General features: G+C 39.6%; 3 protein-coding genes across 3 annotated transcripts in view; all 3 read right to left on the minus strand.

Moving 5' to 3' along the window:
- Positions 1–729, minus strand: part of IL26 (interleukin 26) — a 7,126-nt gene extending 6,397 nt beyond the window's left edge. Inside the window, exons 1-2 of the mRNA XM_062567653.1 lie at positions 559–729; positions 90–146 (exon numbers count right to left, since the gene is read on the minus strand). Of these exons, the coding sequence (XP_062423637.1) occupies positions 90–146; positions 559–729 (228 nt within the window). The remainder of the gene's footprint in view (positions 1–89; positions 147–558) is intronic.
- A 15,869-nt stretch (positions 730–16,598) lies between these two features.
- IL22 (interleukin 22) lies at positions 16,599–18,715 on the minus strand. The gene is made up of 5 exons (XM_062567665.1): positions 18,512–18,715; positions 17,678–17,743; positions 17,444–17,587; positions 17,135–17,200; positions 16,599–16,712 (listed from the first exon to the last, which is right to left on the minus strand). The coding sequence occupies exons 1-5, from the start codon at positions 18,713–18,715 to the stop codon at positions 16,599–16,601; spliced, it is 594 nt and encodes a 197-aa protein (XP_062423649.1).
- A 10,863-nt stretch (positions 18,716–29,578) lies between these two features.
- MDM1 (Mdm1 nuclear protein) lies at positions 29,579–54,364 on the minus strand. The gene is made up of 15 exons (XM_062567675.1): positions 54,282–54,364; positions 53,901–54,006; positions 51,244–51,605; positions 50,640–50,774; positions 48,269–48,421; positions 46,128–46,264; positions 44,014–44,113; positions 39,666–39,704; positions 39,128–39,303; positions 37,578–37,850; positions 35,660–35,808; positions 35,427–35,557; positions 34,239–34,497; positions 33,082–33,150; positions 29,579–30,808 (listed from the first exon to the last, which is right to left on the minus strand). The coding sequence occupies exons 1-15, from the start codon at positions 54,297–54,299 to the stop codon at positions 30,699–30,701; spliced, it is 2,217 nt and encodes a 738-aa protein (XP_062423659.1). The 5' UTR covers positions 54,300–54,364; the 3' UTR covers positions 29,579–30,698.
- Positions 54,365–71,388: the final 17,024 nt, after the last annotated feature.

Consider the following 71,388-nt stretch of genomic DNA (forward strand, 5'->3'; position numbering starts at 1 on the left):
TATGATTCCCTTTGATCACACATTCATATCTCTACAGACCAAAGGAGAAACAAAGTAAGAAAATGGAAAACTAGTTGTATAACTCTTACCATAAACAGCATTTTTGTTGTCTTTTTTAGAAGTCTTGTGTTCTTGATGAGATCCTTCTGTAAAATACAATGTACTAGTATTAATTAATCTTTGAAAAGGAAGGGATTTTAAATCTGGTTTGTACAAAACTTAGCTTTGTGCAGTAGTGATTCATAACTAGGGTCACAGGTATAATAGTAGTGACAGCAACGATAATAATAATCTTATTCAGATGTACAATGAGGACTCATCAAACCTGTGTTCCATTCCCAGCCTAGCTGCAAACTTCTTCCATGATCTCGGCAAACTCATCTCACCACTCTATACATCTTCATTTTTCCATCATTAAGACTGGAATTGCAGCACTACCCTATCTCTCAGACCTGTAGCAATCATTCAGCTGTTAAAGTTTCCAGGTACTCAATAATGAAGTTGCCAAAGAAGCATCTACAGAGAAAATTAACTTTTCAGCTGGTGGGATCAACTTACGGGAACAGATGATTTTAAACTAGTTGCCTTGATATACAGGTTCTCTGTCACTTGGAAGAGGAATCCTTTCCGGCAGGTATGCTTTCCTGTAGGTGACCTTTTCCCTTCCACAATGAAAAGACAAAGCAGAACAAAAAAATGCCCAGATCTGAAAATAGAATATACTTTCATCTTCACTCCCAGATCTTCGTGCCTCTGTTACAACAGCGTTATATGATACAGCAAGACCGGTAGGATGACAGAGGTTAACCTAATTTTGTTAACCCTCAAAGCAGCTTCTGCGCTGAGATGCTCACATAGATAACCTCTTGCTTATGTGCTGGCTGATCAGCATTGTTGCTGTGCTTTTTTATATATCTTGCTCCACTTTCAACAAATTTGACCACAGTCATCTGTGACGTTTTCTAAACGATAGCTCCATATTTACTGGCAACAGGGTCAAGGTTTCCAAGAAAGAAGAACTTCCCTCTCATGTGAGAAGCCTTCTTTCTTTTAAGTGGTGGTCAATGAAGAAAAAGTAGTTAAGCTGGTTAGTTTGGTTTTGTCATAAAATATACTAAAGACATGAAATCTTTTTTGATTTTTCCACAAAACTTTATAGCAGCACTTTTCTTAAAGGTAACGGCCCAGGGGAAAGAGAAGAAAAGAGAAGAAAAGAGAAGAAAAGAGAAGAAAAGAGAAGAAAAGAGAAGAAAAGAGAAGAGAAGGAAAGGAAAGGAAAGGAAAGGAAAGGAAAGGAAAGGAAAGGAAAGGAAAGGAAAGGAAAGGAAAGGAAAGGAAAGGAAAGGAAAGGAAAGGAAAGGAAAGGAAAGGAAAGGAAAGGAAAGGAAAGGAAAGGAAAGGAAAGGAAAGGAAAGGAAAGGAAAGGAAAGGAAAGGAAAGGAAAGGAAAAGAAAAGAAAAGAAAAGAAAAGAAAAGAAAAGAAAAGAAAAGAAGCCACTTTGCTAATTTGCCCTAAGAAGCTTTAAAAGGTCAGTTATCTATAAGGAAATTGGACTAAAACTGCAATTAAAACTTCACTGTCCAGTCTTTGAGAAGATAAGTGTTTTGTTTCAGGTGCACAGTAGTAAGTGTCAAAGGAGTTTGCTGCCTATTTTGGTCTCTTTAGAAAGTCTATTGTCAAAGCACAATTTTCCCCCTGTAGAAGCAGCAGGTTGTTGAAGCATGAAGGGGAGGACTCCAGAGAGGGCTCTGGTCAAGCACTGGGACTTGCTGGGTATCATGATGCGCCCAGAGCATCCCGAGAGCCAAGGCTCGCTGAGAGAGGACACAGAAGATCCCAGTGTGCGCCACACAGAGGTGGTAATATTAAAGCTGTGGAGTCAGAAGGTCACTTTTCTACGGGGATGCCTGGATAGGGTTAGTCAGTCTGTGTCTTTGGCCTGCTTTTGATCCGTGTAAATGCTGAGGGCTATAGAGCGGTCTGAAGTGAAATTGGAAGAACAGGATAAGCCATCTCAGGTACAACTGCATATATGCAGCAAACGCTACTCCAGGGATAGGCTTGGAAATCCTGAAGTGACACCGGTGATGTGAAATTGTTAAGCCAAGGAAGAGTATAAGTCAGCTGTCAAGACTCCCATGACTGGCTGAGTTGCATGCGAGAGCAGGCAGCAAGTAGCTTTTTGTCAGGCACAGCAATACTTCTGCCTATAGTGATACCATTTTTATTGGAAGTAAAAGTAGATTCTCTAAATATTCGTGCAGGAAAGAGTCTTTTTGTTCCTCTAGTGTATCAAGAGCAACAGAGAAGGGCTGAGGCATACCAGGAAAATGGTTTAAACTACAGCTGAGACCCTTCATGGAGATGTGGAGTTGCCACTGGCAGTGGAAGACCTGCAAGCCATTGCCCAGTTGTGCAACCACCATGGCACTGCCAGGCTGCCCCAGGAGCAGGGATCAACCAGCACCTGCCCGGGGACCCGAACCAGCTCTGGGAGGAAGAAAAGTGAGAATAATTGGGCCATAAACCCATCTCTGCCTTGATCCAGCTAACCATTCGCACAGGCAAATGTGTATGCAGCCTCCAGACCAAGTTGGACTCACATCTCAAGCGTCCCACCCATAACAGCTGTGGCAAATATATTTTATCACAGGACCATCCACACATCCCAGACGCTTCTCCAGCACTGTAGTGCTCACGGGGTCCAGGACCAAAGAGAATTGCTAAGGGCTGGGAGTAAAGATTAAGCATTTGGAAATGATGGTTTGAGGAGAATGAAGAACTGTGCATCTTAGTGCTCATTTGAACTATTGTCTGTGCCTAAATCCTCTAAATACCGTTACATTTACTAGATGTGATATACCAGAATTCATTATACAAGGTATGTGGACAGTAGATTAGCCACCTACTCCTAGTTTGCTTCTAGAAGGGGAACTCTGACAACAGCCAGAACAGAGTCATAATGCAAAACTGCCTGAGGTTCCCCAAGATGTGGTACTCCCTGATCAACAGTTTTCCACAAAAACAAATGGGCCATGTAGCCCAGATGTAATGGCCTTTCACAAGAAAATCAGTAATTTTCAACATCTTTGAAACGTCCTATGTTGCTGGAAAACCCTTTAGCCCACAAGTTTCATTTTCTCTATTCTGTGAGTTTCTATCATCATGCTTAGAGGACTATAGCAGTAATGTCGTTACACTGGGCTCTGGAGAGCTCCATGTGTGAATCAGCAAACATTCTAGCCATAATTAAAAAAAAAAAATTAAAGGGGAACTAAGGCTTTCTAAGGTTTTCCTGTCATAGAAGGATCATGGGCACCATTTAATATCAGATTTTGCAAAATCAGGTACACTTTCACCTCTGTTGAAAAGGTGACTTAATTACTACTCAGAGAATAACTACTCAGCTTTATCCTATAAGCTTCTCGATTTGTTACATGTTCAGAACAAAGACATTTTTTTCTTTGGGGTCTCATTTACTGCTTGGTACACTGGATTTGACTGCCCACTTTGGCACACAGGCATAATTATGGTGTAAATAACAAATAATATTAATATTAATAATAATATTGAATACCAAAGAGCTGGGATTACTCAGTGTTTAAAGTTATATGAAGCAGTGGAAGAAACGAATTCAAGGTCACGTGCCCATTTGGCAATGCAGACAGAAAGGAGCTGCAAAGCTTTGTGTGCACACTAGAGTTGGCATTCCCAGAGCCAGACAACAGCAAAACACACCATGAAGCCTGTTGACTTTCACTCCCAAGTGGGAACTGCAGGAGTTTAAGGAGTCTGCCCCAAAGGAACTGGCCTCTTGCAGTACGAAAAAATTTAAACACACAATACCATGAGTAACTAGGGAACCGATAACACATGGGAAGTTCATATGTTACGGTAATATAAAGTGTGTCAAATCATGATCATGAGAATGAAAGAAAAAGAAAAGAACCGTGAGAAAATTTTAAGAAGTAAATTTAGAATTTAAATTTTGCTTCAAAGACCACTAACAAAGTAGCCAACTTATTAAAGAAGAAAACCTCATCTAATGCATCTGGGCTAGGGATTAAATTTCAAAGGTTGTATGTGATCTGCAACTGAGAAGCTCCTATGAGCCCAGCACAAGAGACCACCAGCTTGGAGAATAATCTTTCCTTCATCACCTTATCATTAACATGGAGTTGCCTTGATTTATATGAGTTAAGTAGATACTACTAAATCAATCTACTAGGTCAACTATCTTGATCTATGTAAAATGAATAGATAAAACTAGTGCTATCAGAAAATTGCATTAGTCTATATAAAATGGCAAATATACCTACTGGTTGTTTTCCAACTTAGCTAGCTTTCTGATCTCTATCTGAAAAAAGTCTTAGCTCATTTCTCACTTCTGAGACTTTTCACATTTTCTGGTTGTTTTATTTCTTACTAGAATAACTAGAACTAAATTGCTCATGTGCTTCCTATAAACATTACTTGTATTTGCTTAGCTGCTGCTAATATTCTCCTGTAGTATCTCTTAAGATTATTATTTACTATATTATTGTTCCTTTTTCCTGTTTAATATAATTAAATCTTCTAAAAAACAATAGGTTTACATGAAGAGCTGCAGTCTTAGGGCTCAGAAATATGATTTGATGAGTAATGATGCAGTCCAGTGGGATTTTCCAAAAGCTGTGGGAGACAATACCCATCCTACCGCACGACACAAAAACTGAGAGGTCTAGTGACAGTGTCAGTCTGGCGCCTTTCTCATCCCTAACCACGTAATCACTGCACTTGTTCCCATGGGGCACCAGTGCTGCAAGGTGTTTGCCTGGGTGCTTCTGACCTTGCATATACCCACCACGAGCAGATTTTTTTTTACTCTGTGCCTAAGATAAACTTCACAAAAATTCTAAGGCATTAACTAGAGCAGAAATCAGACTCATACCTAGGAAAAAAAAATTACGTTTCCTCTGGGGATTTGCATCTCAGCACATTATGAGTAACATCTTATGAATAGTCCTCAAATGTGAGTTGCTGCTGTAAAACATCCTAGTAATCTCTTCTCATCTTCAGGGAATAACACAGACTCATTCAAGTGGCTGATGTCCCTATTCTACCGGTCTGGTTTTGTCTGTGTTTCAGTTTGTTAACAGATTGCCAGTAGTTGCCTGTGCGACTAGTTTTATTTCAGCCACATGACAAGAAGATCTCAGTACGCTCGGTCTTTTCAAAGACAAATTACAGAGCATTCAGAGTCCAGTTTGGAATCACCAAAGCAGCCAAGCAGCATTGAATGAACACTCAGCACTCCCTGAACATCTCAAGATGCCTTTCAAATGTCTCCAGCTGTGTAATTAAAGATCCTTAATCATTTCGTGGCTAGACAAAGATTTGAATTTGACATATAAACCTTCATACAGAGAGAAAGAGAGAGAGAGAGAGAGACTTTACTGGTCACACTCTTGTAGTCTGATGACTAGGTCTCTGTTTGAGAGAAGTGGTTATTGAATACGAAAAAGTGTTCAAGCATGTTCACATCATTTCTGTCAACCAGTTAAGTCATCACACTGAACTACAGTGATGCAGTCCTTCAGCTCTTCAGAAAATGTTACAGTCTGCAGCCACCAAGCTCACCTTAGGAAACCCCTGTACAGTGGTATCAGGGCAGCATTTACAGAGATACTCTGCAATAACAGCTAACTCAGCTTCCCCACATGCGCACACGGCTCTTCCAAACTTCTTATTTTCTCTTACGAAAGAGAGGAACGTTCAAGATGCTGTGACCTGCTTTTTCTTGTTATTTCATCACAGCTTTATAGAAAGCTACTGAAGTCATAAAAGGAAAAAAAACAAACCGCATGGAAATGCAGGCACAGTTCTGGGGAAGGAAAATGCCCACAGCTACTAGACTGGTAGAAGTGGGTCAGTTTGCATGATACCACTTTTATACCAAAAAGCTTCTCTCTCCTTCCACCTCCATGCCCCATTTTCACAGTTTTCTCTCTCCCTCAATTTTTTTTACCCTGCTCACTCTGTTTTTCACACATTTTAAATTGATTTTTTAAAGGTTTTCCCCCTTCAGTCTTTTATCTCAGTATGTCCCTGAGCAGCTTGGCAATGCCAATGAAGGATGTCCGGATGGCTCCGTGATTAATGTCAGCTGGGAGCTGGCCTGGAAGACTGTGAAGCTGCAGGAGCTGCAGCCTCCATTCTGGAGAGGTTTCTTCGTGGTGGCAAAGAACAATATTTAAGATATCAATAGAGTAGACTTTGCTCAGACACTGCTGATTGGGTTGGATTCATGGCCACTGAGTGGCCAGGAACTGAGGACTAGACCATCTTTGTACCGCATGAGCAGAAAGTAGTAACCATCAAGCTGAGTAGCTGCCACTACAAAAGGTCCTCTAGCCTTACAAACATCTCACGCTTGATCCTCCAACAGTAGTGCCAGAAAATGGAGACAGGAGAAGCAACAGCTCAATAGGCAACTGGATGTTTTTTCTAGAGCATTTTCCTGTTTTCCATTTCATTTTTCACCTCTCTCTGGTGATTTTAAACCTGTTGGTAACAGCCATGATTTCCCCAGTTGCGCTCCGCGGTGCCCTTGGAGGCAGTCCTCAGGCCCCGGAAAGTCCATGACCTTAAGTCAGAAATTACTGCTCTGCTGCCATCTTTCCAGCTCTCTTTCAAAAGCTCTTTAATGACTCCTGACTTCTCCGCTTCTCACTACATATTTGCCTTCTTTAAGTGCTGCTTTTAATGAATCTCATTAGAAGGAGCATTTCTATAGAAGGAGCATTTTTTGTGGAATATTTACTTGGTTTAATTAGCAGGTATGATCATGCCTGGCACTTTTAGATAGAAAAGATACAGAATCTGATTAATGATTTACTGATGAGAGGTCCATTTTGCAAAGCATGTAAAATTCTACCAACACAGGCCACTTAAATGAGCATCAAAGAAATATCTAGGAGTGGAGTAAAATTGGTGCTTTTTGTTGCCAATATTTCTAAAAAAGAGATCATATTGTACAGACTCCTAAAAGTTAAAGAAAAACAAAATATCACACAATATGAGTAGCACTTAGAGAGAAAGAATGCATCATAAATGTCCGTTGGCTTTTTCCAATTAGGACAACCAGGAAACTTTATGTTATCACCTAAAAGATAGCATTGCTTCTTTCAGTTACTATAATTAAGTTTAATTCAGAAGATATTAATGAAGATAGTGATTAGTCCTAGAGATCCAGGAGCTATAGTACAATGAACTTCATACCTTCTACATTCATAAGCTATTTCAGAAATGTAGGAAAAATACTGCTTTTATCCGCCTTCAGAGAGTTTTGCTCTTTAGCCTGTTCTTAGACTTTACTTTTACCTTGTAGCCTAAAATGTAAAACCATGCACAATATTTTAGATTACGGAATAGATGTTTTCCAAATACCTGTTTAAGAGTTTCTTAAATAAATCAGAAATATTCCATATGCCATCTCTTCATTTATATATTTATACATGTAGTAAAGTTATTAGGGAATCCTTATGTGTAAAATTATAGACACACGACTTTAGAAACTCTCATAAATCTGAGTAATTTTGTGCTTGCCACAAAAGTTTAAATATGCTTGTAGAAACAAACCAAACTAATTAGAAAATTTTTGTAGTTTTCCTTATGAAAATATCTTTTCATAGTTTTTCTTATGAAAATCCATTTTTTTAATTATAACTCCATAGTTTCCAATGAACAACCAATGAAAATTGAAGTGGATTATTTTTTTGGGGGGGGAGTGAACAAAATCTTTCATTTTGTAATAAAATCTTTCACTACTGGCACCCATATGGGCAGAATCTTTTATCAGATTAATTGCAAACATTTTGCAGAGACCAGACAAGTTCTTCTGGGAATGTAGAATCACTCCCCACACTTCCATGCTTAAATTAGGTTATTTGAAAGCAAATTGTTCCACAGGAGAGTTCCTTTCCTTGGGAAGGAAGATGTTGTCAATACATTTCGCTTCACCCAACTCAGCAGGTCTATAAAAAAATCACAAGATTTGCTGCTTTGATTTTCAACCAATTTATTTCAAAACTTTCAGGAGAGCTTAGAAAAGCATCACAGGTCTGAGATGTTAGCCAAGCCTCTGAACCAACTGAGGTTTATTCTTACTAATCTGTCACTTCTGGAAACAAACATTTAACATACACTAATGTAACTACCCAGTAAAGAACAGGAGATAATTTATCAATCTGCAGCCTCCCTCGTATCTCGGTTCTGCTAATGAGGTTACAGCATAAACCTAACCCTGTTGGCCAGAACTCTAAGAAATTCTCTGTTTTACTTTGCAGAAATGCAGAAAAGATGAGTTGCTCTCTTCTTCCTATTTTCAGAGAAACCTCACACATTCTTTTCACACAAAGCACACTGCTTGTTATAGGTATTCATTTCCAGTGTTGCTGGGTTACCAGTATGAGCAGTGTTAGTAGAGAAGTAGTATTAAAAGTAGCAATGGAAAACAGTAGAGAGATGAAAAACAAAATGTAAATTTACGTTCATACTACCAAAACATTTCCAAAGTAAAATAGCAGCAGGAAAAGCTTTTCATTTCTTGTTCTTTCTCGTGCCAGTAGCTTGAACCGTGAGCATCATCACTCACAGAAATCCACAGCTGAGGTTTGTCAGGCCTGGCGTCAGACAGCTGCAAGCAGGATGTCCAAGTCTGCACTCACCACCCTGGGCTCCTCCATAGGTGGTAGAGGTGAACAGGTCCCCTCGGAGGACACTTGGCCTGACCTGCCCAAGATCCTCATAGCCAGGAGGAACTGGAGATGTCTGCCTCCACCACAGGCTCTGTGGAGAGCTGGGGGGACCACCTCAGGCAGGGCTTTTTTTCCTGACACCTAAGCTGGAGAGATGACTCGTACTACAAGTTGATTATCAAAGTCAGCAAAGCTTTGGTGTTTTGCCAGTTTGAAGGATCGGGGTCTTGATCACTGATTTGGTTTGTATTCCTAGCTGTTGTCCAGAAGTCCTTGTCATAAAGCCACCGAATCACGGACAGATTCAAAATGAGATCGCAACAACACTGCTGTCAACAGCTCCCCGTTTGGAGTTCTCACCTCACATATCAAGTTAAACTAGAAGTTAAAGTTGAAAAATGAAATGTCTACAAATTCATCACATATTGTTTGCTAAATGCTAATGTCAACAAAGGCAATGTTCTCCATTTTTGAGTTAGTGTAAAAAAGATTATCAGAGTTGATAATCTTTAACTCTGGGATTATCTATCTAAAATCTCAGGTACCCATTTTTTTGTGCTAAGATAAGAACAAAGGGAAAGAACCAGAATTTTCATCTCCTATATCAGTAATGGCAAGAGCCACATATAAAGGAGAACTGCAGGAGTTGGCCAAACTAGAAATTTTAGACATATGTTCGATAAGAACTATTAACTCCAAAACAAAGCCTGGATAGTTTTAGTCAAAAATTAAAATATAAAGAAAAGTCCTTGCAATGGCAGGCAGTGTATAACCTTAATCTTGGAAGTTCTGACTCTCAAATACATGTCAGCTTGTTGGAATTACTGGATCACATCTTCGATCAGAGCACTCTGACTGTTCACTTCCACTTTAACATTTGTATTGAAATCTTTCATCTTTTCTTAGAAGCTTGATTAGCTTGATACACAAATTACGACCTTGATCTTACACACTTTGAAGTCAACAGGAGATTTCTTTCTATCTTTGTGAGAGCAGAATCAGGTATATGATGAGCTAACTCATTGGGGAGCTCTTACAAATCAAAATCTGATGCAAAAGACAAATCAGAAAGTCAGTCTTCAAGTTTGTGTAGCTGTTAGACTTTATCATAGGTATGTGATTGACCTTTCACAGGCTAACGAACATTAGGAACACGACTCCATAACTGTACCATAGGAGTTGGAAGCTCCATTCTTTTGGAAAAGTATTGGACCAAATAAACTTTAAATCAGTGGAATTCAGCAATTTTGGGAAAACACTATTGTTTTGTATTCAGTCATTTGAAAGTAGGGTTACAATTTCCATTGAAGAGCTTTACTGGTTCTTGCAGACACAACCATACCACAGTTTCAAAGACACATTTTTCATTCTGTGTCTTCAAAATTTTTCATTTCACATTGTCCTGAGTAAAACAGAAAATGTCTTTAGTTTGAAAGATTTGACACTCCTCCTTATTCAATCTTAAAGAAGAAAAACAGTCTGATCTGATAAACATTTAATGCTGTGCCTTAATCCTTAATAATCAAAAAAGTGTTTATATTTAGGTCTCATGAGTTAATTTGCTGAAGACAAGTGGACAGCTCTTCTCAAGAGAACTTTTCCATCTTCTTAGAAGAGGAAAGGGGTAAAAATACCATTCTTTCTAAATCATTCGTCAGTGTATTCCAGATGAAATGACAGCAATCAATATCTGTAAATTTGGCCGGGGATTTGGAATTCAAAGGCTAAGCTGAGAGAGACTAGACTTCAGAAGAACTCTTCTCACTTACATAATAGTTTAACACTTTTACTAGTGGTGAAATTGGTGCTGCTCATCTGATAAGGTCTGAAGTTGCATGTTAACCCAGAAAAAAGGTGTTACAAATGGGTATGCATGAGTTGAGAACTCTGTGTGGCCTCAGAAATGCCGTTAGCCTCTCCATAGTTTGCATTTGATCATTTACTTCTCACTCAAATAAGGCTTCTTAAACAACATGCAATCCTAGTCTGGACCTTCCTAGAGGTTACATTATTTTCCATCTGAAAATGCTGGTTTCTCTAGCATGCCATTGAATAGCTGCCTGTGAAGAACACCTGGGGTCCCACCAGGCTGTTCCGTAGGTTTTCCTCTTTCCTTGGTCATAATCTCCAACCTGACAGCATCATTCACAAACCTGGGACTGACTTTAACATCTCTGCTAATCCTGCTTCACATTAGCAGCCTAATTCTACTCCCTATTACACCAGTTTTACATACATCCGTTGGCTACTCACCACGGCAGGAACTGAAAGGGTTTTTAGGCACATATAGTAGTTTGCTGCAGTTCACACCATCTTCAAAGCACGATTTAGCTAACTGTTGGTGCTTTAAAGCATAGGCTGACATAATCACACGCTGATGGTTGACCACCATGATACTTTCAGCTCTTTACATTGTCCAGAAAATATTTCCAACAGCAAATTAGAAATATCAGAACATCCTATCATTCTAGGTCACTTGAAAATATATATTCAGCTACTGAATATGTAAATCTCATAACTGAGGAACATTCTTCATTATGTATTTAAGAGACGTTTCTTAAGCTGTCACCAATACTTACTCAGCAGGATGTGGAAACTTCTCTTCATGCTTTGGATTCCCCTGTCTTCACAATATGAAGTTTCAGAGTTAGTTCAAATGTTTTAGAATTTTCTATGTAGAAAAGAATGTCTGTTCTAGTCACCTGATGTGAGTGAAGAAGAAGGAAAGCCAACACAAAGCAAACTAAGAAATAGGCAGTTCTGGCAATTTCTGCTCCGGGAGAGGTCTCCCTACCTCTAGGATGGAGGTGCCCTTGATAAAAGATGTGGAGTAGGTGCCACTCCCGGCTAGGTCGAGGACCCCTGGGAATTACAACTATTACTCCATGGCTTGGGGGGAGCAGGGGCAAGGGAAGAAAAATAGGGCAACGGAAATTAGAATTGTGTGAATAACGCAGTTTCAGTTTGGTGACCCAACTGAAAAATTAAACCAAAAAGATTCATTTGGGGTCAGCCAAAAGTACTTGTCCAACTCAAAATGAAACAGCCCATTTTGCTTTCAAACCTTTTTTCGTGCTTTGAAAGAAAATGTAGGTAAAATTCTAAACCATAAAACTATTTTGAAGCGTCAAGCTGAAATATTTTATTTAGAAAATGTCAAAATGAAACATTTCAACATGGTTTCCTTTTTTTGAGCAGTAACTATTCACTGAATTGAAATTGAGCTTGCCTGATTGAAAGTACATCTTTATTTTCTTTTGGTTAGTAACTGTTTGTCCCAGAAATTTCCCTTGGTTGCAAGTGAAATCTCCAATTTCTATTTCCTTTGTCTGTTCTGAACCAGCCACCACCCACAGCCCTTCACAAACCACAAGTTCCCTGTGAGAAAATCTGTGAAGTAAATTCTGCAAAATTTGTTGTGTGGCATTTCCAGGGGTCCAGCTCATGCGGTTTCCGTGTCAATGTCTTCCACCTGGTTGTTCTCAAGTTTGGACAAGTTAATAAACAGGTGTTTCTAACCCTTTGGTGGACAAAAGGGCTTTCACTGATGTTTAGCCCCAGCACGGAAAGCTTGAGGGATTGATTGCACAGTTCTGTGTAGCACAGCTCTGAAAGGACAATGCGGAAGGGTCCTAAAAGTAGCAGAAGAAGGAAATACATTATTACCAGTTTGTGAAGAGGTGGTATCAACGAGGAACAGCAGGTGCAATCCTTTCACAGACTGATCTCCGTTTACAACCGAGGAGGAAAATAGGTACTTTTAGGGCACAGTGATCCCATTCTGTCCAAAGACACAGTCTTTATAAACTTCTAACATAGGTCAGATGAATCACACCTGGGTAATTCCTATTGCCCTCCATTGACTATAAAGGGAGCCCAGAGTGATTAGCTCTGGGACAGGTATTTACCCTGTGGTTGTCAAAGGTCAAATGAGATGAATTTCCCAGGAACCTTCCTTCCTTTGCTGTCAGCTGTTGGAAGATTAAGTGATGAGATATAGGATGTCAGTCAACTGTTCTGACAATATCATCGCTTATTCCACAAGAAATAAATTAAATATCCTGTATGATACAGTAAAAATGTTAAAGCCCTAACACTGTAATGCGTTGTCGAAGCTTGACTAGCTGTCACTGTCGGGCCACTTCTGCCTCAGCTGCTAACTGGTGCATAATTCATATGTTGTGAGATAAAAAAAGAAAGAGTGTGGAGCAAAGTAAGCCATGCTGCTTGTATCTAGTTATAAGAGACATTTGTCACACAGATGGATCGTATCTCACTTTAGCCTGTGAGTTCACACAAGAAAGTGTTACAGTCTCAGTCCACCATAGACTTTGTTCCAGCTGGATACAGGTGGATGCTGTATCTCGAAATCACTCTGGTCCAAGACCAACATGGGCATGGGGCAGTTTAATCCTGTTTCTCTGCCACCTCACTTCAACAGCTGATGTGAGACATGGTGACACTAACTGGTTTGGGGCTGTCTTTCACTTCTGTTTGAAAGAAAATGGTGAATCTACCAGGACAGTAATGATTTCCCACCACTATTTCTCCCAGATATCTCTTGGCTCAATTCATTAGCTTATTGAGAGCTTATTGCTCTCAAGCATATGGAAGCTCTTTTTTTTTTCTACCAGAGGTGAAGGATTCAGTTTTATAATTTACCTTAGAGGATCAATAGTACTAGAATTTCCTGAAATAGCTTTGAAAGTCTCTTGTTCTGCCCATCTCTCTATCATATCTCTACTGAAGCAGTAGGAAGTTGCAGTATCTAATCATCAGTCTTCTAGATACCCTTCTAGCAAACATTTTTCACATAGATCATCCTGGTTTATGGATGATCTGTAACAAAAGAAGCAAGTGGTAAGATAAGTAGAGATAGAAATTTCATGTCAAATCTAATTTTTGAAATTCTTAGCTGTGGACTTGTAAGAATATAAACAAAGTCCTTTTTTCCACCATCATAGTCTTTTCAGGTTCTCAGTACATTTTCTGAGTTGTCAGATATGCCCAAGCTATTTCAATTAGCAGCTATTTGCCAATCAAGACAATAGGACTAAAAACTTGCTCTGCCAAGGTGGTGGCAGAACGCCATTTTGAGGAAGAAAGTGTCTCATCCTCTGATGGGTTTCTTTCAGTCAAAGTTTCCCTGAGGTGCTGTATTTTCAGAACTTCACACACATCCCCTTCACCTGCACTGTTGCCTCAGTAACCTCCTTTATTTGAGGAGACTCACAGGGTTTTTTTATTATTATTTTAGGAAAGGGCAGGCTACCTGTTGCCCTGAAGGAGGAAATGGTAAGGCTTTACTCAAGAAAACACCTCTTGCTGACAACCCACTATTACATCTTTTCTCTGACTTTTTCATTATTTGGATGTCTTTAACCTCTTTAACCTTGATCCAGCACTTACGGAGCTGGCTGTACCACAGCAGCTCCTCTGTCAGTGCTCCTGTCCTGGCAATGGTTTCGTCTAGTTTTCTTAGATGCAGCAGCTATCTTTGTCCAGGTGATTTTGCTGACTGACTTGCATTACCATCATAGGATGGTAATGGATGAAACTGCTCTCCAGTGGCTTCACTTGTTTCTGTCCAGGAGACTGTACGAAGAGTAGGCACCCAGCACTTCTCTTCCAAAATGCTCTCAAACCCCTGACACTACTTGGCATGTCTATGGGGCAGTGAGACTGCGTTTTCAGTTAACAGCTACTACCTGCCTCTCTCCAGCTCATCTGACCAAGAGGAGACTTTTCATCAGTGTCTAATCAAGACAGGACCTTGTCTAAGGGAGTAGTGAGGCAGAACAAATGAACCAGCCCAGTGGCTCCAGGTACACTGCCTGGTGCTCAACCCAGATAAGACGGCAGTGAATTGGGGATAGCAAGCAAGCACAGTCACTGTCAATTTTACTGCATCAAAGCTGGACAACTGCAATCTGCTACTGGCAAGACTTCAAAACAGTTCAGAGGCTAAACGGAGGGGGAACCCAGCGGTTCATTTATGAGTAAGACGCTTCACAGGTGATGCTTGGCCATGCATGACTGACTCAGAGGCCTATGTTGCCTGACCCCAATCTCCGAATAATATTTAAGATGTTAGTCATGACCTATGAAGGTTCGTGTGGGCTAGGACCACATTTCTGCCTAGGCCATAGGTCTAACAGAAAGAGAAATACAGAATGATCTTTGCTTTAGAGCAGGGCATCCTCCAGTGGGACTGGGAAACATCTTCTCCAACCCCTTTTAAAAGTCTCACTTGTTGGTCTAGAGCAGCCCCACAGGGCACATAGTGACTTGCTTAGCCCAGCATACCCAAGTGTGTTTCAAAAGAGGCCTGAATTAAGGTTTTTGAGATGATAAAGCAGTAACTACTTCCTGTCCAGCTAAGTGAAGAATTAGCAAAGTTTAATGTGACTGCTTCTCAAATGATAAATTGCATTAGGATCATTGCATATAGTCATTTTCTGTCATTTTAAATACAAATGCAAGCTGTGTCTGAATACACCTGCATCCTCCAGGAGAGCCTGCTGCCCCAGAAGAGGCAGGACTGGTTTTAGCCTTCATTTCTGTTTCCACAGGTTAGGATAAGCTTGCACTGACTTCACAAACACTAATGACTCTTCCACAAGGTACCACCAAAGAGCAGGGTATAACAGTTCTGCAACATACGGAGCTACATAAACACTTCAGCTTTAGGTCCTCTGATTAAATCTTTTTGATACAGGAGAGAGGTACAACCAGCAACCTCAATCAACACACCCAAATGTCCTCTAGAGGAAACTTCCATAATAGATGGGGTTCCTCCACTTTGACTCTTTCCAACTGCTTCAATGGGCAGCATTTCATTTGATCTAGTTCCTCTATTTCCTGATGATACAAGGCAAATTGATCCAAACTGTCCTTTGCTAAGAAGTTGACCCAGATTTCTCTGTAACATGGGAGTGATGCTATTTATTCGACCACCCTCTATAAGACAGGCTGGCCCGTACTCACCCTACTAATTCCTGGTTGGTGATAAGCTGAATTTTCAGCTTTATGGTGAAGAAGCATTTCACCAGACTGGGTTTGCATCCTTGCTGGATAAAAGCATACAAGCTCCAGCCCAGCAGCCACATAGGCATAACATATGTCATCTCCCTTGCATTCAAGTAAAAGAGAAAAGCTCTATAATACGGCAATATTCGGGGACCAAAATATTTATTATAATAAATTAAAGAATAAGCATTTACAAAACAATCCATCTGAATATAAATATTGTAAAGTAGTTTTAATTTCATAGTTTATTTAAAAGGCTTGAGTGCAGTTTCATAAATACATTTCCTTGACTATTTTTCAACTAATATATATAAATAAAAGTACTGAATAATTATTACTTTAAAATAAGTTACCATTAAATATGAATGATAAGATGAATTTTTAAAAGAGTCTGAAATATCTACTTTTCAAGTAAAGGTCAGAAGGGGGCAACATATGCAAGAGAGGTTTCCAGGTTAAAGGCTCAAAACATCTTGGCTACGTATCATTGCCTACATTGAACAGAGCTGATTGACAGCTGTCAAGTCTCAGCCTACAAAATACAGAAACCATTGCCTCGTTCCCACAGGGATTAGCAGGACAGAAATGTGCCTTTGAAAACAGCTGTCGTGCTTTGTTGAAATGGAGCTGCAAATGCTGTTTTGGAGCTTTCTTTTTCAAAGAAGGCAGCAATACGCATCCTGTCTGTGCCCACTTGGCTTGCTATTTTTGGTACAGGTAAAAATATACAGCATCTAAGGGTGCAGGTTTTTTTTCCGTAAGAGTTAATCAATTTGTTTCATAGTAAGAGTTTCTTGAAGCCCTGACTTCTGGTCTGATTCGCAACTCTTTTAGTTTTTCTTCTTGTTCCCTCCCTTCTTTGGGGTGTCAGTACATGCATTTTCTATGTAGTCAAACAGTAAATCCAGTTCTCCAATAGCTTTATTCTTTCCATTTGCTCCCAACTAGAAAAGAGCAGAACATAGGTTTTTACATGTTATTATCTCTCAGAAGACTTAAATATGCACTTAGGATTGTCACAGTAACTGAATCTAGAACTTCCCCTCCTTATTCTCATAAGCAGTTATATTAAAGTTAGCCATAATAGATAAACTAACTCATCCAAATCCAACCTAGTATTTATATTTTCCTGCAGCCTGAATTCTCAAGGCCAATTTTAAATTACTCTAACCTTTGTGGAGAGTTTACAGAAGCAGTGAAGGAGGGCTGGAGATGGAAATATAACTAATACCCTCTTTAATGCCATTGCAGGCCTCATCTCTTAAATAATCTCCTGATGTTAGTTTCATAATTAGGTCAGTCTTAATCCAACCAATTGAGCGACCAAGGCTGGGAACTGCTGGTTTTAAGTATTGAAAAAACATACCTGTTTCATTTTGCTTTTCATTTCTTCCAAATTCTTTTCAACATGCTCTCTGTGTCCTGAGAATTTCTAAAAAAAAAAAAAAAAAAAAAAAAAAAGATCCAGAGGTATTATTGGCAGCTATTTGAAACAGTATGTTTCTTCCCCCCCCCCCCTTTTTCACACCTTTCTATTAACCTCTGGTCAGATATCTTTGATCTGAGGTTTCCTTTCATATCACTGCATTTTGTCACTTTTGCAGCATTCTGAGATTCGGGAGCAGCACTGAGAGTCACAGTGTGCCGAAGGGGAAGGAAACCCAACACTACTTACGCATTTGCTCAGCTCTGAGGTCATGGACGCCAAGAACTGTGCCACCTCCTCTACGTAGGGATACTGATCCTTGGCTTCAGACAGGAGGACATCTTTCACAATGATCTGTACAACTCTCTTCATCATGTAGCAGCGGTTGTTTTCCTATGTACGCAAGTAAGAGTGCATGTTAAATCATAATAAAAGAGTACTGCAGAGGGATGCAAAAAGCAGCCTCTTGAGCGTAAAACTTACCTTGATGTTAACATAGAGTTGCTGTCCAATGAGCCTGTTATCTGTGTCCTGGTCTGAAGCCCTGGCCTGAGAAGAAGAAAGGAAGGGTTATACGGGGAGGGAACTTTGACTAAAATTGATAATAAACCTTAAGATTTTCATCAGTGATAGTCCAGATGAAACAAATTAATGGAGACCATAGAAAGACAGCCTGTTACAGGTAGATAAATTTGGGCAAAGTGACTGTTTCACCCTCAGATTGTGAGACTCAGGGTCAGCATCACTGGAAAATACATAAGCAGAAGTCTGAATTTATGTCCCTCTCATACACATCAAATGTCATAGTGGTCATGGTGACTAAATCAGATCCCTCCCCCTGGCCAGTTTCACCTTGGCCCACAGTGCTGCTGGAGGTGCTGCAGCACTCGATGGTTGCACACCATGGTGAGACAACATGGGCAAGAGCAGGCCAAGAAACCTAATGAAGTAGAAATCTGAGGACCTTTCTAGCCATGACTGTAGTCACAGCCAAACCTAGCTCTGAATGGACTTGGTGGGGGAAGAGAAACTTAAGATTATGCTTCACAACTGTCAGATCAAGAGAAAGGGCTGTGTTCTGCCAGGAGGTTGCCTTTCCCTCTAGGATGGAGAGGATGTGAGGCAGCAGCTTCCCCAGCTACACAAGCAGCAGACAGCAGACCAACTCCCTATGTGTAGAACTCTGCCTCACCACAAATACGCACTCTCCTGGAGAAGGTTATGAGGAAAAGAGGGAAATATTGCAGATGAGAAGCCTGGGCACTAAGAGGAGAGGAGGTTCTCAGGTTCTGCCATGAAGAAGGTGGGTTACTGTACCATTTTAGCCAAGGTGTAGGTGCGATTCCTGATGTAGGGCTGCTGGAAGTTGATCTTCCTGAGCCTGCAGGCATGATGACCAATAACAGCTACTTCTACCCCTTTTGGAGGCAGAGGGCTGGTGAGAAGAAGAGGGAGACAGCAACAGCAGCAGAAGAAGATCCATCCTGTGAAGCACTTGGTCCAGGTCTGCAGGGAGGCCATGGCTCACGACCCAAAGTAGTCAACACCAGTGAGCTGCAGCTACGGTGTTCAGCACTGATGAAAGAGAGCAGTGTAAGCATTAGAGAGAATGGGCAAGGCAAAGCAAGAGACGCACGTAGACTGCAAGCCTTACCTTTGCTGTGATTCTCGTTGTGCTCTGCAGGAGGTGAGGTGCACCTTATATAGGCCCATCATCATCCCTCTCAGCATTTTTTTTTTTGTGCTGATGGTGAATTAAAAATGACATCAGCAAGTCTCTTACTTTCCAGTATCCTCTTCTGAGAACTACCTAACCACTACAAAACCCACAAATACAACTTCAAGACCATTGTAATCTTTAGTTTCTTATAAAGTAAACCAAATTTTAATGCAGGGGCAAAGCAGGGGCTTTTACTAGATTAAGAATCCTGAATTCTTTTTGCATAAAAATAATTGTGAAATTTATGGTTGTGTGCCTTCATTCTTGACTGTAGCATGCTCAGCAATTTGATGTCAGTTTTTATAATTTACAATTATTTCTGTTTGTTATCTGTTGTATAAGATTGGTACCCCACTGGTGCTGACTGATGTGCATGAATTGTCAAAAACTGTGCTGGACCCAAAGAACTAACAACCCATGATTCATATTCTGCAAGTACCCTTTCCACACAACGGTCCGCTAAAGTCACTGGACATCTGCCCATCACTGAGATTCTCTCTGAGAGATCAGAAACTAAGTAGGACTGCATTTATCATTCTCCTTGTCTCCAAATTCTGGTTTTCCAAAAAATGACCTATAGCCCAAGCTGTAACCAGGGCTAATGACCAGAACTGTGCTCATGCACTCATTTATCCTGGTAATTTCCGTGTTTCTGATCCTGTGTTGCTAAGATAAAGGCTTTGCAGTAGAAGAACTAAACCCTAAGCCCAAAATACTGTGTGTGATATGAAAGGGAAACTACACTCTTCAGAGAGTAATACGCAGCCCAGCTGAGATGGTGATGCATGAGCACATAGAGCTGGTACAAATGCAAACGCACAGTTGCCCAGCAGCCACAGTGCAGAAAGGCTCCAGCTCTGCAGCTGAGAGAAAATGGGGCATCACTGGGGCTCACAGCACAGGCACAGCTCAGCTCCAGCACTAGCCTGTGCCTTGTATGTGCAAAGGGTAGAGCAAGGGGAGCACTTTTCAGGGGTGACTTGTAGGTAGAAACTGGGGGAAAAAGGAAGGAAAGTCCTGGGGAGGGGCAAAATAAGGAGGAGAGAGCTTGGCTGTTATCAAACTCAGAGGACCTGGACCTTTCCTATAAGCTGAAATATCCAGTTCTCTTCTGTCCAGCTCTTTTCTTTTTGACCAAAAGGAAACAGTTAAAAGCCAGCGGGCACTGGACTTGCACTTCATCCTCCTCTGACACATCCATGGAACAAGGTTGTCTTGTGCCTCAGTAGCCTTCACATACCTGCCACTGCAGCGCTGCACAGCTCCATGACCTTACCCTGGAGCCACTTCCAGCAGAGCTGTCATCACTGTGTCCCTTTTCTTGCCTCTCACAGGATATCCCACCTGTTTGCATGCTGCCTACTGGCCCCCAACATCTAGGCAGTGACAGGCAGCACAAAGGGAGATCAAGGCTGGGCCCCGGATGTCAACAACCTCATTTGGACTCTGAAAGTGCCGCAGGCCACTCGAGAGTAATTCTGTAAACTCCTTCCCATGAATTTTTCATTTGCCAGGCTAATAGGCCCACGGGGGAGTAGGTTAATGAGAACATGGAAGCTGTCTCTTGGCATACTTAGCCAAGAGACAACTACTGTTTTGAGGGATTGGCCCCCTCCAAAATGCGCTCCCACAAACTCCTCCTCAGGCATTAAACACAGTCTCATAACCAACATCTGTTTCTAACTTCAGGTTCTGTTACTTCTCCACCAGTTCATCCAGTAGTGCGCAGGTCCCCATCTCAGAGCAAAAGACATGGCTGGGCATTCATTCAGTCCTCTTCCAAGGGCGGCAGCTCCTCTCCCTGGTCCAGGGCTGCCATCCTCTAGTCGCTCTGGATCCCTCCTCTTTCAGTTTGGTCACTTGCTTGTGTCTGAGTTGAATCCCATTTTGCCTGACCACTTCTCTCCAGTTCAGATCCCATGGAAAGGGTTCATGGTCTACATAAGCCAATGCCATGCTCTTTGCCCACATGAGGAGCCGATCCAGTTCAAGGGTCCCTGCACTTCCTGAGAGGCATTTAAATAAGGTCAGAGAGAAGGTTGAAGAATTGCATGATGAATCTTTCTTTGAACCTCTTTTATTTTACACTGATTACAAGATCTTTTCTGCCTTCTCTAGTACTGCAGAGAGGAACATACCTGTATTTATAGATGTCATGAGTCTCTCTCTCAGTTATATTATTAGCCATCTCTTCCTGTCCTACCACTTTTTGGCTGTGCTGTGATGCCCTTCTGAGGTTTTCTAAAAGGTTTTGTCTCTTTCGTTTAGTTTGCCTCCCAGCTTCTACTATTCATCTTTATTTTTCCAGACACTGAAATGCTCTTTGTATGTTATTTCATATTCTACAAAGTCCCTTTTCATGACATTCTTAAAGCCTTTACATTCTTTAATCTTGGAGTTTGTAATTCTGAGTTTTATCAACCTACCTTCCATCTTTCTGGCTTGGTGTGAATACGGCCCAACTTAAAAGTGAACATTCAAAATCTTGCCAACCACTAGTTTTGGCAGCCTATATGGTTTCCCTGCTCATCAGTCCACTCAGCCTCTTCCCAGCCACCACCAGCCACCACTGAGGGCTGTTGGTTCTGGGTGCACCATTCAGTTATGGTACCGTTACAGCTATGGTTACAGTCATTCCCCGTAATATGTCAAGAAAATTACTTTGGAAATAGAGAGAAGGTCCATCATTTCTTTTATGAGCTTTCTTTTAACAGGAATGTGACTGGTCACTGCTATCACCTCTTCTGTCAGCTCATCGTACCCTAGATGAGATACATGTTTGGCATTTCATCTTAGAGAAAGATGGAGCTAAAAAGCTGTGAAGCCGCCATCACTGGATCTCACTCCAGTCCCCAAGTCCAGAGACAGAAAGAGGAGCAGTTTTCTGCTGCAGCTGAGAAAGAATTTCTCTTTTTTCTTGTTCAAGGGGGGAATAGCCTCCAAGGGCCTGAGCCAAGAATGAAGGTGGAACTAAGGGAAATGGACCTTTGTGCTCACCTAGGAGCCCACTCCCTGCGCAGGCTGCTCTAAACTGAAGCAGCAGCCTGGTGGAGGAAAGCCACACTTGATTTTAAAACAGGGAACCCTGCCTGAAAACTACCACTGCTGGGTAGAAAGAATAAAAGTGAAAAATCTTCTCTAAAGAAGGCATCTTGAAAAAAAGTAGCCTTTCTCACTAATTCTTTCTTATGTTAACATTTCCAAGTATTCTAACAAGTGGTACGGTAGCTGATATTTTTCTTAGAGCCTGAACTATTGATATTTTCTGATACACAATACACTCAAGCTTTTCTTTACTGAAGTGTTTTCTAAAAAAAAAAAAAAGGGGGGAAAAAAACTCTAAGGTCAAACAAACAAAACCAAAAACTCAAAGTCAAGTTTTATTTTTACTATTTTTCTGTAAGTTCAATGCTATTTTTAATGGCTAGTGTACTGATTAACATACAAATTTCTTACAAGGAAACATACCTGCTATGGTTCTTTTTAATTCAAAACTACCAAAGACCTCTGACCTTCTTTAAAATCTCCTCTGATTGTTTTTTAAAACTAACTACTTTAAAAATTAATTCTGAAACCGTTCAGATTGTATTTTCTCCGCAGTGACGCCCCAAGAGTTAAACGTCTATCCCATCACTGACCTTACTGATAAATGTTTAAGTGCAACTACATGGAGTTTCCCCGGTTCATTAAAAACCCAGAGTGGTTGAACATTCTCGACAATGACTTCTTGACCCATATTGAACACAGAGGATTTTTAGAGGACGACTGGAACTCTGCATCACATTGGCTTCAAAAACCACAGACACTTCCTTCCTACTTTGAACGAGGCCGCAAGTGAATAACCAATACTGTACTCTGACGTTCACCTGTTAGGTATCGCTAGCACCCTGTCGTGCAGAAGTTTCTTGAGCTCTGATGATTTTTTTATTAGCTAGAATTATATTGTGTTATCAGAAACATCCCCAGGATCAAACACCGGACTAGAAACATTATCATGAGAAAGCACGTGGAAAAAAGGGTCTGTGTATCTTTCTGTGGTGTCTTTACCTTAAGGTGAAATTCTCTCCACTTAAATACTTGTATGAATGAACCACAGATCATATAGTGCTTAAAACTTGAAAGTGCTCAAAATCTGTCTGGCAACATCCCCAAGTTTCAAGTCACCCTCTTCCCCTCCACTTTGCTCCAACTCATTTGTAAGCTAAGTCTTTCCATTTCATCATATTTCTATATTTATTTTTTTCTTACATGCTAAGATTTTTCCTAGGCTTTCAACCTTGAAAAGATTAAAGCAGACTTCAAAAAATCTTTCAGCTCAAGCTCTGGAAGAGTCTTATTTTAGTCAGGCCTACTCAGGAAAGAAAGCATCAGCAATGGAGATTGATTATACTTTATTCATTTTGAAAAGAAAGCTTTTCTGTAACAGTCATTTATGGAAACACCCCAGTAAGCAGGCAAGTTTCTCCTGGGAACAATCATTAGAGAAGGCATAAGGGATTAATTTGCTGTGGGGGAAATGATATCAAAACAGAGACTGCGAGACATCTGTATTTTTGCCTTTTACATGATGAACTTGTGGAAAACACTGAGAATTTTTTAGGAGGAGAAGGATAGTTTCATTAAAACCGTTCAGCCCAAGAACGTCAAGGGACTTGGGAAGAGACTCCTGCATCAGGCCACAGCGTAGACACTGCTGACTCAGGCTTTTTACAGAGAACGTGCGATTCACCTATTTCCCTTGACAATAACGCTTTCATTACGCCGTCAGTAACACACTTCCTCTAACAGTAACACTTTTGCTTATATATCGGTATTTCCCTGAACATCCTTGTTTCTGACCTTCACCTGGTATTATTACCTAATTTCAGGGTCTATGAAGATGCTACATAAATATATTAAGGGTCATAAAATTGGCATTTCATATCATTAAAAGGCTAAGTAGAAAGGAACTATTAGTTCATCATGGTCTCAAGTCATATTATGGGACAAACTGCTTTAAATAATTTTATTGTTCCCTCAGAAATACTGATGTAGTGGAGCGCCAAGACAAAGTCACTCAGAGAGAAGCTGAAACAACAACATAGTGGACATTACTGCCCTTACCCTCAGAACACTGACATGGTAACTTCTATTGCAACGCCAGGAAGATTCAGCACTTAATTTGAAAATAAAACCTAAAAAACCCTAACAAAACAGTGTCAATGGAAACGCAATAGCTGTTAGTCCAGTGGTCCTGCTTCAGCAGACAATCACTGTTGACACTGGCAAAGCGTAAACAAAAGTTGCAACAGGACTTGCCACTCTAGGAGGCATCACAGCTTATGCAGAAGTGAAAAAGGAAAATTCAGACGATCTCAACGTACACAGCTTCATGCCACCAAAGGTACAACCATTATAACGCTTCACCATATGACCACTTCTTTTAATTCAGAAATTAAATCAAGCATATATTATCAGACTCTGTTGCTTTATACAGTGACCTACATATATCCAATTCTGTCTTGAGAATAGTCTGATCAGGTGAACTGAAACTTCTGTGCTTCCTGTTAATGTAGTGTGGTTGCAGAGCAGTGACTCAGTGATCTGGCATAATGGAATTACTGACATATGTCAAAAAAAATAGAATTTTGCAAGCTGGTTTATAATCCAAAATTCAGTTACACACAATTACTTGAATTAAAATCAGTTATAACATCTGCAAATCCAGAGTCTTCAGTAGGTGAATCATTCTGAAGGGAATCAACGTCATTTAAGTGAAGTACTTCTGTCCGGGCACTGCCGTGAAAGGGTCAGGGGTGGCCACACACAAGCACTTCCACCAAGGGTCCAAGTTTGCCATCCTCTGCTGAAGGTAAGCCCGTAACTGTTCAATCACTGGATTCTGCATCACTGCACAATCTAGTTCCGATGCTGTTAATAGGAATCCTCTGGCAAGTCCTCTTCTCTAGGAGGTCAACAGGCCACGCTCCAGCCCTTCTCCATCCTGAGGTGGAGCTCTCGCCCATCTCCCAGGAGAGAACCATAGTCAGCAAGTTTCCCGTTGGAGCGGGCCTGTTGTCAAGAACGTGAGATTTATGTGGCCGAAAAGAGACCAAACAAAACTGTCTAGCGATTAGGATGCTGTTTTCCTGGGTTATCTGTTTCTAGCCACATATTGGGCAGCTAAAATACATAAACAGGCTGGAGCCAGCTTACCCCTGGGAACATGAACAGCACATTGGTCACGAGAGCGCAGTTCTAGAAACACACAAAACCACTCCAGCATGACAGGGAACACAGTCCTGCTGGATTTCCACCTTGTCTCACTCTAAACAAGAGCTAGGCACACAGTTCTCCAGAGCAGGATGCATTGCTGTGTGTGCGTGCCTCACAGAAACTCAGTGACCAGAAACAGATGTACAAAGTGATACTTCAAAAGTATGGGCTTATGCATCCTCTCCAGGTATTCCTATTCTACCTCTGGTCTTAAAGGAGGCACTTCGGAGCCACCAGAGTGGCTATCTACACTAGGAAGGACTTGCTAGCACAAGTGTATCACCAAATGCCACCTGTAAAGAGATTGCTCTTACCAGCAAACGAGTGCTTTTGCTCTTACACTTTTATTCCCGTGAATGGAAAACTAACCCAATAGAAAGTGTGTATGTGTTGCTTTAAACACTGTCAGATCTTATTCACCTTCAAGTTTCCAAAGGGCTGCCACTCCCCAGGAGCATCTTCTACCATTCTCTGCCATCCACCCTAACAAGATGTTGAAGGACTACCAAAAGTACAAGCCTCTGCAGTTTTTCAAAACTTTTCTTACATGCAGCACATCTGGCCCACCAAGCTCAGGTTTTAAACACAAGAGTCCAGCCACTTCAAAAGATTTTCTAGAGCAGAGCCTGCTAACAGAGCTTAGCTTGCAATGCAGAAACTTCAAAATAATCAGCTTACATATCATGCAGATTAACTGTAGTAAACATCAGACTATTTAGGAAACTCATTTACATTTTTAACAGGAAACTCCAGATGTTCTTCTTCAACATATTATTAAACTCAGAACAAAAAGCAATTTGTATTTCCGTGAAATTGTATTTTTCTTGAACTGAATCTTTAGCTTTTGCCATGATCAGTGGTATGTGATGCACTGCTTTCTTAGAGCAAAGCTAGCCTGAGCCTGCACCCAAGAGAATTTATTATATCCCGAAGTGCTAACAATAGTTCTGCAGAGCCCTCCCCTCTCTTCCTGAGACTCGTATCTGTAGAGGTTTGAATAACTGCTGGAATCAGGACACTAATATAGGCCACTTCAAATGAAACTACTGTTTGAATCTTTTTTTTTTTTTTTTAATATCATTTGCAAAACAATTAGAGTTTAAATTGGAAGTTTTATCACTCATTTGAGTGTATTTGGTAAGGAAACTATTTTGCTTCAGGCTGCAAAAAATTGATCAGCTAGTGAATAGCAGAACTTCCACTTTAATCAGTTGCTGAAAGAACCAGGCTCTTTACTGACAAATTTTACGACAGTAAGAACTGCCCTGCATGGGAACTGGCATGTGTAATTAAAAAAAGCAGAATAGCATTACACAAATAAGTGCATGTTAGCATTTTCATAGAAGCTATTTTTCCTGACCCATCTTCAGTTGTTTTAACTTTTTCATCAAGCGTGGTGGACAGCGTTTGAAAAACACTTCTTCCTCTGCAGCTATCAGAAAGCAGTAACACTAGGAGTCCGATAAAGAAAATATCTTAGAATGCAGACTAGAAAATTTGTCAGTGAAGGAGAAACCCAATGACTTGTCTTCACTTCCTCAGATCCTCCTCAATATACACTGGTTTTCAACTTGACCTTAAGTCCAGAGGGAACTTGGACTACCTGCAAGGCAACAGCAAAGGCAAATCTGTTTTCAGGAAGCTTTTATTCACTATACAGGGGTTCTGAGCCATACAAACCACGTCAGTCCTTTTAATCAAAAAAGACTGAAAATCCCCATACAGGAACACAGTAACTTGTTTACCAGCATTCCTACCATTGGAAGAGCACTGAGCAGGCTCGGGACTTGATCCAGATTGTATGTCCCAAAAATATGACTTATTGTCTATACCTTCATCAAAAACAGTCTCACACTGGTGGCTAAAGAAACTGTTTGTATTTGCAAGATTAGTAAGATGAGTATACTTCATGTAACATTTCAGAACTCATCTTAGTGAGGCATTAGAACTTGAAACAGTAAAATACCAAGGCCAAGCTACTACATTTTAGCAGGATTTTTTTTTCTTTAATTGAGTGGAATTATCCACAACCCCAAATTTTGTCCCAAATCTTCCTGCACAGCTGGAAAGCCCCAACTGATCCTTCAAAAAATGTTAGCCCCAGGGGTCCAGTGATAGCTACAATCACAGTACAAAAAGCTGATGCATCATGGAAGACATTGGAAAAAGAGTCTGAAAAAGAAATGAATGCCCAGAGTCATAAAATTATGCAAGTGTATAAATACTACCTTGCTGCTGTTGTAAGCAGTTAGCTAAATCCATAAAACTCTTATGCTCAGAGGCAGCCAAACCTCCCTAGAATTGCCTGACTACAGAGAAAGGCGCTTCATTTGCCCTGCTGAAGTCATTCTAGTGTGATTTGGTCAGAAAGAGGAGGAGGATGCTAGAGCAAGCACAACTCTCCACCTTAGTGAGAGAGAATCATTTGAGAAAAGGCAATCTTTGTTCCAACCCTAGGCCAGCAAGTATTTTTATATAACGTGGAACAGAGTCAACAGAAGAAACAGAGACCCTGCTTCTCACTCCCACAGACAGATAACAGCCTTATTATCTGGCAAGGTGGGAAGCCTTTTGAGAAGCAGCAGGCTGGAATCAAGTCTCCTCTGTCAATCTGTTGGGTGAACACTATATCTGCAGGAATCTTGGGTAAAAGAGGGCACTTCCTCTGTTAGTAACATTTTGTGAGGAAAAGCTGGCTTAGTTCTACATATGGTTCAGAGCTGAGGATCGCAAGCAGCAAGATTCAGTCAGTATGTATTTCCAGCTTGGGAAGAGGAGCTAAAGACGTTCAGCTCCACGCTTCTTAACTGATTAACTCCATTGTCAATACATTGACTTTGTAAACCCCGTTTTTAAGTCAATCAGCTCCCCAAGCTGTTTGTTTCTTATATGTATCTCCAACTGGCAACCGCCATCCTCCTTGTTTAACTTATTGGTCTCTACACTTCAAGGTTAAGATTTCCTTGATAGAAAACAATACACATTCACTGCACAGCACGCATCCGAAATTATCAATAAAGGGTGCACTTCTGAACTTCTTTTCCCCATGTTCGGCTTGCTGGAAAACACAACAGGAAACGTCCTTAAAGGCAGGTCTGGGAAGTTCAGCAAAACAAAGCAAAAATGCCCTCTTGAAGAAATAAAGAAACAATAATAGCAGAAAGGCATAAAGAATTTTGTGTTGGCCTTGAAGTCTAAGAAGAGCATTCTTCAGAAGCTTTGCACCAGTGTTACTCAGAAAAGGCATTTTGTCTACATTTCCCTTAAATTCTTCTGTCCAAAAGGCAATTCAACCAGAACATTTCAGGTAAAAGCTAAAATCTGTTCAGATGAGAAATACCACATGATGATATGTGAGAGGCCATGAGCTTTCATTCTCATCTCTAAATTGGGTTTGTACCCTCAATTCAACAGAAAATGCCTCCCTCCTTTACAACTTCTATTGCCTCCTTGGTAGAAATAAATACACACATAACATACTGCACATAAAATAAACTCAATGCTACCTACCCAAGATTCACCACACTCACCATGCAATACAGTAAATTGGCATATTTGCTGCTGACTTCCATGCCCCAAGATCAAGCCTACACAGAAACTTTGATAGAGCTGTCAAATAGCCAGGAATCACAAGCAAACTTGGAAAACAAAAACAAAAAAAGGAAAAAAAAACTTAAAGAGGATACCACTCATAAAACACAGATTACAGGTACCACAGAGGAGAAGCAACAGATGACACATGTTGAACTACATGGTTATACAAGAAGTGGCCCATAATGAAGAATCTGAAGAAAAGACAACCAAATCAACCTTCTCACAGTACACTGCAGCAACATTTTCAATTTTAGCCATTAGTTTTTTTCCATTGGAAAAAAAAAAACTGTCATTTTAAAGGAAAACTGGTACTTTTCATAAAAAGTTGTCTCACAAAAACCCAGTTTCCCTTTCAGTAAAAATTTTCTGACCAATTGTAACTGAAGTTTGAAGGGCATCCCAAAGAATAATTCTGAAAGTCCTTGAGATAAAATAGAATAGCTTGACTTGTTCCGAACAAATCTATTGGTAGGAAGCTATTGTGATGCAGAACCTCTGGAGGAAGTGGACACTGATTTTAAATACAATCAGTGCTGGACAGCACTCACGCTTTAAATTATCTCATTTGTGGAGGATTGGTCGTTTGGGGCTGCAGTCTTTTATCTTGTAGTCAGTCATGATTCCGTACATCAACATATCCAGCTTCAATAACTTACTCTTTCTAAAACACAGTCCTAAGTGGAAGTATTTTGTGTTCTAGAAGTCCACAGAGGTTCCAGCTGAACAGTTGTTTGCACTATGCAGAGAAATACCAATGCAATAGACTATCAATTTATCTGTTGTAACTTTAATAGAAACAAAGCAAACTTGATCTTTTTTATTTGAAAATGTGTACAAAATTGATTCCATACAAAATTGATCCTGTATAAAATTTTAAAACCATATATTATTAAAGTTTGAAACCACATAAGAAGAATCAAACCGCTGTAAGAACTGTCTGCTACCCACCTATCTCTCCTACTTCGTGTTAACTTGTTTGCATCACTTGGAGAGAGAAAACAGGCTGTCAGCATAAATCACAAACAGTTTTTGCTGTGACAATGATTACAGTATTCCAGTCATTCAGAAACAGGCAATCAGAAGAAGAGATGATTAAAATGTCAAAGCCAAATGAAACATTCTTCCAAGTTTACTTTAAGAGACCAACTACTCGTAAATACCTGAGCTAAAGTAGGACAGGAGAATACCAGTGCTCAGGTGTTTGAGATTGGTTTTTCTAGAGAAGTTGAAATTAACACTAAAAGATGGGTCTTAGTCATCCGGGCCAAAGAGCTGGGGCAATTAACAAAACCCCAAAGCTTAAACTTCTTTTCTCAAATTCTTGTATGTTCTATGTTAGCTTTTTTAAGAAACAGTAGGATTTTTTTGGTAGCAGCCCAAAAGCAGTAAGTAGTAGAAATAACAAAGTTTGTTATAGCACTCTGCTGTACTCAAAATCCAGACAGCAACTAACAAATGTACCACAGCTGTCTAATACACCTGGTTAAAATCAAGCAACTAAGATTTTCGGTGAACAATGCTACTGCCCCTGAATACTGTCTGAGATCACACCGTATGATTGCAGTAGAACACCTTGAAGAGTAACACACAGACTGCATAAAAATAATTCTTTCAGTTTCAGGAGTGGCCATTGTAAAAACAAAACAAAAAAAAAACCTCACACACCACGACCAACAACCACTCAACACAGCTGCTGTAAAATAATGAATTAGAATTGAATTCTTAGACATATCAAGGACCTAAATTTTCAGCACTGGTCTAAATATTGAAATGTCAAAATTAGGCTGACACATCTTGAAAGCTGGACCTTCTTAGTGATAGGTAAAAGGATACTACGTGACACCTACAATCAAAGTTTTAAAAAAATGTATACAACTACAAACTGTAAAAATAAATCATTTTACAAGACAGTTTCTATAAAACAGGTGAGACAGATTATGTCTTTCCCCAGAAATCTTCCTTCCTCTTCTGTGCTCGTTCCAATACCTGAGATGCCAGTGAGCTGGAAGCTGCAGAGCGAGCAGAAATCTGAGACAGCCTGTCATCTGTGGGGAAAACAACAATGAAAAAATAAATACATAGATTAAATACACATTTTAAAACATTGCTAACATCCACAGACTTTGAAAGTGCAAAAATTTTTTATGCCCTCTGTTACAGTCGTTGCTAAAATAATACCACAATACAGTTGAATTCTATTACTTAGTAACTGACATACTGGAAAAGAATCTAACTAGACAGTCACTAAGACACTAGGTAAGTTTAAGAGAATTACATGCCCAGTTCTTGACAAACTCCAGACTTAGATCTCCTACTCATCCTTTGGCAATTCTGAAAGCACTGCCCATTTCTCCTGCTCAACTCTACATTTACTCTCCTTCATCAGGAGACCTCAGAAACCATTCCTCTGCCACTGAACTCTGTCTAGACTAGATTCTGATAATAACATTCATGAAAGCAACCCACCACTTTAAACAAGACAGACATCCTCAGAATACCACAAATAAAGCATCAGAATCTATGTTGCTGAAAGCATCCTTCTGTGCCAAAAACAGTGCACTACAAATTGTTTAAAAAACAAGAAAACAGGAAGGTTAACACAAAGACAACAACAAACATGCCTTAGAAACGGACTTTAAAGAAGGTCTTTCTGAATACAGGAACTATTTCATGTCCAATGGAACTTTTAAAATTATACAGCCTGGAGGCTGCCTCTCTGAGAAAAAAAGCATAATACTACACTTCTGTAACATCACTACTAAAATGTTGCCACAGCTTTATCAAGATGTTCTCTATGGATAATGAACTTATATACACCAGTTCTTCTGCAATGGATAAACAAAACCGTATCATTGCTTTCCAAAAAAAGAACACTCTCCCTCCCCTTCTCCCTCCCCCCTCAAAAAAAAAAACCAACAAAGATTCCATGACTAAATTCTAGCAAGATTTGTATTTTGTGAGTGTTGCTATTAACTTTTCAGCAACATTTCCTAAATCCTTGAAATACAGAGATCCAAAAAACCCGAAACAGGCTTACACACAATACCTACAACAATATTCCCATGCATGAGAAAATTCCCAATTGCACTTCTACAAACAGACATGTAGTTGGAATAATTCCCAGTTTTGTATGTACATGAACAAATATGGGCATATAAAATACCTGTGAGCTGTCACACTTGCCTGTTTCTGAAAGCTCATATACTCATATACTCAGCCCATAGCAAAAAAGAAAAAAAAAAAAGGCCGTTATAGCATTTAATCTGTGTGGCAAGTTTGTGGGAAGCTGCAGAGTACTATAGGATCTTGCATGTTTTAAGTAGATATACAGATGCTTGGCTGAGCCATCTGCACAACCCACACATTTTCCAGGCAACTGCAGTGACTGAAACAGAGAATCGGCCTGAACCTTGGTTATAACTGAGGAGCACATAGGCGTGAAAGGGTGCAGAAAAGACATTTTAGTTGTTCTTGGGTTTATCTATAAATATCCTGCAGTCAAACATAAGCCTGCATTGCCATTAACCCTATAACACAGGTGATTGTGGCTAGCAGAGCTCCACACCAAGTTCAACCTCATATACCATGCTAAAAAACAACATATGTTAGCTCAAGCTAATGAGGCTACAGCATCTTTGCTTGCCTCAGACTACAGAGTTTACTCGTGTCTGCCCACAAAAGGGCCGAGATGTACTGATGGGCCATGTGCTGGCTCCTCCCCTGGAATAACTTTACTGTAAACAGAGAAAAGGGACAAAACAGCAATCGGAAAAATGGGATGCCAAAAGTATCCCTAGTACACTTAGCACAAAAACAGATGTAAACATTAAAGCAAGGGAAATCATTTTATGTTAAATATCTAGTGGTGTCTCACAAGTAAGAGATTTATCTTAAAATTTTTGGTACCTTTTAAGTTACATCAAAAATTACTGCAGATGCAATCTGCGCTGTGATCATTTTGCAGTTTGCTTCTGTCGCTGTCAATACAAAAGCTAAAAAATGTGCAGGAATAAAATGATTTCAGGTACGGATTTGAACAAGCTAAATTAACCATACTGAATTACATTGTTCTGTTTAATTGTCAGCCACATTTAATGGTTCATTCATACTGGAATACATCTTCATACTCATACTTCAGATTCAAAAATTTTCATCCCAGTAACTTCTTTTAATGATACAATGGAGTAGTTACTCATGCAGACACATAAACCAGTATTACTAGGGTAGTCAGAGATGTCCCACTTTAGTGCAAAATAAAAGTTAAAATGAATCTATGTGATATTTATATGATATACATTAACACATTGGGAAGTAATACCTTCATCATTACAGTTTCTTTCCTGAAGTGGTAACTGGAAAGATCTCATTTTGGAACTCACAACATTCCCTAAGAAAAAAAGTCAAAGATATATTTTAGAATCATTAAGAAATGCACAAAGGATAATAGTTCATTTGAAAAATCTTAAAATGCTACAATATTTTTTCCAAAAACACCTAACTTTTATAAATAGCAAACATGTCAAAAATCTCAGTGAGACTCCTCGACTTTGAGATGAGGTTAAATAAACGCATTTCATTGTATTCTTCTCAAAGCATCTGTCTACGGTAGATGTCACAATAGTTACACAGTGAACTACACTCTAGATGCACAGCCAAAACTTAAGAACATTCTCTGAATTTTACCAATTCACTTAACCTGACCACTACTTGTTCCATTATAAAATAGAAATATTACCTTAGTTAAGCTGTTCCTTGCAATACAAGGACTAAGAGCACTGAGACCTTAAGAAGCTGTACAAAGCCTTTCTGGAATGAAGACTTGAGCACATAAACTTTATTTTGATTAAGAGATGAAGGATTCTTCTATTTATCAGATTTATGGTCCCAATGTATATTAACAACTGTTGATTAAAACTATTTTGAAATGCTCCAGCACAAATTCCTCCTCAGTAATATTCTCAGGGGACAAAAAACTCCAAATGGCTTTTCTGAATTTCCAATACAACTTTTATAGAGGCTTTTTTGTCCCCATATCCTTCAAAATATTTAAGGAGCTAAGTTCTCAGAAATCTACAGCTCCTGCAAACTAATACTATACTATGAAAGTCCCCAGTTACACATCATTATAGGTAACTTCAGCTGCAAAAGTGTCAGAACATTCAGCTGTAGCTTAAAGAGGAAGCACAACTGTTGATGCTACACCAAATTATTCTCATAATGAGTAATTGCCTATTGAAATTAATAAGACAAAATTAGAGTAGACCACTATAATACAATCATATTAGCAGAATCTGAAACTAAAGTTGTGCACTTTTCCCTAGTAAAACTAAACATACAATAGAGAAAGCTTTTGTTTACAAACAATGCATTCTCTGTAGTCACTAAAGCAGCAAGCGCAGTACGCTCTTGCCCTGAAGTAGCCATTCCCACTCTGTGACGCTTTTTAAACACACCCAGTTAATACACAAAACTCACCATTATGCTGGAATTCTGGGTCCTTGAGAGTCCCCTGAATACGACGAGAGGGACTCCAATAAGACGTAGAGCGAATTTCAGCTGTCTTCAGCATAGGAGGAGTAGAGGAACGCTCCTGATGTTCTGATGCAAGAGAAACTCGCTCATCACAAACACTGTGAGCAGGCCACTGATCCTGCCTTAAGGGCAAAGGATCCAAAGTTTCCAGCCCAGCAGGCGGAGAGGTAAGGAGTGAAACAGCTTCAACTTCTACATCAGGCTAAGACACAATAAGGGAGAGGAGGGGAAAAGAAAAGGTAACTGCAACACTGCTACATACATATTCACACCAGCCTTCCTGTACAGATCTTCACATAGGTCGCAAATGTTGGTTTGAACACCTTTCATGAGGGCATTGGAAGAATAAGCATTTAAGGCCTCCGAGACAGCTTTACAAAAAAAACTATTCCTAATAAAATTTTCTTAACATGATCTATAAGTAATCTAGTCAGGTGAAACTCAAAGCTCATTTTCCCACAGCAAAAAGCTGTGAGCTTAGATTTAAAAACAAAACAATCAACTTTTAATTTAATTGTCTCTGCGTCTGTTACAAGATCTTACTACAGATGATATATATGCAGTGAAATTACAGCTATCTTTACAGAACAGACTAAACACAACTTCACAACAATCACATAATTTTAAGATGAAGATCACTAAACACTCCCTAGATGTTTCTTTTTCCTTTTGTTAACTATGTAAACTTAGAAGTAAAATGAAGAACAAAAGTAAAAGGGCAAATGAAACTATTATGGCACATTTACACACCTAGCACATGGGTACCCAACCTATCTTTATTAAACTCCTTTCAACTGATGGAATCTGAACCTGTGCTCCATGTCAAGAATAAGCTAAAGTAAAATTAAGGGGGGAATCAGCAGCTCCCAATGGCAGCTTTTTTACTGGACCCTGTGCAGTTAGCAGAAAAAGCCAACATGGAGCTCATCCAATCTCATGCCAATAGTCTCACTTCTTTGCTTCACGGAAAAAAAAAAAAACCCTTAGACATCAGCATTTGTCAAACACTGATATTAAAAATTTTAGAACAGTAAATGACAACTCAAAAAAGAGTTATTAGAAAAATTATACAAAATGACTTAAAAAGCACATTCATAAAATGCATGATGGTAAGTCCCTTTTCTGGCTCACCTGGCCAGATCTTCTTTTTGAAGCTTCTCTCACATCTTGCTTAGCTGGCGAAGGGTCTGTTCCTAAACCTCTTGTTCTCTGTTGTGGAGATGAAGACTTAGACTTAGGAGGAGACACTAAAACTGCACCCCCTAAAGATGAAAAAATGCTTTATTACATTAAAAAAAATTAATTCATACATGTATTCTTAGTTCTTGAAGTACTGTTTTGTATTTAAAAAGGTCTTTTTTTACCAACAGCCGGTGTGGTAAGATCATGATGAGTCCTCTGAGCTCCACCAAGTGCTCTCAGCTTTGGAGTAGGAAGCCTGCCACCTGTCCCCGAGAATACAGAAGAAGAATCTGATGTAGCAACAGAGGAATTCAACACCAAGGCATTCTCACTGCAAAAACGAAAAATAATGACACGATTAGCTAATGACTTGGGAGTCTTGCATTCATGTTTTTTTTTTTTCCCTAATACACTCCTGTGAAGACTAAGGTAAGTCAAAAAGGGCCATAAAACACAAAGAGCCTGCAGTAAAGCATCTGCCTGCAATGGGGAGTTCTGGATTCCAGTCCCTGTCCTGCAGTTCTTCTAAGTTTTATATTGAAATATTATCTGGATAAAATATACAAACAGTCTCAGGTTACAAATTTAGGCTTGCTCTGGGCCAGTAAACCTTGAATGCTTTGCTGCACAGTGGCAGAGACTAACAGGAGGGCTGGAAGGAGTCCTCACCCAGAGTAACTTTAAACCTGGTTGCTGACAGACATCTCCGAGGTGGGAGTGTAGGTTTGACTCTTTTCAGTCAGTGTGGTAGAACTGAAACTAAGTATCCCACATTTAGACAACCGCCCTAACCCCCAATTTACTATATAAATCAGCATCACCACTTCTGTCTCCTTCCTCCAGATGTGTTTCAAAAGGAGGTGGCAGCATGCCCACACTGTGCAAAGAACCCAATCCTATCAGTGCACGCTAGACATGCTCTGAGCACACCTAGGCAAATAATGCTACATCTCTCAATCTCAAAAGGCCTCAATAGCAGGCAGGTACTGAATTGCTCTGCATAGCCAAGTCCAGAGCAGATCTGGCCACAAACATGACCACTTCTTTAGATGGCAAAAATGCCATCAGAGACAAATATATGAACCACAGGTATACGAACTAGATCATCTGTGGGGTTAAACAGAAGCTAAATAAGGTTTTCAGAACAACAGTTCTGAACGCTGAAGCCCACACTTCATCTCTTTTTGGGTCTATGTTTCAACCTTTCTTTGCCTGGGTTTCGCATACAGGACACTGACCCTAAATGAGACAATTACAATTCCTTACCTTAGATGGATGTTGCAATACCAAAAGGAAGGCAAAATGACTACACGCTACAGTAAAGAGGATCAAAGCTATTCAGATTTGGGGGGGATGGGGAGGAGGAGGTGTGCAAATGCATACAATCTTATCTTCCAAAATATTAGAAAAACTGGCACAGTAAAAAGCCCAGCTTTGTAATCAGATAAAACACGGATCTTTCAATTACCAAACAGAGTACTACTTAAACACTATGCACGTACTGAATTGAACGCTTATTATTTCTAAATATCCCTCCATATTTTTTTCTACCTGGGCTCGGTAACAAAAGCACTGGTGATTACTGGATGCTAGTTTTTTGGGTTTTTTTTTTCAGCAAGTCCCTTATCTTTGCCTATTAATTTGCTTGAGAAAACAGACACTGAAGCACAAGATTACAATGTATTCTATCCTTTCAATACTACCAATCCTGCATTGTCAGCTGGAAGTAAATTGTGAACTTTGATTTTCAACATACTTGGCTCCTGTGTAATCAGTCTGTTCCGAGAAGCCTACATTGCAAATTTTTGTTTTTAAAAACAATCATAAGAATTTGTTATATTTCTACACAAATTACAGATTCTGTCTTGCAAGCTAAAAATCCAGTATTCTTAAAAATTGATCCAACTCCATCAACCAGCTCAATGCCATGAAGTTTTTCATTCCTTATTCTATTGAAAAAAAAAGGAGTGTCACAACAAGATTACCACAGTTAAGTAAGTGCCCTCATAAATAAAGCTGCTTTAAAATATATAGTTATGCTTTAAATTGTTGAGATATTACAGGAAATAAATTATATATGCCACAAGAATGCTGTTTTACCCTTCCACTTTTTTATCCTCGATGGCATCCTTATCATCTAACTCCTGAGCCATGTCAGCAACCCGCTCATTTTCCTTTTCTTCCTCTTCTGTTGATGGCTGATTGTCCCCTTCTTCAGTACCTTCTTGTTCACCCCAAACTAAACGCCTTTTGACTGGAACAGTCGATGCATCTGACAGACCTTTTTTCTCAGTGTTATCTTGGTGCAACTCCTCTCTTGAGTCAGGTTTGTGTAGCACTTTGGGCTTTGGTGAAGTCTCTTTTTCAGAAACTCTAGGTAACAGAAATAAAAGTGTTTCACATTGCTGATTTGAAGAATATGCATGTGTCTAAGTAGAAGACACTCATCCAGTTTAGTCCTTTGCCAAAAGGACAGCTCAGATATTAAAAAGTAAAATAGTAAATGTGAGGTAAGGTTCAATTTCTATTGAAGTTTTAACTGACATTTAAGCACAACCCACTTTCAAGCCAGATTCTATGAAAAAATCCCTTTGGATCACCATCCCCGCAAACAGAATGTAAAGTTAGGACTCTATTTCCTATTTAAATGAGAATTTGGATTTTCAGAAGTGCTTAAAAAGATAACTAGCCCCATGCATAGGACTGCATCTGTCTGACGGTACAAAATTTTGACAGTCAAGCAGCTTAGAAGACTGTCCTTTAGGCACAAACTTTTGAAAACCTTAACCTCTCAGCTGCTCACAGACACCAGTCATTTATATGCAAGTCAGCCCAGTGCACATGAATGAAGTCAAAAAAACAAATCAGCAAATCAAAATGTTTACATTGTACTTGACATCAGATATTATAGTGTAATAATCTTTGAAGTGCTATCTCCCTAAACTTTTTACAGCTACTGCCATGCAAATGGACGGATCTCTCCTCCCCACACAAAGCAAGTAGTGTGCATAGAGCAATGTAAGTGGACAGAGGTAGCCAAGGCATTACTTTTAAACATCAGATCTCAGAAGAGGAAACAACTTTTTTCCCCTTTCTTAACAGATGTCCATACATTTTACTAAAATACTATATTTGATTTTTCCTTACAGAAGTAGAAGCTTTAGTATGTATCAATTTTTATAGCCTTCAAAGAAAGGAGAAATTGGCTGTCCACCATCCCAGCTCCTAAATCTTCATCTCAAACTCAACCACAAGATTACTAATTAATCCTGACAAGAACACTGAAAAACATGTGAGTAGGCAAAACATATTTCATGGCATTCCAGCAGAGAGAGAATCTTACCCCATCTGACTCAGCAATAAATTCCCAAAGGCTCAATGGAACCAATATTCCCACACTAAAAATACAGTTGTGGAGAACTGTGAAGATGTAATACTTCTATTCTTTCAGAAGACTTGATCGCACCTGGTTTTCAACTTGAACATGTATCAACTCATACACCACATATCAACTAATCTAGTAAAGCGGTATATGCCCTCATACGTTCTAGTCCAAAAACACAAAAGATCTCACAGCTAGACTAAACCCATGATTGGCATTTTGTTCAGTTTCAAAGATCCAGAATAACATGCAGGAATGGCTACCTTACCCAGCAAGATCTAGTGCTCTGATGTTGTTGCTGATGCCTTCTTCTGAACTGGAACTTGAGGACACATCCCAGAGACTGTTATTATCGGACAGAATCTGATTGAGATGGTATCGGGAGAAGTGTGTTCCCTCTATTCGCTGCCTGTAAGCCTTTGCTCTGGCTCGAAGTTCTTTCACCTGCACATCAAGGTTTAAGTTTCTGCATGTCTCTTTCAAATTCACTAACATGCTATTGTGAAGTATTTGCATTAGCTAGTGGCAGCTAAAGAAGGGCAAGTGACATAAAATACAGGACCACCTAGAGCACAAATATTGCATGCTGCTGTAAATGCAACAAAAGGAGAGTAAAAACAACAGAAGCTTAGATTTAGTAAGCATGTTCGAGCCATCAAGCCAAAGCAAAATTGTCAATTACTTATTCGATAAGTACAAAAAGCAGCAATGATGAGTGAGTTGAGTGCTGGATTCTAGTTCTTTATCACTGTTCAGACACAGCACAGTGCTCCAAACATTAAAATAACAACTTAGATGCAACCAACCTCCATATACCACATGGAATTTAGGGTGCTTTGAGATGCCTAAGGAGAGGAATACAGAATTATTTTAAATTTATTTTTCTCTCAACATTGTATGTTAATATCACCACTGTAACATCATTTCAGTCTAAGTAATTAATTAAATACTAAAAACTTGTAAACATAGCTCTATGCTGCCTCCCAGAGAGTTCAGTAAAAAGCTATAAAACAAACAACTCACTTGTACTTGACCAGTTTTGGAAATGAATTTGGATTTAGATTTTTAGAGGAAATGAATATGGCTTTCTAAGCCTTACAGTCAAAAACACATTCACTACCTACCAATGTATGACCTGTGTGCATGCATAATGCTAAGTCTGTATGTTGTGAACACTGCAACTCTCCCTTACTATACAAATCTTAGTTCAGTGAGGACTTGATGACTATCTGAGATCTCTTGGTGTTCTGTATTTCGGTCATAATATCTAAATCATTCCTTTCCTTCATCAACCATTGTATGACTGACATATATAAAAAAAAAGTCAGTTTTAGCCTTAAAAACTAAAAGTGATAACCTCCCTCTTTAGACATTACACTGCTAATTTTATACTATCACTTCTATTCCTGAAATCATCTCCGCACTATCTCGTATCCTTCACTCAAACACAATGAAAGTGTAAGAAAAAAAAAAGCAAAAGCAACAAAAAACACTTTACTTTTATTTTTAAATGATTAAAAATAACTGTCATATTGTTGTATGAATCCTGGCTCACTAAAAAAAGGTTCACAGGAGATAAACATTTTATCAAAGAGCAGGAAAGTAACACTGTCACTTCCTTTAGCACATTTTTATAGCTTGTATTCTGCTTTCATGATAGACTTATGCATAGTTCCTCCTGCAAGGAACAGAGATACGTGGGCCGAATTCTGCTAATCCCACTAAAAGCAACTGAATGCAGCAGATAGAAATCTACTTACATCAGCTAATACCCCACAATTTGACCCATTATACTCATGAAGCTTCCAAAGATTATCCCACTAAAAACATATACTTATCATCTTAAGAGTACAGTTTAAAGTTTGAAGTGTAAGTGATTTACTGGACTATTCACTTTAAGCAGAAGAATGAAAAATTAATTATGATAGCCAAAACAGAAGGAATATAAATCCAGAGCAATAGGACACTGCATGGGGAGGAAGAATACTATGTCTCCAGTGAATTGTGAAAAAGTACAAAGGACAACCAGCCTTCTTCAGTGACTCAGCAGGCAGCATTATCTCAGCAGGACACAGACCCCAGAGAGTCCTACTGTGATTATGAATTGCCCACATTAATATTTCAAAAGAATAATTCAAAGAGACTTTTTTATTCTACTGCTGAAAAGCAATCCTTAATAATACATTGCAGAGTACAGAAGTAATCATTATGGCTAAGGTTATACAGGGATTCTATCATAATCTTAGTTTGTTTGGACTCATAACTTCAGAAAGTATGTTTTGGACCCAAAGTTATCTATGTGAAGTCTCAGTTAAGCAAGAAATCAGACTGGATCAGTGGGAGCTTATCATCTAATCACTTATGCTAAGAAAGAGAAGTTTCATAGGCATCTTCAGCAGAGGTGAGTCTCAAAGAGCAGAAGCAGTGGTTGTATACATCTTCACAGAACATTTCTCTTCACATCAACACATTAGTACAGGAATAGGTTTAAAAAGAAAAGTGGACCAGTAGGAAACTTTTAGAGCAGCTTATATTTTACATAGCCAAAGTACCTTCGCTGCTTTGCAGTAAAGCTGATTAGCTTGACACTTTTTCAAGTAATGCAGTCTTTCACTAATCTGCAGTAACATATTTCTCAAATAAATTCTTTCTCATGTCTCAATCATGTCTGAAATGTCTTACTCGGTCCTACTTTTTTAGCCATACTGGATCCCATCCTACAGTCTCATCTCAGATAAGAACGTCACTGAAATTGAAAGAGGAGGGGAAAAAAAAAGAAAAAAGAGAAGAAAAAAAGAAAGGCCTGGCTAAAAATTGTGCCCATTGGGATTTTTATTCTTGCATTAACAGAGTATCTAAGAATTAATCTTGGTTTTCTTTCAGCATTTACTGAAGACTGGAAAATTCTCAATTTTTAGGTTAATTTTTGCTTTTCCTACACCCACATGAAACATTCTTTTAAGAAGAAATCCTCAACAACTTATATAGAAATATTAACAAGACAATAGCAACAAAAACCCTCTATAAAGAGAAAATTCCACACGTTTACATAAGCTAAATATTGCTCTTTGTCTACTAGCAGAACTAGTTTCACATGCTCACGGGCTAAGCATGGTTTGAAGTCTAACTGAGAGGAGAAATTTAGATAATTCTAACGATAAAGGACTTCTATATGAAGTCATACCAGGATCTAACATACATATGTATACATGAACATCTATATACAATATAAGCATATTTTTAATCAATAAACAGTATCTTTGCTGTTATAATTTTAAATTGGATTTGGTTCTTTCAGGTACCCAGCATAATTCCTTCATTCCAAAGGTCCTAAAAAAATCCTAACACTTTTTCCCTCTAAATTCTTCACGTCTAATCCCAAGTGACTTCTTTCTAGCTTCTTTTGCAATTCCCTTGTCAGCAAGAAAATCTCCGTGGAAAAGTCAGACACAGGCAATACACGTCTACAGTGTGGGAATTTACTGGTTTCCCGCATGCTCTAATTAAATGTCACATATATTTACTTCCTGTATCTCTCCAGCACATCCCAAAAAGGATCCTGCCTGGTAAAGCAGACCACTAGTGCTTCACTCACAGTTTCCTTGTGCTTTCCCTAAATTGACCTGCAGTGACTCCTTCCAGCTAACTGCGCAGCAAACAACATTTTGGCAAGAGGCAGTAACACAAGGCAATAACCTTTTCCCTATGCTTCACTACCAGTCACTCTTGAAGCTAAACACTGCTCTGCACTGCCCACTCAGGTTTTGAATCTTACTGACACAACATCCAGGCTCCAGACAAAGACCTCACAAGCTAAAAAATGCTGTGACACTCTACAGAAACTTTGTGTATTAGGTACAATCATGCTGCATGCAATAGCTTACGTTATTTTATAGCCTTAGTAATGGTAAGACTGCATATATGCACACAACATAAAATAAAAATATTCCTCTAACATAAAATAGTCCTCTAACATCATCACAAAACTGTTTTCACAGAATGGATTATCTGATAAACAAATATGAAAAATATTATTATGAAACATCCCAAACTATGATACACTTGAAGAGGCCTGTTTCTCATTCAGTTTCTTTATATATATTCTGTTTTTCCTTTTTGCGCTAAAGAAAAAATGACTTGCTAAATCAAGCTGAGTGAGAAAACAGAAAACTGAATGCTACCATACTACTCCCGTCTTTTCCAGGCAATGTTACTTGCAAAAGCTCAGAACCAACACCTACAGCAATCCACTCCAATTCTACCTTCCACATCAGCTTGGTCCTGAATGATGAAGCAACTCACATTTGCCAGAAGTCTGCCACATATTTAGCAGCACACTCTGTCTCATGAAGATTCCCTCTATCAGCTGACAGAAGCTGAAGTCTCTTTGGTGAAATCTGCCAGGTACAGAATTAGCTCTAGCAGTTTGTTAGTACACTATTAAAGGTTTTTATTTTCTTGACTAATTCAGAAAACTATACTCAATAATCCTGCTAAAAAGTTCTAGGCTCCGCAGGCCGTTCATCATTTTCAGAGCTGTGTCAAATGAGTTCCTGTAGAGTATGATACTGAACTATGAGCTAGCACTTACTGAGTAAACTGCAATAAAATACCTAGATCAGGTGAAGCTTACCAAGAAATTCTGAATTTTATGTATGTCAGAATTCAACTGACTACTATGAATGGATTTGACTCATGAAGTTTGACTGGCAAGCTGACAAACTGGAAGCAGACACAGGTTGATACATTCCCCTGGAACCTCCCATTGTCTAATCTACCTTTTGAAAGCTTTTGCTTGTTAAAAATGAGCTTACCATCAACACTGGGATTATCTGGTCCAAGAGACTCTTTTCTAGACAATTCCGAATTGTAAAGGAAACAAAGCTTCTCCTCCAGTTTCTATGCCACATCAATTAATATATTCTTTAAATATATTAAGAGACAGAAGAGACACACCGTCTCTACTTTCTTACAACACATTATATTGCCTCACCTGAGTTTAAGCTCCTTTTTAAACTCACCATCGAGAGCTTGAGTCATTAGCATTACAATCTCAAAACTGTATTTTATAAGCACCATAATTTTAAGTTTTTTTCATATAAAAACCATTATGCAAAGCATACTCTGGCATTAAATTTTTTTAAGAACACTCACCTGATTGGGAACATTGCTCCTGATACGAGACCAAGCTCCATCTTTGTACAAATACTGAGCTGGAGACAAAAATTTTGATTTATATTCAGTGTTCATCTTCCTAAGACATCAAAAAAGAGGAGGGAAAAAACAGAAAGAGTAAAACTCAATATCTAGAAGACTCTTAGAGAGCATTTTTAAAGTTATAGCAACAATTGTAAGTGTTCTTGCATCTAAATTCCAGGACTGAGATTTGAAAAATACATGCTCATCCTTACCAACACAACTCAAAAAGCTGTGAAAAATTCATTCACAGCTGGTGGCTCCTGAAGTAGTGAGGAGAAGCCAACACAGGTAACATCGCTTCTGTCAGCAGCTGTGGCCCTTGTGGCCAAATCACAACATAACATGCACGTAAACCTCAACTACTTCAATGCAAAGTGAAGCATCTTAGTCACTGATGAAGGCGAGTTTAATACAAAACAGAGCATATTTGCTTAACACACCCAAGACACAGAGTAAGATGGACATAAAACTACGAACTCCACTGTGAAGGCAGTATAGTCCGACATACCGGTGGGAAGGACTGTTGAGGGCAGTAGCATTTGAAACTACTAGAATAATGTTTAGTGTAACTTATCTAGCTATTTCTTCCTGGTTTTGACCTTCAAAAGCACTCAGTACTCTGAAAGACTGCTTCATTTTCCCCTCTGCCACACATGTGCATACACAGAGAAATTAACACAATCTAACCTAAAGCAGGCAATACACAGTATTACAAGTCAGAATTCCTCCTTAAGCACTGACCTGTGGATTTAGTAACTTAAATCCAGACAAGCTTTTGTTTTTAATCTTGCTTCAAAATTAATTTTATTTTCATATATTCAACATAAGTTGAAAAAGTCCTCTTTTTCAGTCCTTCTTCAGAAATAGACCATAAAGCCTGAAGTCAGAGAATGAAATGCACTTTGTAAAAAGGAAAGTATCAAGGAAAGAAAACCTCTATTTTCAGAACCTTTTTTCTTTCCTTATGTCCTTTGCTTTGAAATCTGAAAGAATTCTTTAAGCTTTGCTTGCAAAGCTGAAGAATTAGCTCAAAAACTGCATCAATCCCACTCATTCTGTTGCAAAAGCACATTGTGTAATGCAAATTGTATTCGAAGTGCAAATTCTGTCTCTGCATATTGAGAATTTGCACAAATTCACAGTAATCTGTGTTGAAAACTTTTTGACTTGTCTTGTCACATTGAAGGCAGAAATCTCTGTTCTTAAACAGAAGTCACAACAAACAATTGAGAATTTTCCCCCTCACTCACTGCAAAATTAAATCCTATTTACTGTGTCTAGGAACCATGGAAATCAAAGAGTTAGAGGCTTTAACTACACTACAGTCATTCACTTTCTCATAAAGCAATTTTATTTTTACAGTATTTTGGTGTGTTTGGTGTGTTTGAGTGTTTATTTTTAACTATCTCCCAATATCCAAAGGTAATCAGACATGGGTTAAGTCTTCATTCTTTCATCTAATGCCTTAACTTTGCCAGAAAACCAGCCGAATGAAAGTAACAACTGGGAGATGCATGAAGCTTGAAGATACCAGAGGTAGATAAGATTTATGCCTTTTCAATATACATATTTTGTAATATACATTTTGACATGTAAAAATGGAAGCACACGCTCAATTCCCGCAGTGTAGGAATGCGGCAGAAGTAAAAGATACTTGGATACCCCTCAGTAACAGTCTGATTTCATTTCATTTCCGTGCTTGTTAGATTACCCTGGATGGGACAGACTTATTTATTTTCCTTTACCTTTCATGTTTACTCTTATTACTCTATTGGAAGGTGGTATGGACTAAAGAAAAAACCCAATATCTACCAAGTACAATCTTCAAAATTCTGCAAACTTCTACTTCACAGCCTGAAGACAGGGACAGAAATTAACACCAGGTTTAGATGTACCCACAGGTAGCTCAATCCCAACACTGATGCAGACATCTCTGCAAGCGGGCAGACACTACATGTGCCCTGTGACTGTAGCATCCATCAGATGGTTAAAGGTAGTCTTCCACCATTCTAAATATTAGGGTGCTATATACCTATTCACTAGACTAGGTTTTCCTGTATTATACATACCCACGACTTGTATGTAAAGAGAGGGGTTTTTGACTGATATGTTGCTTATTTTTTTGTTTAGGATGTTTCTGTTCTGTTTTTTTCCCTTGTTTTGATGCATCTTCTGTTGGCTTTTCAAATGGTTCTTTCCTTTTATTCTAAGGCAAAGATAATTTTAAAAAATATCGTATTAGCTAATGAACTAAAAAAACTTTGCGTTCCTTTTGACATCATACTTTCACATAAAAGCTAATTTTATTTTAAAATTTTAACTGTTATGCATAGTCAATACAAGAAAGAATATTACATTCCTTGGTTAATACAAAAATAAAATGCCAAAATGCAAAGCTATGATTCCTAGTGCAACATTCATTTAGTTAGATGACCTATTTTGTGCATTTCACAAAGTGGATTTAACATGAAACACAGAAATAAAAGTATACTGTACCTGTGCATTCCAACCCAAGTTGCATAAAACTTAACCTGTACATTTCTGGAACTATTAATTAAAAAACAAACTGTTGTGTTATATTAAAGCAATATACGCAAATTTATATTAAACAAAAAGAAGCTTTTTTATTTTTTTGTGGTTCTGGTTTATAAAGGGCAGATTGATTTGTTTTTTGTATCAAAGATTTTTCTTTCCTGCTTATTTTATCCTCTTGGAAAACTCAAGCATTATTTCTGATTCTGCTGGGGATCTTTTCAGAACTTTTTTGCAAAAAGAAAAAGAACGGGAAAACTCACACCAAAATCCAAAAATTTATCTTGAATACATTCATCAGAGAAAGTATATGGATGTAAGCAAAAAATGTTTTAGATGTTTCACCAAAAATTCCCTTCTCATGTCTTCTCTTAGTTTTCAGATACCTTCATCTCACTAATTGTCTTTGGAAAATAAAACCTGATTTCCAGTATTAAAACCAAAGAAATGTTTCCTGAAAACGTCATGCCCTTCAGGCTTTCTTCACATCTGCTAAAAGAAGCAAAAGGGGACACAATAGGACAAAGCACTGGGTGGCCCTAGGTTATAACTGATAAAGTGCCCAAGCCTACAATCATCTTTAAAGACCTCAAAAGTATCTATCAATGGCTCAAATTGAGCCACATGCAATCCACATTTAGTAGGTAAGTCGTACTGAACACGTTGTCCGACAGTGGCTGTTTCTGCTTCCTCCAGTAAGACGGGCACTGGACAGACTCACACGTGTTCTTTTTACCCGAAGAATGGTAAGCTACCCTGCAAGAACTGAGACAATGCTACAAAAGCAGCCAGTCATCTCTCCACCTCACAGAATGGTTTAGCGGTGATGCACTTAGGGCTTTATTTGTTCTCTCCTATTTCACAAGGTCCTAGCTTGAAATAATTTCATTTTACTACATGTATTGCTAATACAACTGTAACTGTTTCCTAAAATTCCACCTGCATCTGTGCTAGCCAACAGCGAGACAAGGAAATGCATGGCCTCAAACAGACAACTGGTGCCTGTTTTACAAAAGACATTTTAATGTTTTGAATCGGGCAAAGCCTGCACAGGTTACAAAATTTGCCATTATAGGCCTGTATTTACCTATCAACTTACTGGGGCAAAGGGAACTGAATTATAGCCCTGCCTTCATGTCTCTCTAAATTACAACTGCTGTCTGAAAATCAGTTCTAACTGTTGTTTCTTCCATACATCATGATTTCTTTGTTTATAATTCATTCTATGTCTGACTTCTGAGCTATAAAATTACAAATCTAAGTGGTAGTAAAAGCAAGAGCTCTGCCATAGAGAAGAGCTACATTGCAAGAGATTACATGGGTACCAGTGAGAAAATAAATTAAAGATCTATATTTTAGAAACTCTATCCTAATGTCTAAAAATAAATTTCAATTTAAAAAAGAAGGCCACTCTGAAAATCAGAATCAAATTAAGGTAACAGAAAAAAAACACTTAAAATGTCTCTGTAAACTGAATATATGTATTATATAAACCACTGAGAGCAAACAGAGCTCTGCAATGTTATTTTCTGTCTTTTAAAGCAGAACCACTCTCCACCCAGTCCAAAGTCAATAACAACAGCTATAAAATGTAATCAAAAATTACAAAAAAACCCACCCACATTATGAGAAAAAATTGTAAAAGTATACCAATGACTCTTTTAGGGGAAATATTTACTTGCTCATGAACTGGAAATCCTTTGTCTTCTGAATCACATCTCAGTTGTGGACTCTTAACAGGAGAACCTTTGAAATCTCTCTCATATTCAGTTTCAGAAGTAATTGCAGGAGATTTATATGGAGGGAAGGATTTACTCATATCGTGAATAACCTTTGAATTAAAAAAAATACATGGGGATTTGCTTACCTTAAGATTAAATTTTCAAAATCAGTTAACCAATTCATGCAAACATGCTCACAGATGAGCAAAGAGTCAGTCATGCATACAAATACACCATGTGTAAACTAACCAACTTGTCGGAAAAAAATCAAAGAGAAATTTATTTCAGAAAAATACACTTAGAAGTGATTACTAAGTCATACACAGTTAAATCAACACTCAAATGCTGTTTTTATTGCAGTGTGCAGGTTTCATTTATTTGGGGATACAGCAGGGAATTCTGCAATTCACTTTTAGATTTGTATAGAAGATCACTTTTTTTTTTTTTTTTTAATATATGCCTTAGAACTCAGTTTCATATGCCATGAAAGTCCTCAGTAGAGGTGCTGTCCAGAAGTAAAAAACAACTATTCTGTTTTTTAGAATTGGATGCTTAGGGCTTAGTAATTTGATCTCTCCAGCATTTTCCAATTAACATCATGTTACAAGTGAAGGTACAGGATTTGCCTAACACGCAGTCAGGTATCACCTCCTCTCGGTCTACTGAGAGTTAAAAGATCATGCCATATGTTACAAATATAAATTTTCCTCAGCTTGCTTGCATGAAGGATAACCTGAATGCTCTCACAGAAATTGTTCAAGGGCCAAGTACTGTCATTATTCAGTATTCAGGTATATTCTCCATCATTTAAACAGCAATTAAAAGAAAACAGTTTGTTAATACTTCGAATTTTTCACACAAAATTCTAATCTTAAGTTTAGAACCTGCAAACATTTAAACATATTTAGACCTTCTCTAAGTTATATTTTTCTCTGCATTTATAGTGCCTACAGCCTGATTTTGTATGGCTTTGATATAAGCTCTGCAAGGAAAAAAAATGCTATTTTATATTCTATATTCTTTCTTCTGAAAAAACACAAAGGTCACAAGCATCAACAATGAGAGTATCAGACTGATTTCTACCACAATCAAATGGAATTCTCTACAAGTTTCCATGAAGTAACATCATGGGATCTGCCTTTTTCTGAAACAGTCCTTTGACTTCTGTGTAATTGTAATGCATTTTAGTGAGAGTTTTCCTTGGACCAGGGACAGCTGGGAAACAGACACCTCAAAGTCTACTTGCTTAGCATCACAAGAGAAAGACAGGAACGGGCTTTTTAGTGATTGATGCTAGTTATCAGCATATATTACCTTTGAAAGCTGTTACTGAACAAATCTGCTACCTATGGATAAAAATGGAAATAGCACCATCTGTAATAATCCCATTAATGTAAACACTCCTAGTAAAGAAATAGAAGACAATATAAAAACTCTTTTACAAAAGCATGCACAGAGTTTAAAATCCAGGATTTTGCACAAGTGTCTATTTTATACTGTATTATGACCAAAAGTAGGGCAGTTCCCCTGTTTCTCCTGGGGACCTTAATCCTTATTCAGAAATAATAGACTGACAACACAAAACAGTCCCATAGTCAGAGTTGCTCTTCATAATCTGATTAGAAATAGCAGCATTTCCAATCCTACAAAGTCCAAAAATTCATGAGAAACATCAAAATGCCACCAGACTATCTTAAAATCAGGAGGCTTCACTTCATTTTTCAATATAAGCAGTCCTCATGAAAAAAAAAAAACACAACTGAATAACTATGGAGGCACATATTTGGGTCTAGATGTATGTACAAAAGGATGGAACTTGAGAATGAGAAACCGCAGTAACCTACAAAAGACCAGGTGAATAAGGAATGAAACCTGAATGATTTTAGTGGCAATACGTGATTAAGATACAAGAGATAGAATCTAAACATTCCTATGTTACTTAATGTAAAGGCAATCAATATGAAAACAAAGAGGTAATATTGAATAGGCTCTTACAAGGATCTTGAAGTAAACTAGTGCAAACAGAAAGAAATGGCCCTGTTAGAAAGAACTGAATAAAATCTGAGAGAACAACCAACGACATCTACAGTTTAAACAGCCCGGGGGAAGAAGATCAAGTAATCAGACTTGACTACAATAAGGAATCTTAGGGAAACAAACCTAATTATACTGCACTTCTGTATATTAGAAAAAAAGCATATATGTTACCGCACACCTATTTGTGCCATTAAAAAAAAAAAAAGAAAAGAAACCTTGGAAATCTTGGAAAGTAAGAAACTTCCTGATAAAACAAATTGCTCATCCACTTTTTGGATTCTTTAAAGTTACCTGTTCAGCTGCAAGTATTGGAGACTTATCGTAAGGACTCTTCCAAACAAACTGGCTTTGATATTCAGAACTTCTGGGAAAAGTATTTAAAGGTGAAATATTCATGCCTGCTTTCCTCTGAAGGACTCTATGAAGCTGACAGCACAAAAAAAGTAAAAAAAAAAAAAATTAACACCTATTGTCCCCCGCTATTTATCATTCTTACGTTTCCAATGCACATGTTCAAATCCATTTTGTTTTCTGTTTACATTAATTAAATGAATGCAAAGAACATTTTCTCATTATAGCCAACAACATCAAGTAATTTAAAAATTACTGGCTAAATCCTGACTTAACTGAAACAAATAGAAATGCATTGTGAAAGTCAAAATTTCTACTGACATCAGAGGAAGCATAATCTGGTCTTAAAAGTAATACTCTCCCAAAAGAGAAGCTACAGTGTAGAAAAACATCAAAATACAAACTAGAGTGAGACAAAAAACAGTGTTATTATTCACAGAGGCTAGTCTGTGCACGTTAAGTTACTGTAGATATTAAATTAGTAACTTCTATATCGATCGGTAAAGAAAAAAAAACAAAACAAAACAAAAAAAGCTTCCCTTACCCCATTATCCACTTTTTCTAACTCCTTTTTTGGAGATATAAATGCTACATTTTGATTTGGCAGAGCTGCAGGTGGTGACCTCTTCATGTTGTTTTCTGCAAGAGCAAGAGCTGTTTCAACCCTAGAATCTGCAGAATGTGACTGAACTTTTGCGGTGAGCCTGGGTCCTTCCAGAGTTTCAATCTTTTCCTGATTCATATCATTGTTATTGTGGTCTCTGTGCAATTCTGCAGTCCTAAGAGCTTCAGTTTCTAGTGGATCGTTCAAATCGCAATCTGCTGTCCATTCAAAGGATTTTGAAATCTGTGGGTTATGATAGGGTACCCTTTTCTTGGAAATGAACTTTGGTTCTCTTGAGATTCCTAGAAAAAACATACCAGATTTAAGAAAAAACGTTCTACTGAAGACATAATTGCTCTATTGCAAGAAAAAAAAAAAAGTTTATCGTACAAGTGATTATTAGAAAAGATTATTTTCATTATTCTGGAGCAACGACAGCCTATGAATTATGAACACAACTGAAATTCTGGCTTCTTCCATACACATGCTGAAGACTTCTAATTTCCACTAAAACTCCAGCTCCATGCTGGATCAAACCCTATAAGCCAAATAGGCCACAGAACAATCTTTTGCAACACAGTGTAGTTGATTTTAAGAACAGTGCAAAAAGGCAAAAATTAAACACAGCCAGTGAAGAGAATCTGGCTAACATCAACACAGAAGAAAAACTTGCAAGGATAAAGTATGCCATGAACACACCTCATCACACATGCACTAAGTACCTTGCTGCACAGGCTCTCGCCAATCTTAATAAGGCAGTGACAGACCCCTACGCATCTACTACAGTTCTGGACCATAGAAGACACACCTGAATCAATTTTTACTTTTTAAAAAGTTTACAGAGTGGGCTTAAAACCTTCCCAGATAACAGATGACTTTTTATTGTAAAAGAATTTTGGAAGTGTTTTCATACTAAAAGGATCTGATAACAGAACACAGTATTAGCTTCTTTTAAAGAATTGCTAGCCTCTATAAAGGCATATGAAAATAAAATTACTCTGCCATTTTTAGAAAAGGAATGAATGACTGAACACAGGTAAAGCAAGATACCATAATCCACCTGCACAGTCCTGAACAGCAGACTCACAAGTAAGCAAAGGCCCTTAACTGGCTGGAAGAAATAGTTTCTCAGAGACAAATTAGCTCGTGAGAAAGCAGTATGGAAAGAGAGAAAACGCTACAGTGACAGGCATGCAGAATGTCTGGATGTTTGAGCACGTATGTGTAGGAAGAAATAATTCTAGTGAAGAAACAGTGAAAAGAGTAGCATAGAGGAACTCAGAGCACCAACACCTATCACCTTTTTGTGGTAGTGTCCTAAGCCATTCTTAAAACTGTCAACTATATGTATCAGTAGCAATCTGCAGAGACAGTAAAGTCCTATGACGTGTCAGAGTGACATTCAAAGATGTACATGATTAAATGGCCAAAAAACAACTTGGAGAGAAAACGGATGCAAAGCTGTAGGAAAATTACACCAATTAACAGAAAAACCCCATGAGTACAATGTAAGGATGAGAAACCTCTGTATTGCTAACTTGTGATTTTACTGTAAATCTGGTATTATTTGCTGTTTAAAGCTTCACTGCCCCACACATGTGGCTGGAAAAGACGTTTAGCTTAATTTTTAAAGGAAGTTGATGTGCTTGGAAGTTTGGGTATTCGGGAACTTGTAGAAGTTATTTTCCTAAACCCATACATACAGGTACTCATACACAGAGATATACGCTAAGGAAAGCAGGAAAGAAATATGTTGCACTAATAGAAGAAATCAGTAAGTGGAAGGTATTTCAGCAAAATTATTTATTAAAATGACTGATATCTGGATTGAAAACAAACTATACTCCCAGGAGTTGATTCTTAATTACTAGGCCACAATTCAGAACACTTCCCATGTTCTGGAACGAATGCACCAGATTCTAATTGCATAACCACACCAAACTGTGCAATTTGGTTGTTCTCTATAGTAATTCCTATTTTTTCCAGCTACTTTTCAAAGCACTGCAGTTATCATCAATCTATGGTTTCCTCTTTTTCCTCAATCCATATTGGTCTTTCACCCTAAATGCTATTTCCTTCATCTTCTGCTTTCTAATCCCACAAATGCCTGCCGTAACGGCTACAAACTCTAATTCTTAATCGTGCAGCACTGCAAGCTTTTCTAATGCTCGTCATCTTTTTTTCAGCCAACTGCCCCAGTAAGTTTTCATGACAATTTCAGTTTGCATCAAACTTTGCCTCAAATCAGGCTCATCCTAAGTATGGAATTACATGTTTTCATGCACCACCACTAACCCCGTGCCTCCTCCAAGACACCCTGCCCGGGTTAACGCTGCATCTGTGCCTCCTGTTTGGAATTTAGTTCAAGTTGCAGTTCACAAACCACAGTATTTTCAGGTTCTGCGCAAATAACACTTGCGACCACAACAAAGCTTCTACGCGCGGCGTTTAAAAACACGTTCTTGCAAAGGGTGGGTAGCTAGCAGCACACTTTTAATTGAACGTAAGCCACACACACTGCCAGTTCGCGTCGCCAGGGCCTCGGCGGCTCGGGCTCTTCCCGCGGCCGGGACCGGGGCGGTCGAGGGGCACCTTACCCAGCTGGTCGGACCGCAGTCCTGCCCACGCGGCCTCCTGCTGCTCCGAGGGCCTGCACGACCGCGGCTTTCTCCACCCGAAGCTCCTCCTGTACTCGCTCAGCCCCTGCAGCGCACACAGAGCAGTCTGTCAAGCGGCGGGCACGCACCGCCGCTCCCTAAAGCTACCGGGACAGACCCCGAGGCGGGAAGCATTAAACGACTCCGCGCGTCCGTTAGGCCGTAGGTTCTCAGCGCGAGGACCTCGCTGTGCCGGGCGCCGCCGCGTCCCCTCCTTCCCCGGCCCGGCCCGGCCCCGCGCCCGGCCCGCTCCGCCCGCGGCACCGCGCGGGCAGCCCCGCGCCGCCGGGCGCGATACGGCCGCCGCCGCCGCCGCCTCACCCTGAAGCGCACGGGCATGGCGGGGCGCGGGGCGCCAGCCGCGGCCGTCAACACCACCGTTCCCCTGGCAAAGGCGCCGGCCCGCCCCGGCCTTCCGCCCCGGCGCCTGCGCGGGGCCGCCCAGCGGGGCGGGGAGCGGCGCCGCCGCCGCCGGCTCCCCTCGCGGCGCTGCCCTCGGGGCCGTGTTGAATGCTTGCGGCCCCCATCTGCCCTTAGGCCGCTGCCCTCGGCGCCGTGTTGCTTCATCCAGCCCTGTCTCCCCTCACGGCGCTGCTGTCAGGGCCGTGTTGGCTCCTTCCAGCCTTGTTTCCCCCCAGGGTGATGGCCCCATTGGGGGCCGCATCCCTGCCCATGGCCGTGGCCAGGAGGGCAGGCAGCAGCTCAGTGCTGCCCCGTGGCTGTGGGGTGCCCGGGACTGAGCCCCCTCAGCCCCTGCCCGCTCCGGGCCTCCTGATGGCAGAGCAGAGCCTGCCAAGGAGGGAGCCCCGGCTCCTTCCAGGCCCCTCTCGGCCCCTGCAGTGGGGCCCTGGCTTTGTTTGCAGCACTTTCACCCTCCGGGCTGCTGGCCTAGACCAGGAAACGTTTGGTGAGCGCACCAGCCAGTGAACAGCCACAGCTTGTTTTTCTTGCTGCTAGGGTCAAAAAAAAAAAAAAAAAAAAAAAAAAAAAACGCAGCTGGCAGTGTGAGAAAGCTGGTTCTGACCCCTAAGAAGTGCAAAGAGGATCCTGCAGGTATATACTGAAGTTGTAATCTTGAAGTATATTGGCAGTATTAAAAGCCCTTTCCCCAAATTATGGGGGAATAACTCTGCTGTACACCAGATACGTGTTTCTGGAAGAGCGGCAGGCAAAGGTGTGCACGTACCGGTACCTTCATCAACAGCACTGGCTGCTCCTCTACTAGTGTGACACAGCAGTGAGAGCATATGGGACTTGCAGTTAAAAAAAAAAAAAAAGAATCATATCCCCAATCTGCCAATATTATTTTGGTACAGAAGTAAGCATTTAGAGGAAGTCAAAACAGGTTTTCTTGCCTTTCTGGAGCTTGTAAGAGGATGTGTCAGCTGCCGTTCCTTCATCACCACCTCGCCTGACCTCTTGGTGCACTCAGCGGACTCAGAAGACGTTAATCCGTCCTCTTTTTCCAAACCTTTCCTCAGGGCTCACTTTTCTGACTAACTTCTCACTGCTAATCTCAACTCTGGCACTACCTCTTTGACTATATTGAATTAAAAAGGAAGGAGAGGATGAAAAAAAAGCAGTAAATTGGAAATATTAAACAAAATGGCTAAGGCAATCAGTTTATACTCTCTCTGTCCTTTGCCATTGACCCTCCCTATCTTCCTTCTTAGTACAGTCTGCTGCTGTTCACTGATTTGTCTAATTTAGACTAAGCTTCTTGAGCAAGGACTTTGTCATCTATATGTCTGCAAAGCGCCCTGCTGGACATTGGAAGAATAATTCAATGCAGGTTCCACTAATTTAACTGGAATTTAGATCAGATCAGACTCCTGTTCAAAAGGTGAGCAACGTTTTTTACTGGTGATGGGAAAAAGGACTAATAAGAGGCTTATGACAAAATAAAATATTCTTCTGCAACATAAGCAGTAGAAAAGTAAGAGATTCTTTTCTTTGCTAGCATTTTGAAGTTTCACACATCTTTATGAATGAAGATCAACACTCTGTTTTTGTTATAGTACAGTTTACTGAATGGTTACACTGGAAACCATGAGGTCCACCAAATAAAACAGTTTGTTTTACTATGAAAGTGGTTTATTTTGTAATGTTCTACCAGGTCCAGTTCAGTACATTATCTAAAGTAACCCATTAACTTATTTATGGATTATGAAAAGCTAGCTGGCATACTCCGTGCTCAAAATACAGATCTCCAAGTTTGTCAGGAATCTCTTTTTTGCGATATCTATTGCAATCAGGCCAAACATAATTTCAGTATATTTTTAAGGTGTTTTCCAATTGACCAAACTATAACAATAAAAACATAGATTTGGGGGAAATGCACAGTAGTATATTTCTTGACAATATCTTTCCCTGTTTTATAAGATGAAGCAGAATAAGTTATCCTGAAACAATGGAATACAAATTCTTCTATGTGCATTTATTGTTTTAAATTGTGTTTTAAATCTACTTCTTATGCCTGCGAGAGAGGAATTGCTGGTGTGGAGGAAGTACTTCAATAAATATATCAACTACTAGGATCTTTCCTTGTTCCTCTTTACCACTCCGGATGAATACTACTACTTCAGGCTCAATGTATCAACATTATCGGACATAAAATTATTCAGCATAGTACGATGTAAGAATGCTAAAATGCTCAGACTGATAAGAATATTTTCATGACTACTGAATAAATAATACAATCATATAAGTGGTTCCATGTTTATAAACTGTTACAGTGCGTTCATAAACACATGGTACTAAAAATAAGAAAACCATGATGTCCCAAAGCCTATAAAGATTTTTTTGGAGTAAATAATAAGGTGGGACTGATGTAAATGTATTATTTAATGGATCTCATTATTAAAAATAAATAACTAAAGCTGCATGATGCTACATGACACAAAGCTATTGTTTTGAACCCAGTTCAAGGTACTTCAGATTTCCTCAAAATTTGGAAGGTTGAACATTTTCCTCCTTTATTTCATATAAAGCAAACATAGGTAAAGCAAATACAGATTTATTTTGCCTTTTGGATACTTATTCCAGATTTTGATCCTGTTATTCTTCTTCAAGTGGATCAACAGATGTAAGTCCTCTTGCTAAAACATACATGTAAATTCTTTTAATTGTTCATATGTATAATTTCAAATGGATAATTTCTGACCATTGTATTTTTCCCCTCACTTTATTTGTTTGCCAGTTAGCTTCATTACATCTTGCCACATATCTTGACCCTATCTTTCTTGTTCTCTTTCTCTTGACCTCAGTCCTTGTGGGTCCTGACTTGAAGTGTTCAAGTTAGATTTTCCTTGAGTGGCTTTCACTTGAACATTAGCCTGTGAATAGCTATATGTTCAATAAATGTAAGTAAATGGGGACCTCTTTACAAGCCATTGTTCACACTGCTTGTAGACTTACATGCTACAAGTAGCCCTTCCTTAAAAATCAGTAACCTAGAATCTTTTTTTTTCTTTTGCTTTAACATTGATGGTGTTTCCTGCCAAAACTCTTAAGAACCATCTATCAGCAGTTTTGTCTCCAGCCAAAGAAGGCTAGACACAGCTTGCCATAGAGTCTGTCAACTGTGCTCCATGTCTCAGCCTGAGGGGATAAAATGAGAGCAAAGAAACATGTTTGCTACCTCCAGAATCTGTAGCCTCTGGCATCTACTGATACAGAAGCAGAGGAGAAGCAGTAGCACAGCTGGCCTGGCTCAAGTCCCGTAGTTTTACACTTTTTATAGCAAATATTTCTGTGGCAAACTTGTTCCAGCTTATTTTACAAGTCATTTAGAAACTGCAGTGTTAAAACTGCTGTAATTTTACTACCCATTTCAATTCCTTTTTCAAGTTACAGAGCTGATCCAGCAGTCATTAAAGGGCAGTGTTTGGTTGCCTACTGGAATCTGTATTCAAGGATATCCTAGCTTCATGCCTCAGTAATGGTTCTTGGGATTTCGGTAAGCATTGACTGTCATAATCGTAAAACAGTCTGTCAGTCTGATAGAGTTTCATTCTTAATTACGTAGAAGCCTGTGTAGCCCCATCTTTCTAACTGAAAAAGAGATCATAAAATGGACATGAAGTGTAGATAGACAGGTCTTACTTTCATCCCATCATCCACTTTTTTGTATGTTGTGAGCTATTGTTTGGGGCAAATTATTGTCGAAAGTGAGTGCTGTCTTTGAGAGCTTCTTGTTTTAGCCACCTAAGGCCAAACACATAGTACAGAGCACTAAGCTTGCTTTCCATGAGCAAGGACTACCTGCTTCCATGGGAACAGTGGATGATCTTGAAATTCCAGTGTCTCAAATTAGGCCACTTTTGAAATCCACATCCTTAGCCTTTCTGTCATTCCTGCTTCTCTAAAATGAGAGAAATATAACATTCCTAAGCATAGTTTGATATCTGTTGATCATGATCTTATTTTGATTATAAAAGCTCAAGATAAATAAAAACAATGGAAGGTTCAGGTTCGGAAACAGAAGAAGGTATCTCAGATGGGTGTGGCTGCTGGAAGGGCAGCAGTGGCTAACTTCATTTCTTACATTAGAAGAGAGAGGAAAGTAAGAGGACATATGTTCTTTTGATCTAATTTTGATCTAATGTTTGCCTGGAGAGCACGATGAAACCACAGCTGCTCATACTTCAGCGAAGAAACATATGCCCAACTTGTAACTATAAACAAGTCTTCCCTGTTTCTGCGGGAAGTACAGAACATTATTTTGTGATATTCTTGCAGGTCATTACTAGTCTACTTCACATAGCAGTAGTCATGTAATTTTGTAGTAAGGTAGTAATAATCTCTTTTTTATTTTTAAAAGTATGTAAGATTTATGCACTGTAGTAGCAAAACTGTACAGTGCTGGCATAAATAATATGTTATGACAATCCCCGAGGGAGTAACTCCTGTTGGCAGTATGTCTGTAATCCCTGGGTAGTCTGATGCATTGACAACAATGGAAACATGAACCTGGCCTCGGGTATCTCACGGCTTGGGTTGGTGGGCTCAGCTGTGTTGGCAAGGTAATGCAGTTGAGCTTCAAGGGAGAAGGAGGGGTGGCTAATAGTCACTGTAGAGGGCCATCTGCTAGATGACTAAAAATGTTTATGATATTTTAAAAGGTTCTGTAAAAGACATGCTAAACTTTGTGTTTAATGAAACTGTTGTCGTTTCTTTTGTCACTTCTCATTCTGCTCTACATGCTATTTGTAACTATAATGTGCTGTCCCACAGTTGGTGCTATACACATACATTAATAACAAATCACACTTCTGAGAGTCTGACTTTAACAAATTTAGAGTTTTGTGTGCCTAGATCACCACAGAAGCAATTTTTTTTTCATCTGGCAACACTGTGATAAAGGAACCTATAAAAATTGTTCTTACTCTCTTAGGAATGATCTTTCAACTTACTACTGTGTCTGTCATCTGTATTAGTATCTGTATCTTATGTGTTCTCTATAAAAATGATGATAATGCAGCTGAGGTATTTTTTGAATAAAACATGTAAATTTGCTGTATTTTATAGTACAAATATGGAAATAGACAGTGTTGGTAACTTGAAATACACAGAACCATAGCTGTAACAGTATTTAGGAGTATGATTTCCCAGACAAGGAAAGGAATAGTAGAATCAAAGGAGAAACAACTTAGGCACCCAGCTACAGAAAAAGCCATTGATGGCATTTGTGTAGATCATATATTCCCCGGCTCATTATCATGAACTGATTCCCTCTAGGTACCAGCGGTACCTGGCTCCAGACGGATAACTTTCTGCCGTACCAGAGGGATCTGAAAAAGGAGTTGCATCTCCCTCTGTAGTATGTGTCTGGCCTTTGACAGTTTCTTGGGTCACACAGAGGTGTGTGATGATGGTTTTGTGAGACAGAGGTGCACAGAATTATTTTCACAGAGTGGAAGCAGTTCTCAAGATCCTGAGTTGTTTTATCTATTAAGCCTCCAGGGACTGCAGTGTAAATGTCCTTGTTATTCTTGTTTTCACTTTTTGTTAAATGAAATAGCAGCAGATGGCAACGCAGACTTCACTGGTACTGCTTGATAATTTAACTGAACTAAACACAGACCAGAGTTTGATTCTTTAGCCTTTTTCGATGGCTGTTTCTTCTTCCTGATTCCTACCAGTCTGTAATATTAAGAATAATGCTCCAGCAGCTACACATCCAAGCATTTATCTACAAACCACAGAAAATATTAGCTACTGCTGTGCCAGCCACATTATGTCCAGCAAAACTAGATTTGATGGTCACAATTACTTGCTTAGCTCCTGTATCTTCTAATAAGCTTATTTCAAGGCACTGACTGTAATAGCTTAGTTCCCCAAACTAAGTTCCCGAGCTGTGTTCAAGTATTTCCACCTGGTGCATACACTTTACAGGCCAGTTTAGGATGTGCTGTCACTAGCATGGTGATGGTAATGGCCACCACCACTGCTGCTGACAGTTTTCCTTGACAGTAGCCATATCCAAGTTTAAAAGTTTGTGAAAGCCAGATTTACAATTTTTCCCCTCAAGCAGTGCCAGTAGATACAGTAATCATGACATCTAAATGAACAAGCTGCCTTCAGTAAGTAACCCAGCCTCAACTCTGTGAGTAGCCAGGATCTCATAGCTCTGGACAACGGCCAGTCTGGATAGCTTTTTGTTCTTCTGGCTTTTGTCTGCACTAGGTATGCAGAGCAGGTGATATAAATATGTCTGCCAGTGATACTTAGTTTTTGCAAGGAATCTGCTTTACTCTGTGTCTGCTTCTGATGGGCTGTACACAAGGACAGGAATTTTGAATACTGTAGCTAAGCTTTTGTTTACTGCAGCTCAGCTTTCAAACTCATATTACAACCAGAAACAATTATTTCCTTTATAGATTCTACCAAAATCTTTATTTTTCTAGCAGTAACCTGCAGAAAAATGTGCAAAGAGCATCAGTCCAGTCTTAACTGGATGCTCTGTGAGAGTTCTTCTGGGAAGAAAAGTGGGCTCACTTGGTTGGGATTATGTTAGGCAATAGTTATGCAACAAAAATGTTTTAGGACGCTTAGTGCTGCACCAAAACACTGCAGCCTTATGGTGCAAAGTGCTGCAGACACATGATTTGAATGTGCCAAAAAATTCTGAATGGGGCAGCTTTTTTGCTTTACGTTGGTTTGAGTATATTCTAGCCGTGCTGTTCCATTCTTACGCCAAACTAGATATTGCTGGTTCTCCCACAGACAATACAAAGCTAGCATAAATACTATATTGTGTACGCTGGATAATTCACCAGAAGCGCAATCATGTGCTCATGCCCAATCCATTTGGACTGCTTGGTGATCCAGTACCACACAAATCAAATGTTAATGGCCTTGTCAGTATGTCCTTACTAAAACTGAGGTTTTTTAATTGTCTTGGCTTCTCTTTTGTCTGGCATATATATGAGCACAAAGAAATCTAATATTTACCAGCACAGCTGTTTCCTACCTCCTTCCCCGTCTGTATCCCCCTCAGGACACCATTCTAATACAGTTTTGTGTAAACAGCAGTTGGCAGAAATCCTGAAGTCCCCTCTAAGGTGAATATGACATCACTGCGACACATGTAGCTCAAATTTCTGAAGAAAATTATTTCCGCAAAACAATTCCCACCAGAGAAATTGAACAAATTGAGGGTGTACATGGAGGACCTCACCTATCTCTGACCAACGGGAATGTCAATCTCTTGAGGAGAAGCAGGTATGGAGTTATACTGAGAGCTGCCCCTCACCGTTTTGGAAAGACACCAAGTGGTCACTGTTGCTTGGACCTGTTCAGTTGAATTCAGTGAATGTAAGACTTGATCGGGACTCTGTGCTTTCCCAGTTAAAGGAAATCTACCTGCAGAGCTGCAGCATGTCTCCCCCGCTGTGATCTCGTGCACCGCAGCGGTCATACAACCCAAGAAGCATCTGATACGAGGGGCTGTGCACGAGGGAGAAGTCATGTCGCTGCAGTGCAGCTGGCCTCATGACATTAATAACATCTTCCTCTGACAAGATCTGACTCACCAGATGCATATGTCAAGTCTACCTCAAATGTCTGGAAAGAAGTGACCTGAGACTGCACTCCCACCAAAATGAAGGAGGCAATGCCCATGGGTTCACAGCCAGTTTGTTCTCATATCCTTCAGAAGCAGTGTCTAGACACCAGCTAGACTCCAGCTAAGACAGCTGGTGTTGGGGTGGCATTGCACCCTGTCCTACCAGCACCCCACCTCTTTCTAGGCCAGCCAACATAGGACAGGGGAATTGTAATTTCTGTTATAGGAAAAATAAGGTACCACTGCTGGCTGCCTTGCCCAGCCCCAGTGTGTAGACTGGTCTGTGCTGGACAAAGTTTTCTCTAAAAGCAGCTGCTCTTAGAGGAGACCTGATGTAAACAGGGTTTTCAACAGCATATGAGGCTTCTGCTAATGCTATATGTTTTTTCTAAAGAAAGGGCAAGATGATATTTCCTGAGGTTAGTACCTCTCTTCAGGTGTTTTTAATTTAAAGTGAAATGTGTCAGGGAGCCGCTGGCCTGGAGCTGGTGGCCAGTAGCAGTGAGGGCTCCTGGTGGTGGCAGGGCAGGACCTCACAGCCGGAGCCCGTGCCACCACCCCACAAGGGAGCAGGGCAGGCTGTAGTGCTGAGGCCAAGCCAGGAATGCAAATTACCAAATCGGTGTCCAGACCAGGCCTGCTGAGGGTAACTGGGGTCAGACAAAGCCCCGCAACGGCTGGGCAGGGCTGTGGGATTGGGACAACACCAGGCTGGGCCGCTGGCCTGCAGGTCAGGGCCAGGCTTAGCAGGTCCGTGGGGACAGACCCAGATGCAGCACCACTGGCGCTGTAGCTCAGGCAGGGCCCCAGTGCGAGAACCTCAGCTGAAAGCAGCTGCCACGGGCCAGGGGGCAATCATGGTGGCCGCCTCCTCGCAGCACTGCTGGGGACCTCTCCCCAGAGGGACAGGGGACATCCTGGGCTGCGTTGGCTCTGCACTGGCCTCAGGCTGGCCAGCCAGACCTCGCAGAGGGGAGATGCTCGTAGGGTCCTTGCAAAATGGGTGTGTTGGGTCTTGCAATGTTTACAGCCGATCTGTGTGAACACAGTGCTTTCTAGTATTTTCTTTATATTTGTAGCAAAATCTAAAGTTCCTATTTACTGTTGGAAGTGAAAATGCCACCCAACCAGCAATCTGGTCCTTATCCCAGCTGCTCGTCTCTCAGTGCCCAAAAGTCAAGTTTCAATTAATTTAATCTTGGATGCCTTTTCAATTTCAGATAAACTAGAGCCTTCAACACTTCACAGCTTTGAGAAAATATATGCAATTAAATATGATAAATTGGGTTCATTTCAAAATACCTACCTTGCAATGGTATACTTTCAAAGCTAATTTCATTAGGGTTTTTTTTTTCCATAACAATTTATGGAACCAAATCCTGTAATGTCCTTCTCGAAAGTAGCTCCTGCTGAAATCAATGGGGAGAGCTCACAGATACAGTCCACAGCAATTCTCTCTTCCTTCCGTAGACCAGATCAACTGCTTTACATACTAGATCCAGCCATAAGACCAATGGTTGATCATCTTTGCTAAGAGATCTAAACAGGATTATATATTATAACCTTTTATTTTCTAGTCATTAGCTTGAACTTGGCCTGTGTGAACAGTGACTTAATGTCATTCACAGGAGCAATCTGCAGCAGTGAGAATTCTGGCAACGCTTTTCCTGAAATAAACAGGAGTCTCCTTGGTAAAATTTGATTTTTTTTTTTTTACTGTGAAATCAGAAATGTCTGCACAAAGTTTTGTGAACAAAACAAAGATCTCCCCACCTGCAAATGTTCTGGGTCTCACCCTTACCAGTCAGTGAGCTTTCAAAATCTAGTCCATTTGAATACAGTATCCAGTGAAGAGATAAAGTTAAAACTACTGTGTCCAGAAAAAGCACTATCCACTCACACTGAAATAAAGAACAACATTCTTACTGCCATCAGGAGGAAGAACAGTCCTAATATAAAGAGATAACCCGAAACCAAGGATGCTGAAAGCATCAACATAAGGACCAGTATCGCAGTGAGTTAAAACAAACAGTGGTGATACTCTCTGTTTTTAAAAGTTGGTTCAGGCAGATGTTCCAGCACTCCTGGTGGTTAAACCAAGTTGAAATGCTCACAACAGAGCAAAGCAGTTTTTCATCCCAACAGAGATGTGGAAATTGCAGGAAAGAGGACATGTGAATAGTCTTATGCTGGAAGTTTCTACTTGGCTTTAGATTTGAGCATTCAAAAAAATAGAGTCAATATTTTCAGAGTATTCCATTCATCCTCAATTTTTTTCATGTTTGAGTATCTCCCAGTTTGCACATTTTCCAGTGTGGCAGCATAGTAAAGACAGGCAATAGTGACTAATTAACACCCATTTGTAAAATCTTTAGGACCACTGAGACAAGCTGAAAAACATATTCTGCCTTATACTTGGAGAAAAGTGTCCAGGGAAAACCATTACTGTAATGCACTAAAATACTTAGCTATGGACAAATCCACATTTATCCTCCAACTAGGCAACCTCCCATGAAGTATTTTTTCTAGTAGGTACAATACTATGTGGAAATGATTGGAAGTTAAATATTTCATGTGCAATTACCTGATTAAAAAAAATATTCCAATTAAAAGGCTTCAGATTTTTCAAAATTTTAGTATTTGTTGGAGAAAAAATAGGAGGTGAGTCTCAGTCTGCTCTGGTCTTATCAGAAATTTGACTTAGTAGAAATAATATCAGAGAAAAGTTTGAGAACCATTTGATATGATAATCGCACGCTAACAACAAGATCTAAGAAGGCAATCCAGTTTGATTCCATTATCACAGCTGGTCTATTGGTTTAGCTTGAGAAATGGGTATTTTTGGTTTTGTCTCCACTTTGGGTCTGTCCTTTAAGCATAGGTCACACTGATAGTCTTTGTAAAGCTGCTGCCTTGTCTGAATTAGAAAAATAATTTGAGATTTAATGTTTGGAGGTTTTTTTTCCACTCACAGCATTATTTCCCTCCTAAAAGCCTCCTAAAAGTTCATCAGCATGAGATTAAGATAGCTTAAAGAAGGCACACATTTCTCAGTCTTTCTGTCTGTACAATATATAATTCTCAATAAATGGTGCTTTTTAATCCGTTTTCACATTTGTTGAGAGCTATGGAGTTGGATTATTTTAAAAACAGTGATAAAATACCTCAGAACCTTTATTTGCATTGTATCCATTCTGTTAGACTCAGAAGTCATGTTTGTTTCCTGGACACTTTGGCTAATCCCAATGGCAGAAGGGCTTCCTGGAAGAAGGACAGATGACAGAAAACGAGTCCAGAGCCCATACATCATGAAGAGAGCAGGAACAACTATTGAGCTGCTGAGATAAAGGTTAGATACTAATGAGACCTTTTATCAGCGGCTTCAGTCAGAAGAACTCATAGGGGATCCCAGTATTAATTTAAAGCTCTTCTTCCAACAATTTCCCAAAGACAGTGGCAGAAGCACCATGTTTTTCTGTTCCCCTGGGGAGTGACTTCTAAGGCAGGCCAGGGTTTCAGGTTGTTTCCTATCTGCTCACCAGGGCAAATCAGATCTTTAGTCTCAGAATGTGAGCAAGGCAGATTTTATGGCACCGCAGTTTCTCTGAAGACTCAAGTGCTGACTTTCTTTCCAATATTGGCCTGAATCCATTAAGCTGTACATGAATATACAATACCAGAAATTTTCCACTGCAATCTATTCATTAATACTGCAGTCTGTTCAGTGACTTCTTCAGTGCAGAAAGGTTGAAGTCAACAATTTCTTCTGCTGTGTTTTGATCAATAAATATATTGGTCCAGATTCATGCCTGGTGTAGCTGCAATGCTGCAATGTGGAGAGATGCTTTTTTTCTCCATCCCTGAATTAAATTGTATAACTAAAATGATGGTAAGTCTTCAAAAATACTTTGCTTAAGCTAGCCCGAAAGTGCCAGAGAACAAAGACAAATGGGATTTTTAATTTAAAATTTACTGAAGGTTTGCTGACAACTGGTAGTTAAGCAGATCTATTTAGAGTTCAATTTAGAAAATAATCAGGAATCACATTGAAACACAACATCAGTGAAATAAAGCTATTTAGAGACACTTATTTTCTAAGATACACCTTTCATGGTTTCAAAACAATGTACGAACTGCTGAAAACTGCACGGTGACTTGGGCAAGTGAAGAAAGCTGGAGAAGCGGTAATGTAATGAGTGAGTGTACCGTAAGTAAAGCACTCCTCTATTTTTCTGGGTTTCTTACTGCATTGCCTCTGGTTTTAAGAGCCAGGCAGAGGCCAGCTGTAGTGAGCAGGCAAATTTTCTGATGTTAACGCTTGCCTTTGGCTTTCTCTTTCACTGAGGTCTAATGTGCAACTTGGAGGTGAAGGGAAGAACTTTCCTGAACACACACAGTGTGGATTAATAACCTAGGAGATTTTATCATTTGAAAGTACTTTTTTTTTTTTTTTTTTTTTTTTTCAGTGAAGGGATTTATAGTCCACCATCCGTATTATCGTTTGGACACAGCACAACGGTACTGTCACCACTAGGTGGCACGAACCTGATACAGCCGAAAACACTTCGCATGTCTTTGATGAAGCATTTAATGCTCTGCTGAACATCTGACACCCAGTAAGTAAAAAGAATATCACCACCACAGAAGTCATCCGCACAGGACGCAGCTAGAAAGCCCACTTTGATTTGATTTGCAAAACACTCTTCTAGATATTAAGGGAAGGAGGAATGTATTTGGAACAGAACCATTATGTTGCTTCCTCTCTCCAAATAAAATAAAAATACATTGCTATTAATAAGGGCTTTTTTTTCTATATTTCTGCAGCCAGGTCTTTAAAACACACACTTTTTTTCTGCTTGGAGTTACCGAGATGTGGACAGCTAGGGCTGCACCATAAAAATTAGGCTGCCGTTGCTCTGTTCTGTCCCCTCTGGCCATGCCCACATGCCTCATTTGGTACAACCTTGCTTTTAGGTCACAAGGTTGTAGATTTAAGTCTCACACCCCTACTTTGCCTCCAAGCCAGGACTGACACTGCATTGCAGTGCTGGGGAGAGCTGCTGTCACAGAGGAAGTGTCCTCTGGACGAGATGTTGGTCTGGCAACCTTCGGTGGCTGGCCAAAGAGGTATTAGAGATCCCAAGATACTTTCTATTTAGAGCAAGTGATCCTCAGGATTTCTTTAGGGATATGCATTCTAATATCTTATGCAGCTGTTTTCTTATTCAGATTTGCTGATACCTAATCTATTACTTTATAAGACATTTTAGATAATTAAATCTCTTAAAATAATAAATCAATCTCTTAAAATACAGGAAAGCTGGCCTAACTGTTTACAGCATGGAGACCGAGAGCTACAGAAATATGTTCTGCTTAAGCTTACAGCTGCTGGTTAAGATTTTGTAACAAATTTTATTTCCACAACATAGATGTGGAAAGCACTTTAAAGAGAGAGAAAATGGTAGATCCTTGTTTTAAAATAACTGTGCTTCAAATGTAGTGTCATATATGCAGAAGGCACTTGAAAGAAAGAGAAAATGGAAGGTCCTTGTGCTAGAGCACCTACACTTTAGAAGAGATTAAGCTCAGGATAAGCTGACAATAAACAAAGGGCTAGATGAAAGGCTGGCAATGGTGAGCAGTCAGGCTTAATAATATGACTATATCTTATTTCCTTTTTATTTTTTTTTTAATACAGTAAATTTATTGTAATAGGATTTCTGGACGGCATCCACTTTGAAAGCTTGTGTAGAGGTTAGTAATAGAAGATTGGCTGGAAAAAAAATGAGTCATGTCAGAGGATTTAAGGGAGTCTGGGGCTGCAGAGAGCAAAAGATCAGAGAGGAGTTCTTTAAAAATACATTTAACAATTACCATTCTTTATACAGACAGCATGTTTTAATATATTGTTCTTAGGTAAGTTGCTGAGTCATTTGTGTCAAATGTGAATTTGGTTTGATTTCCTGGAAGTGCAAAGCTACGTTCAGATGCTGCAGTGACGTTATATACCTGCAGCTAGTCAGAAATTGCATGCAGGGGTAGGAAAGATTTTCCTTAGGGGAAATTTTTTTTTTTTTTTTTTTTTTTTTTTTTTTTTTTTTTGGACAGAAATCTGAAAATGTTCTCAATTTTGGCCAATAAGTTAAAAAGGGGGCAATGCTCTTTTTGACATATCATAGAGGAAAGCAAACACTTCCTGAGAAGATCTTCGTTTAGCCAAAACCAGATTTTTCCTCAACATAAGTTTCAGACAATGGTTCTCAAACATTTCTAAAATAGATATGTGACTTGTCACACTGAATGTCCCTTGATTTAGAAGACCTGTAATTTATTTAGTTTACTTAAATTGTAGGTAATTTAAGTAAAGATTTATAGTGGACAATATTGGAAAACACATGATAATAGCTACAGAGGCCTTGAAGTTTGCAAGGGAGAGAGAAAGGCTGCTTGAAGGCCTTTGCTCTGAGCCACATTCGTGGATGTCAGGCTTGCCCAGAAGATCTCTAATCCTATCCTCCTCAACGAAAGGAAAGTCTTCCTGCTTTTCTGCCTGGACAGAGCCACTTCACCATCCGTTTCCCCGGCTCTGCAGTTGCACAAGCTGGCTGTGTAGGAAGCTGAGTTTTGACTCAAGGTCCAACTCATCCGCCAGAAACAGCCTTTCCAGAGCTGCTAACAGCAGCTTGTCCTGTCACCGCATGTCCCTCTCCGCAGCACCCACGGCACCAGGTCCCCGCACCCCCCACGGCAGGCACAAATGTGACCAGCCCAGAAGCAGACTTTGAAACACAACCTACCAGGCAGATACTGAATTACTGCGACTCGGTTAGTTTGCCAGATCCAAAAAATCAACGTACCAGCTCACATGAGGGATGTCTAATCGAAACGCTTCGAACTCAACGCACGCAGCAGTTGCGCTCTTCCTTTCCAGAGGGAGGCTGGAGTCTGTGCCGTCTCACACACTCTCGATGTGAGCTATTGCAGAGCACCGACAGAAATTCAGGGAGAGGCACCCACGAGTGCAGCCAGGGTCCCGTCCTCAGCTCCCTTGTTGCCCCTTTCCAGTTGCAACCCTTTGCTTGCCTCCACCCAAACTGCAAAAAGATACAGCATTTCCTTTCTGCACAACCTTCCTGAGCAAAACAGTGTATTTGCTACTGATGGGCCTGTAACCTTTGGAGCTGTGGTACAATCACAGGAACTAATTTTGACCGAATCTTCCTGGGAGAATCCCCCTGCTTATTAGATCTCACTTTACTCTCATTACTCTTGCTTCTAAAAATGCATACGGATCAGCAACTGGAAAGCTGTTGTCCTAGTAGCAGCAGTGGTATTATTAGTATTTTATTTTCCTTAAGGAAAGTGTTTTCCTATGTCAAAACATTTCATGATAGTGCTGTCTGAGGTGCTCCAAGAAACATCTGTGCTAGTTGTTTCTCTTAACTGCTAAGGTGCTGGATCAATATTCAGATACAGTCATTGGTTCCCTGGGACACTGACAAGCATCTAAAAACTCTTGCTGAAAACTGGGGAGTTAATGTGAACCAGGCATTTTTAAATAGATCAGCCAGCCCACCCATGATTATAAGCCTGAACATGAGGGAGATAACGGATGCTTTACAAGGTCAATTCCAATTAAAGCTCCTCTCCCAACCCAAATACCTTTAATCTCTAAAGACTAATTGTACGCATCGTTTCACTTACGTAAGTCTGTTTTGTGGTTCCTTCCAATTACTTCCCTGGCCACCTAGCTTTCTCATGCACCACGGCTACGAACACGCACGTAAAGCTGCAACTGGCCCTGGCTTGCTACAGCGGCTTTCCTCAGCCTTGGCTGTTTTGTAGGGCAATGCTCTCTTAAGTGTTTAATGCTTTGGAGTGAGTGGGGGAAGGGAAAACAGCTACTCAAATGATGATATTTAGTGTATCATGTTCTTGCTAATTTAGCTGCTCGTTCTACTTTTTACGATAAGGTTTATACACAAGCATAAGGTTGAAAAGATGCTGAAAAGAGCATAGGGAGGTTCTTTGATAGCAGAAATAGAGTGAAATTCAAGTCTTCAAGTTAAATATGGATGAGAGTCAAAACTCCTGATCTAACCAGGAGGCAGGTTCAAATGTCAAGGGCAGATCTGGATCTCATTTGTCTGTGTGTAAGCCTGCAGTAGCTCTACACTTTGTCCAAATGTAGTGTTTTGTTGGCGACCTTGCTGAGAATACAGTGTGAATCAAAGTGTGTGCATTTGGTCCTCAGCGTCTGGATTTGCGTTGCAAAAGAAATCCTCATTGTGAACTCTAGTGCAATCCAGGACTAGAAACTGAAATTAGTTCCAGTCCATTTTAATTAAAAAATATGTTTCAGAAAGTGAAAACAGAATGAAAATGTATTTTTCCACCAACCTTACCAAAATATATGAATTTCTTATTACTTTTCAATAGGCTTAAGAAACGATGGGTTTCTTAACTCTTTTGTGCCAGGAGAGGAGAGTGATTCTGTCTGATTCAATAGTGTCAGTTTGCTTCCCTGCTTTGCATCAGCCTGGTGGCAAGTGGGCCCGGGCTGGGAACGGGGCCGGTCTCCCAAGCCGGCTGCCCTGCCTCTGAGCGGCAGTTTCTCTATCCTCACAAGAAAAAAAAAAAAAAAACGTATTTTTTTAAAGGGAAATGACCTTCTTTTACCATACTTTCACTCCAGTATCAACACTAGGTATTTGCTGACTAGGAACTGTCAGCGCGCAGTGTGTTTGTAGCACCAAGACCTTTCATCTGAATTAAAGAAAGCAGATGCTTAATTGAAAGGAGAACCCAAACGTGTACAGAACATTTCTAACCAAAGTCCCTAAACACAGCTGATGGTAAAGGTATCCTCTCTTTGAACTGATTGTTCCAATCAGATTTCTTTTTAAATGAGTTCAGATGTAAATAGTTTTTAAAAAGGAAGCAGTATTGTATAGAAGTGATTGATTTTGATGTACTTTCAGCAGTGATCAATGGTGAATTTTGACATTTTACTTATCTCTGAAGATTATGACTCAAGTATATACATATCTAGCATACTTTTCTTTCTTTAAAGTAGAACATGAGAATATCTGGATTAGCATACCTCGCCCAAAACGTAAAGCCACAAAGGCTTTACATGCTCGTTTCTTACAGGTTCAGTCTCAATAATCTCAGCAGTTCCAGCAAATCTAGCCCTGAGTTTTAAGTCTGGGTTTCCTAGGAAAGATAGCAGCTGGATGAACATGAGTAAAAACAGGATAAGTTGGCAAATGCTCTGGCACAATATCAGTTTCAAGATAAAAAGAATTCCTTTGAACATGGAAATATTTTGGGAATGCCTGAGTAATTTTCCACTGCCCT

Source organism: Rhea pennata, chromosome 1 (assembly GCF_028389875.1).
Source record: "Rhea pennata isolate bPtePen1 chromosome 1, bPtePen1.pri, whole genome shotgun sequence".
Lineage (NCBI taxonomy): Eukaryota > Metazoa > Chordata > Aves > Rheiformes > Rheidae > Rhea > Rhea pennata.

Excerpts from the sequence above, each read along its gene's own strand:
- IL22 (XM_062567665.1), bottom strand. The coding sequence starts at position 18,715 with ATGGCCTCCCTGCAGACCTGGACCAAGTGCTTCACAGGATGGATCTTC. Across the intron at positions 17,588-17,677 it reads AACTCTATGTTAACATCAAG|GAAAACAACCGCTGCTACAT; the intron begins GTAAGTTTTACG and ends TTGCGTACATAG. Across the intron at positions 16,713-17,134 it reads TGAAAAGCAAAATGAAACAG|TTGGGAGCAAATGGAAAGAA; the intron begins GTATGTTTTTTC and ends GCTCTTTTCTAG.
- MDM1 (XM_062567675.1), bottom strand. Across the intron at positions 37,851-39,127 it reads AGAGCACTAGATCTTGCTGG|AGTTTCTGAAAAAGAGACTT; the intron begins GTAAGGTAGCCA and ends TCTGTTACCTAG. Across the intron at positions 34,498-35,426 it reads CAAAAAGAAGATCTGGCCAG|CCTGATGTAGAAGTTGAAGC; the intron begins GTGAGCCAGAAA and ends ATTGTGTCTTAG.